General features: G+C 43.3%; 1 protein-coding gene across 1 annotated transcript; it reads right to left on the bottom strand.

Moving 5' to 3' along the window:
- Positions 1-58,394: 58,394 nt before the first annotated feature.
- Positions 58,395-62,179, bottom strand: LOC112239329 (POU domain, class 4, transcription factor 2-like). The gene is made up of 2 exons (XM_024407808.2): positions 61,237-62,179; positions 58,395-60,924 (listed from the first exon to the last, which is right to left on the bottom strand). The coding sequence occupies exons 1-2, from the start codon at positions 61,447-61,449 to the stop codon at positions 59,995-59,997; spliced, it is 1,143 nt and encodes a 380-aa protein (XP_024263576.1). The 5' UTR covers positions 61,450-62,179; the 3' UTR covers positions 58,395-59,994.
- Between the last annotated feature and the right edge of the window lie 9,910 nt (positions 62,180-72,089).

Raw genomic sequence — 72,089 nt, 5'->3', positions numbered from 1 at the left:
AGACAGGTTAAAGAAGGATTTAAGTGCCTTTGAACGGGGTATGGTAGTAGGTGCCAGAAGCACTGGTTTGAGTCAAGAATTGCAGCGCTGCTGGGTTTTTCAAGCTCAACAGTTTCCCGTGTGTATCAAGATTTCAACGCCACCCACAGTTGTGTTAAGTTGGCTGGAGATCCTTTAGGGGATGAACCATTCTTGATACACACATATTTTGTCTTGCCCGTTCACCCTCTGAATGGTACACAAACACAATTAATGTCTCAATTGCCTCAAGGCTTAAAAATCCTTCTTTAACCTGTCTCCTCCACTTCATCTACAGTGATTGAAGTGGATTTCACAAGGGACATCAATAAGGGATCATATCTTTCACCTGGATTCACCTGGTCAGTCTGTCATAGAAAGAGCAGGAGTTCCTAATGTTTTATACACAGCATATATCATGTCTAAAACTTGAAATGGAGAGATTGCAGTTTGCATATCTGACCAATAGGTGTCCCTGCAAACCACATAAATGTTATGAGACACCGTCAGCGGCCAGATTCAATACTGCTGCTGATGCTGCTGTTGCTAACACAACTATCACTGTCACTACTACTACTACCAGTACCACCTCTAGAGATATTAGCAACTACTATGTGTCTCACTAATTAGATGATTCGTTTGATAAGATATGCATCTTTATTTCCTGTCTGTTTACGGTCTGTGACGACTTTGCAGACATACAAAATGTATACATCAGTAAATTGTTCAGTACAAGCACACATGACCAAAATAGTAAATCATCTCATTTGCTCAATTTGATTTCTTAGTTTGATATTGTTTGATAATGGACAGCGTATACATTACTATAGTTGAAGATTTTATTTTGTTTTTCTCATTTATGGAAGACTATTTGTTCTCAGACATGTTAAACACTATGCATTATGGGCACCCCTTGTGTACTCCAAAATGCAAATGGTGGCGGTGGCTCCAAAGTCCCACAGGCAAGGGATGCATACACATGTGTTTAATAAACACACACAAATGAGATAACATGGTAGTACTGAGTAGAAGGCCTTTGCAGGTCTTTGATAGCAAACCAGTAAATGCTACAGAGGATTCTAATAGGTTGGCCTTTTTCAGTCTGTTGTTGGTATACCATCTGGCCCGTGTTGCGACCACATCCCTTAGGCTGGCAAATAATGACTCTCTCTCTCTCTCTCTCTCTTTCATATCCTTACTCACCCCAACCTGCTATGGCCTAATGGTGCTTGGGGGATGGATGTGTGTTAGTGTCACCTCCCTTCTCTTCCTTTCTCTTTCGCTCAGTCTACCTCTGCAGTTCATCTCTGAGAGAGAGAGAGGGCGAGCGGGAGAGAGAGAGGGCGGGCGAGAGAGAGAGAGAGAGAGGGCGGGCGGGAGAGAGAGAGGGCGGGCGGGAGAGAGAGAGAGGGCGGGCGGGAGAGAGAGAGGGCGGGCGGGAGAGAGAGGGCGGGCGAGAGAGAGAGGGCGGGCGGGCGGGAGAGAGAGAGGGCGGGCGGGGGAGAGAGAGAGGGCGGGCGAGAGAGAGAGGGGCGGGCGAGAGAGAGAGAGAGAGAGAGAGAGGGCGGGCGGGGAGAGAGAGGGCGGGCGAGAGAGAGAGAGAGAGAGGGAGGGGCGGGAGAGAGAGAGGGCGGGCGGGAGAGAGAGGGCGGGCGAGAGAGAGAGAGAGAGAGAGAGAGAGAGGGCGGGCGGGGAGAGAGAGAGGGCGGGAGAGAGAGTGAGAGAGAGAGAGAGAGGGGCGGGCGGGGAGAGAGAGAGGGCGGGGAGAGAGAGAGAGAGAGAGGGCGGGCGGGAGAGAGAGAGGGGGGAGAGAGTGAGAGAGAGAGAGAGGGCGGGCGGGGAGAGAGAGGGCGGGGAGGGAGAGAGAGAGAGAGAGAGAGCGGGGGGCGGGAGAGAGAGAGGCGGGGAGAGAGTGAGAGAGAGAGAGAGAGAGGGCGGGCGGGGAGAGAGAGAGAGAGGGCGGGAGAGAGAGTGAGACAGAGAGAGAGGGCGGGCGGGAGAGGGAGAGAGAGGGCGGGAGAGAGAGTGAGAGAGAGAGAGAGGGCGGGCGGGAGAGAGAGAGGGCGGGAGAGAGAGTGAGAGAGAGAGAGCGGGCGGGAGAGAGAGAGGGCGGGAGAGAGTGAGAGAGAGAGAGAGAGAGAGGGCGGGAGAGAGAGAGGGCGGGCGGGAGACAGAGAGAGAGGGCGGGCGGGGGGAGAGAGAGAGAGGGGCGGGAGAGAGAGTGAGACAGAGAGAGAGGGCGGGCGGGAGAGAGAGAGGGCGGGAGAGAGAGTGAGACAGAAAGAGAGGGCGGGCGGGGAGAGAGAGGGCGGGGAGAGAGTGAGACAGAGAGAGAGGCAGGGAGAGAGAGAGGGCGGGAGAGAGAGTGAGACAGAGAGAGAGGGCGGGGGAGAGAGAGAGAGAGAGAGAGGGCAGGAGAGAGAGGGCTTGCGGGCGGGAGAGAGAGACAGAGAGAGAGAGAGAGAGAGAGAGAGAGGGCAGGAGAGAGAGGGCTTGCGGGCGGGAGAGAGAGACAGAGAGACAGAGAGATGGTGGGAGAGAGAGGGAGGGTGAGAGGGGGGGGCTAGGCTTGTGGGATAAAAGGCAACAGGGGTAGAACCCCCTTCATCATCCTGCCCTCCAGGAGGCCCAGAGAATGAAGGATGAACAGAGGGATGAATGGAGGGATGAATGGAGGGATGAACGGAGGGATGCATGGAGGGATGAAAGGCCTGGCAGGGTGATGGAGATATGAGGCACATTTAGATGTATCTTTTGCTGGTTAAAAAGCTGTTGACATTTTTCCTCCCTGTCTCTCTCTTTCTCTCCCCTTTTGTTGCCTTTGGAGAGAAAATGCATGCAAATATTGGCACACCATGCATTCAAAACAGGGGGAAAGGCATATTCACAATGTCAGGCTGGTTATTATTTTACACTGGGGCTCTTTTGAAACCAAAACAGCTGGAAAGATCATGTCTCCCACAAGGTAATGTATGTTGTGTTGCATACTGTCACCGGTAGGGATCCAGTAGAGCATCCATCTATGCACCACTGCCAAACTGTGGCATTACCAGGGAGTTCTGTTCTACACCTGGCACAGGAATACAAACCAGGTTTACCACATGACGTCTCCTGTGATATGCTGTGATCGACTGGGAAACGAAGCGTGTTAAAGGGTTGATGCATCCAAATTAACCTCTTCCCATGGTTCCATTTCCCCCTCTCTCCCCCCTTCCTCTCTTCTCTCTTTCTATCCAGTATTTCCCCACTTTACGGAATTTGCTGAAACACAACATCTGTGTTGTCACGCTGGGGTAGAGGAGGGGGGATATGGAGAGTCAGAGACTATTTTTCCTGGAGCGCCAGTCCTCGCTCTGATCCAGGCAGAGCTGAGGCACGGCTCGCCCCAGGGAAGGCTCCAGGGCCTGGGTCAGCCATATGGTGGCAGAAGCCCCCGGTCCCGGAGGGCCCAGCCCAGCACAGATAAGCTGGATCAGCTTCAGCTACTTCCTGCATGACCAGGGCCCAGGCCTGGGCCGTACCAACGAGCAGGTACGGGCGGGGGGGGTACCAAGGCAGGCAGCAAGCAGGTGCTCTGAGGGGGAGAAAGAATTGTAAATGGTTTCATCCATGGAATCTTGTAACACTAAGGGAAACAACACATATAGAATCTGCTGAATCCCAGGGATGTACAGTAACACCAACACTGTATGATAGATTGTCGTTCCACTGTAGCTGTTTCTGTGTATTCTTTCTGTGATACTCCTGCACTGCCTGGTGAATTCTCAGGTATCTCCTGGGTTGTGTTCATTAGGGCACAATGTAGCACATTTTTAAAAACAAGTGTTTTTTTTATTCGACAAGTCCCGCTATTACCTTGATGTTTCACTGCATTTTCTTCCATTTTGTGCCTTTGCTTTCCATTAATAGCAGAAATGTGGAGAGCACTGAGGTCACATCTGAGGGATGTCTCTTGGGAATCATCCTCTTTGTGTCTTATAAGCCTATCTGGGCTGTGGTTAGTGTCTACATTACATGAGAAATATGGCAATAGTTGCCTGAACTCTAGACACATTGGCGAATTGGAAATATATTAAAACGGGCACCAGAGAAGTGTTATTGCAATGTTGCCATGTCAGTTAGTTTCTCTGCTGTGTGACAAATCTAATAATGCAAGAGACGGTATAGGATCACTATCATAACTGGGCCTTTGACTTATTCTGGTTTGGAATGTGCAATTTTTCAGAAGGAGAACAATACTCTGTCCTCCATAGTCGTGGGAAGTAAGGGTACTGCAGAAGCCCCTGAAAAACTTTTGACATCCCCATTGCTGCACCTGAATATAGTTTTTAAAACAGGCTTGGATCCTGCCACTGGTTTAGGTGTTTAATGTAACAAAACCCAAGGCCCGCAGGACCTCACCACTGCTGGGATTCTGTTACACAGAAACAGACAGACCATCTGCTCCAAGCCAGGTACACTGGTACACAATTCTCCTCTGACAGAACGGAGTGTACCATTCTCCTCTGACAGAACGGACTGTACCATTCTCCCTTGACAGAACATATTGTTCCATTCTCTTCTGACTGAATGGACCGTACCATTCTCCTCTGACAGAACGGACCGTACCATTCTCCTCTGACAGAACGGACTGTACCATTCTCCTCTGACTGAACGGACTGTACCATTCTCCTCTGACAGAACGGACTGTACCATTCTCCCTTGACAGAACATATTGTTCCATTCTCTTCTGACTGAATGGACTGTACCATTCTCCCCTGACTGAACGGACTGTACCATTCTCCCTTGACAGAACATATTGTACCATTCTCCTCTGACAGAACAGTCTGTATGTACCATTCTCTTCTGACTGAACGGACTGTATCATTCTCTTCTGACTGAACGGACTGTATCATTCTCCTCTGACAGAACGGACTGTACCATTCTCCTCTGACAGAACGGACCGTACCATTCTCCTCTGACAGAACGGACCGTACCATTCTCCTCTGACTGAACGGACTGTACCATTCTCCTCTGACAGAACGGACTGTACCATTCTCCTCTGACAGAACGGACTGTACCATTCTCCCTTGACAGAACATATTGTTCCATTCTCTTCTGACTGAATGGACTGTACCATTCTCCCCTGACTGAACGGACTGTACCATTCTCCCTTGACAGAACATATTGTACCATTCTCCTCTGACAGAACAGTCTGTATGTACCATTCTCTTCTGACTGAACGGACTGTATCATTCTCTTCTGACTGAACGGACTGTATCATTCTCCTCTGACAGAACGGACTGTACCATTCTCCCTTGACAGAACACATTGTACCATTCTCCTCTGACAGAATGGACTGTACCATTCTCCTTCGACAGAATATATTGTACCATTCTCCCTTGACAGAACATATTGTACCATTCTCCTCTGACAGAACGGACTGTACCATTCTCCTCTAACTGAACGGACTGTACCATTCTCCTCTGACTGAACGGACTGTACCATTCTCCTCTGACTGAACGGACTGTACCATTCTCCCTTGACAGAACATATTGTACCATTCTCCTCTGACAGAACAGTCTGTATGTACCATTCTCTTCTGACTGAACGGACTGTATCATTCTCCTCTGACAGAACGGACTGTACCATTCTCCCTTGACAGAACATATTGTACCATTCCCCTCTGACCGAACGGACTGAACAAATTTTCTCTGGCAGAATGGACCGTACCAATCTCCCTTGCTAGAACGGACCGCATCTTTCTTCTCTGACAGAATGGTCCATACCATTCTCCTCTGGCAGAACAGACCTTACCATTCCCCTCTGGCAAAACGGCCTGTACCATTCTCCTCTGACAGAATGGACCATACCATTATCTGTGTGTACCAGACACATTGGCGGATGCTAGGCTACAACTCTCCATAGAGGAGGTGGACACAAATAAGATATGCTCCATTTTGGCTGTGAGTCACACATATACAGTATGAATGAAGGCGATTCTTGGTTTCTGTGTTCTCTCAATCAAACAGTAAAGTAGTATTGAGACAGTACACAGTCATACATACCCTCCTTGACTACGTGTTGTGTCTCAGAATATTGGTAGCTATAGGGAGGACTTCTTTTGATCAAACAATGATTCATGTACATGTTTCATAGTGAGTAAAGTGCTCAACATTGGTTTTACACCATGGGGGGGCCAATATTCAATGCTAAGTGGCCACATCCCTCCCTCTACAAAATCTGTTTTCTACATCTTCAACATCCCTGTGTACAAGGCATTCCTCCTTTTGTTGTTCACTGTGTGTGTGTGTGTGTGTGTGTGTGTCTATTTTTTTTTGAGCTACAGTTCACAGTTCAGCATGTGAGCTACAGTTCACAGTTCAGCGTGTGAGCTACAGTTCACAGTTCAGCGTGTGAGCTACAGTTCACAGTTCAGCGTGTGAGCTACAGTTCACAGTTCAGCGTGTGAGCTACAGTTCACAGTTCAGCGTGTGAGCACAGTTCCCAGTTCAGCGTGTGAGCTACAGTTCACAGTTCAGCGTGTGAGCAACAGTTCACAGTTCAGCGTGTGAGCTACAGTTCACAGTTCAGTTCACAGTTCAGCGTGTGAGCTACAGTTCACAGTTCAGCGTGTGAGCAACAGTTCACAGTTCAGCGTGTGAGCAACAGTTCACAGTTCAGCGTGTGAGCTACAGTTCACAGTTCAGCGTGTGAGCTACAGTTCACAGTTCAGCGTGTGAGCTACAGTTCACAGTTCAGCGTGTGAGCTACAGTTCACAGTTCAGCGTGTGAGCAACAGTTCACAGTTCAGCGTGTGAGCTACAGTTCACAGTTCAGCGTGTGAGCAACAGTTCACAGTTCAGCGTGTGAGCTACAGTTCACAGTTCAGCGTGTGAGCTACAGTTCACAGTTCAGCGTGTGAGCAACAGTCAACAGTTCAGCGTGTGAGCTACAGTTCACAGTTCAGCGTGTGAGCTACAGTTCAATGCGTGAACAGGACTGTCATCATTTTATATGTTCATAACTTTATCATGAACAACTCGGTATCAATTTATCCACACAACATTGTTATTTTCTCCACAATTGAAATGGCCAACTACAAATCTTTTTCGTTTTGCGGACATATTTTCACTTCTGGGGTTTATGCAAACAAACTAATAATTCAACAACTCACTACCAGTCTGACTAGGCTACGGTATTTATAAACAAATGTCTCCCATTTATTGTCAATATTAAACCAAAGGTTGAATAAATAAAGATCATACCAAATATATTGTAAAACTTAAAGGAGGTCTATCGATTAATAGACCTGAAATTGAAATGAGCTTGTTACTGTCAATTGTCAAAAGTTGTTGAGTCTTTAGTCAGGTGTGTTTCAGTGCGAAATTAGTCACATATGACCTGGCTTCTAAATGATTGGGCCTAATGGAACATATTAATAGGCCACTAACAACAATGTCAACATATCCAGCATTACTCATTACTATGCACTCTTAGAAAAAAGGGATCCAAAAGGGTTCTTCGGCTATCCCCATAGGAGAACCCTTTTTGGTTCTATGTACAACCCTTTTTGGTTCCAGGTAGAACCCTTTTGGGTTCCATGTAGAGCCCTCTGTGGAAAGGACTCTACATGGAACCCAAAAGTGTTCTACCTGAAACCAAAAAAGGGTTTTCAATGGGGTTCTCTTATGAGGACAGCCGAAGATCCCTTTTGGGTTCTAGAAAGCACGTTTTTTTCTAAGAGTGTGCTGTTTAATCAGTTAATCAGATACCCAACCTGCAATATAAGCTAAAGAGAAAAAACAGTGTCACTCAGCTTGGAAGGCCTTTTTCCCTTGCTTCCTATTCAATGCTGTCCCTGACAAAGTAACACAGTTGTCAACTACAGGTCTCTACCACACACTCACCAATGACATTATAAAGTATTCCTGTCTGATGTGTTCCACTTCTCACCAGGTCATTTGTTTCACCACCATGAAACAGTAAGGAAATGCAACCAAATGCAAAACCACCCCGATCTGTGATCTCAATTTATGTACACTAATTATGGTTGGATGTGAATGAAATGATAAAACTGATGTATTAGGAACATATTAAATACCCTCTCCCCAGCGAAGCTTGACTAGACTGCCGGGTTAATTGTAATTCATGGTGAAAATCTGTGGAGAGAGAGAGAGAGAGAGAGAGAGAGAGCGAGAACCTCAGTCCCTAGAGAGAAAGAGTGAATCAGAGAGTGATTAGAATGTGGAGACTAAAAAATAAAATAATCAGTATATTTCTGCATATATTTCTGTTTCCAGATCATCAGCTTGTCATTTCGGTGTTGTTTGGCGTCTCGGACATGATTGAGGGATTTGATGGAGATGCTCATATTAACAAACTGACATGTTATTGTGTATCTCTCTGAGTGACACCTTTTTGGTCTTCATCTCTAATAGAAAAGGTCTTTCCTTTTGTATTGATAATGTTCTCTTAGGGACCTGCTGCAGGGGCCACTGGGAGACTCCTCCTATCTTATATCAGTCTCTTTGTTAATAGACTCAAACACACACACGCACACACACATTGTTTCTTTCTAGTTGACAATATATGATGATAAATTTAATATATTTCACATTCGCTAATTATGAATTCGATAGAGGCCCATCGAGGCCTTACCCTCTCTCACCTAGTTTGCTAATTCAGCTGCTATGTTTATGCTGAACCATTATCAACTTGACAGTTATTTCTCCTTCATCTCTGGAAGGGTCTCTTTCATGCCACATAACTAGACTGGATGTGACACCTCTTTCTGACTCCACTGATCAGGCGTGTCGTGCTGGGGACAAAAGCCCAAACGACACTGAGATGGCTCTAACTGAGACATGTCGTGATTCTTGAAGATAGATATGAGATATTTTTAAATGAGGGGTTAATGGAGGACTTTGTGATTCTGGAATATCTAATGATATTGTTCATCTTTGGATATAAAGATAATCTTTGACATTTTTTTTTCCTGGATCAAAAGTGATGGAGTAGTGTTTCTGTGAGCCTGTATGAATCAGGTATTCTTTCTGGTGTGACGGACAAGACAATAGGAAAGTTAACCCTCATCAGGGGCCATATCTATCAAATGCATCAGAGTAGGCGTGCAGATCTTGGATCAGGTTCCCCCTGTCTATGTGATCTTATTTATTATGATTTAAAAGGCTAAACTGATCTTCAATCAGCAATCCTACTCTGAGACACTTGGTACATACAGCCTTTGTTTGTCATACTGATGCCATACTCCTGTGAAAGCACTCAAATGGAATGCAATGGGGGATAAATACAGGACGATTATGGAGATATAAAGAAAATCTGCTCTAGTTTTAAAGTTTAGAACATACGAATCTAAGCTATTGCCAGCTAGCACATAACGTTCTGAGAACCATATGTTTCTTAGATCTTGGTGAGAGCATGGTTGTCCTGTGGTTATTTTGCATCCAACCTTCCCACAATGTTCTGAGAATGGTACAGGATACCCAGCTAGCACATAATGTTCTGAGAACCATATGTTTCTTAGGTGGGAATTTCAGTACCTCAGCATAATGTTCCTGCAGGTGTCCCCATGATTCTATTTAAAGTAATGTTCTCAAATTGTTCAGAGAATGTTAAGAAACAACGTTCTTCTGTGGGAATTTCAGTGCTTCAGCATGACGCTTTTTGCAGGTTTCCTGATGGGTCTATTTAAAGCTATGTTCTCAGAACGTTTAGAAAACTTTTCATAAAAATCACAAGACAACATTAGTAACTCTCAAAGAACATTCTAAGAATGTTATTTAAAAAGCACACATTCCGTTCTCAGCATCAACAAAACTCTCTCCATCCTCTATCTTGTTAAGGGTGTTCAGGTGTGTTGGCCGTGCCCACTAATTGGCCACACCTGATCTTAATGAGTGCTTGTTTCCTTTAAAATGGGGTCTGTTTGAATATGTCACACCCTGATCTGTTTCACCTGTCTTGTCATGTCAACCAGCGTGGTTTTCCGTGCTCCTGTGGTCTCATAGTCTCTGTTTTTCTAGTCCTCCCGGTTCTGACCTTTTGCCTGCCCTGACACTGTGCCTGCCTGCTTGACCATTCAGCCTGCCCTGACCTCGAGCCTGCCTGCCGCCCTATAACCTTTAGACTCTGACCTGTTTAATGAACTTCTGCCTGTCCTCGACCTGCCTCTTGCCTGCCCCTTGCTTTTTAATAAATATCAGATACTTGAACCATCAGCCTCCTGTGTCTGCATCTGGGTCTCACCCTGTGTCATTATAGAATAGACTAAAATGAACAGCTTTGTATGAGTTAAAAAACATGCCATATTTTCTCCATTCTGGTGACACAGTGGACTAATTCAATGGATAGAGAACAGAAGATCATTGGTTCAACTCTCACTGATGCCATGCCACAATAAAAATACGTGTTTGCATGATTAATGCTGAAGTAAATACTTTTCCTTGTGTCTTATCTGTGCTTGGAGTTTAAGGAAACTAACCAAATAACCTATAATTTCTGTTCTCAGAATGTTAATTAAACCTCCCAGGAAAACATTCAGAGAACCATAGTGAAACGTTCTCAGAACCTCCCTGCAACCTAAAAGTGAACGTTCCCAGGAACAGGAGAAATTTTCACTTCTATTCTCAGAACATTAAAAAAACTTTAGGTTTTACCGGTCAGGAAACGTATGGCTTCATTCCCAGATCCAATGGGTCACCAATAAACATACGTTCATACAACTTCCAAGGAACCAACTGTGCTAGCTGGGTATGTATTCAGATATTTAATTCACCTCGGCTATTAGGCTACCAAGAACCCACGTTCCACTCCACCTTGTACAAGTGTAATAATTGTCAGTGGCCCCTCATGTAGGCTAAAACATTACAACCACTATTCCTCTAGCCACTAGCCCTCTCTGACAGACACTAGACTGGAATGTAAGCAACACACAGTTCATTTAGATTTTATCCAGCAGTTAAAAATGTTCTTCACATGTCCGGCGTGAGAACCCAATTACAGCTTAGTCAGGTACATATTCAAGTCTTTCTTTAGTGGCCCCACTCAGACTGAAGCAGAAACAGAACGTCCTTCAATCAAAGGCTGATAATAATCATTCATGCTCTGGGGTGCTCCGGTTATGCCATAAGGTCTTGCCTTCTAGGTCACGTCCAACATCATTGCTCAATATACAGATAAAGGATGTATAATTTAATAAGCAGGCAGAAGCGTTAAATAATTCATTTATTCAAGTTCATTATGGCAAGAAACAGCGATATTGTGATATAATGATTTTTACTTTTGACCTTGGTCTCTGTGGATGAGCTTCCTTTTCGAGTTTTAGTTATAGCTTAACACTTCAAAATGATCCAAAAGACGCCTCATTCGGTATTCAAGAAATTGATGCCTTTTGTTTTAAATAAGATATGTCGTGAGAAAGGTGGGAGTACCTGGACTCTTTGGTTTGAATTAAATATGGCATAAGAAACGAAAGGTATCGCTAATGACTGGAAGAGTTTTCCCCTCATTTATTCATATTTGTCTGATTTCTCTATTCATAAAGACGACTAGCAGTCCTCTGAGATTGAACTAGGAAAGACGGAGGGGATTGTCTGATATGAAATGTTGACAGGAGAACTAATGCTTCCTGAAAAGTCTCTAATGATGGTATACAGCTTTTCATAGAACCTCACAGTGCTTACTTCCTACACCTTAACTCAGTGGTTAGATCTGATAATGAATGGCCTGCTGCTCACTAGACTCGTCTTTACATTACAGTCATTTAGCAGACACTCTTATCCAGAGAAACTTAGAGGAGCAATTAGGATTAAGTGCATTGTTCATGTTTCACCTGGTCGGCTCAGGGATTTGAACCAATGACCTTTCGGTGACTGGCCCAATGCTCTTAACCGCTAGGCTACCTGCCGCCCAGCGGGGAGTCTTAGATTTAATTTGATTGATTGATTGATTGGACCATATGGCCCACCAGACTGACACAGATTGTCCTTGACACCAAGGGAAGTTTGGAAAGTGTCAATGTCATATCTAATAACTGAATAGCCCTTATTTCAGTAGCAGTTGTAGTAGCGGTGTACCAGTCACTGTTGTTGTTCTGGACGTGGTACTTTAACAGTGTAGTAGTTGTACAGTAGTACTGCAGTCATCGTTGAAGGAGTAGCCTTGGTCCTATTGCAAATAGTGTTGTCTTTGTATCATGTATAACATGCTGTAACAGTCCCTTTGTGTCTAGCAAATCTCACCTCATTAATTTTTCCAATTATTATTCCTTTTCGCTTTCTTTCGACTGGCAGCAAAACTCCACAGACCCGGACAGCCACTGTAAAATAATTAGCTTCTCACCCAATATTGCCCCGTGTAGTGCAGCAGCAGGTCATCCTGCGGATTCTGACATTTTGAATTACTTGAACAATACCTGAAGCAATCTTTGGACCTAATTAACTTCCCTGTAAGACTGAATGTACACATCATTTAAGAAGATAGATAGGGAGGAGGGGATAACCCCACGCTAACCAAGGCCCAGCCGTCCCCTAGCCTCTCCCTCTATGTGGAAGCAATACTGATTCTGATTCCACTGGTACGCAGGATAGTGTGTGTGTGTGTGTGTGTGTGTGTGTGTGCGCGTGAGGGGGGGACCTCTCTTTTCTTCCATCAAGTAATCAATATGCTGTTTGAATGAGTTCATTTGAATGCACTCAATCATCACCTCCTAATGTTCATGGCTCACGGGTGGAGAGCATCAGATATGAAGGAGTGTTATATGGCGTCGGTTTGGGCCCATTCTATTAAATATTCATGGGATCAAAAAACATGCATCAAAATAGGAGCGCAGAGAATTACGTTTATGTTTCTGTTCTGCGGAAGCCCATAGACTCTTACTGAGCATCGAGCTCAGACCTACCTATAGGAGGATGAGAGTTTATTTTTATAACTCATCTGAGGTTCTTTGTTATTATTTCTCGGAGTGGAAATTATGTCAGTGGGCATATCTTGTTCTCATTCTCCTTTCTTTGGTTTATTTGCTTAGATGGACTCCTCCAACAACATGTGCTTTCATATTATAAAGGGTTTGTGTTTAAAAAAGTAGCAAGCAAGTGACGCAAAAAGATGAAATACAGTCATAACTCCAACTCTATTGAGCCTGCCGCTCCTCCTCACTCCAACTCTATTGAGCCTGCCATTCCTCCTCACCAAATCCATTGAGCCTGCCACTCCTCCTCACTCCAAATCTATTGAGCCTGCCACTCCTCCAACCTATTGAGCCTGCCACTCCTCTATTGAGCTCACTCCAACTCTAATGAGCCTGCCGCCAGCCTCCACCTCACTCCAACTCTATTGAGCCTGCTCTTCCCAATCCTCCTCACCAACTCTATTGAGCCTGCCGCTCTTCCTCACCAACTCTATTGAGCCTGCCGCTGCTTCCTCACTCCAACTCTATTGAGCCTGCCGCTGCTCCTCACTCCAACTCTATTGAGTCCGCCTGCTCCTCCTCAGCAACTCTATTGAGCCTGCCGCTCCTCCTCACTCCAACTCTATTGAGCCTGCCGCTCCTCCTCACTCCAACTCTATTGAGCCTGCCGCTCCTCCTCACTCCAACTCTATTGAGCCTGCTCCTCCTCGCTCCAACTCTCCTCACTCACTCCAACTCTATTGAGCCTGCCGCTCCTCCTCACCAACTCTATTGAGCCTCCTCCTCACTCCAACTCTGAGCCTCGCTCCAACTCTATTGAGCCTGCCGCTCCTCCTCACTCCAACTCTTTTGAGCCTGCCGCTCCTCCTCACTCCAGATCTATTGAGCCTGACGCTCCTCCTCACTCCAAGTCTATTGAGCCTGCTGCTCTTCCTCCCTCTCCTTCCCCCCCATCTGCCTTGCCACTCCTGCCACGCTCAGTGAGCGTGTTTACCTTGTAGTTGTGAGTGCTTAGTATTCTCTCAGTCTCAGGCAGTTACTTTGTGTGAACAGCCGCCGTTGTTACTGATGGTATTTCTGATGGTATTTCTTCACTGCCGTCTGCCCCCCGCCCCCCCAGTCACTCTTTTTGTTATATAAAATGTGTGTTTTAGACATAGAGAGTGTGTCAATTCTTAAAGATGCCCTTGGCTTTTATGAGACAGTTTTAAGAAAGCTTTTTCTCATAGAGGATGGATACAGTAGATCTGGATAGTGGTGGTTGTGGTCCATTCTGCTTGCGTAAACTGCATATGAAGTGTTGCAGGCTTATCCAATCTGACTTGATACAGTCCCAATGAAGCTTAAGCTTTAATATGAATGAATTTAACTCAATATCCTTTTGTAAAGAGATCCAATGTTTGCTCTCATCGGTTTGAGAACATTTTCCCAGAGCTTTTCCCATACTCAGAAGATGAATATTCCTTTTCTTGCCTCTGGTTGACAACATGTATTAGAAGTAGATTAATGAAGGGGTTGGCAATCGTTCTATTGAAAAACAACACATTTTGAATGCCATTGCAATTGATTGTGCCTTTCTATACGATTTCAACACTTTCTCAGGCCGTCTGTAGGAACCAAGGCCCAGGATTCTTAGCCTCATTCACCTCGCGTTCTGTTGGCCATCACCTGGAGGGACGGGGGATATTGCCGACGGCAGAATTATCAGTGATTTGGGCTCTGACTAGTGATGCGCTGTTATGAGAAGGGGCATGGTGTGGATATGAGTTGATACTCTAAAAGCCTAGATGGGAGACATTGGGAGCTCAGCTGAGCCAATGGGAGATTGTGTGTGTGTGCTTTCCTGTATGTGTGTGTGTGTGTCTGAGGCACTGGTATCAGTGAAGTGAGTGATAGTGTCCTGCTGTATGCTCAGTGCTCACACACACTTCAGAGATCAGAGATCCATGCTACTAGCCCGACTCCAGAGACTTCAGCCTGGGCCTTCTACAATATTTACCCACTACATGGTGCTTGTATCTGTCATACACCCGTGCCTGGGAAATGGCTTTAAGTTGCATATCACCCCTATGAGCTACTGTATAATAGTATGTGGTGTTTGAACTTCTGTCCTCCAGTCCAAACAGAATTAAAGGAATGAGCAATTGACAGTTAGCCTGTTGAGTGGATAGGGGAGATCTGTGAGACTGACCATTACATTTTAGCCTTCAGTTTGGACCTTGTTTTGTCTGTTGCAATGGTTTCAATCTCTAAGGACCTCATTCATAAGATATTCTAATAATGTGTGTGTGTGTGTGTGTGTGTGTGTGTGTGTGTGTGTGTGTGTGTGTGTGTGTGTGTGTGTGTGTGTGTGTGTGTGTGTGTGTGTGTGTGTGTGTGTGTGTGTGTGTGTGTGTGTGTGTGTCAGCTGGAAGCAGCCTGGGGATGTTATGAGGCGTTCCATCATCGGACCCACCGGGTCATTCGGGACGAGGAGGGATGAGGCCGGAACCACCGCCATCACCCCATTCCCCGTTAGCCTGCCTGCCGTCATCCCCTGGAGGATCGGCATATTACCTCCAGACCAGACACAGAGAGCGGTCTGAAATAAAGAGCCACGGCTGGGCCAGAGGACCCACTAGCAGCTCCTATAAAAGCTCCATCCATGGCTGCCGTGGCCATAAAAGCGGGGAAACTAGATGGTGGATTTCACTTTAAGATCCCTCAGTTTGAATGAAAGTAATTATCTTTTTTGTTTTACTCTGAGGGACAGGGGCAGCGTCTGAAATGGCACCCTACTTCCTATATAGTGCACAACTTTTGACCAGGGTCCATAGGGCACTGCATAGGTACTAGGGTACCATTTGGTGCACACAGGTTCAGACAGGGTTGAGGGAGTGGTGCTTGGGTATACTGTAGCTCAGGGCTGTATGTATTCAGCATCTCAGAGTAGGAGAGCTCATCTAGGATCATATCCATCTAATCTTACTCATCGTAATCTGAAAGCCTAAACTGATCCTAAATTAGCACTCCTACTCTGAGACACTTGATACATACGGGCCTAAACACTGTTTTTCATCCATTCTTTCTAATCAGGGACTGATTCATACGTGGGACACCAGCAGAACTCACACGGACGCATACTTCTGAGTCTGGCTATTAAGCAGCTGCCTCTGTTTCTCCATAATGGCTGTCTTGCAAGCACTGCATATAGCTAGTGACATTGATTCCCAGTATCAGCATCAGAGTTCATCTGAATACCCTATAGCCTAATACCCTGGCCTGGTCTTGACCTTTGACATTGATCTGTATAGTCTCTACTGGCTAGATGAGACAGGGACAACAAGACGATGAATACTCCAGATGGTGTCTTAAGGTTGATATTCCAAAAGCTCATTATTCCTAATCCTTACATAGATCTGATTCATTATCCCAGTCAAAGATAATCACTAAACTACCTTATCGCCAGCTACCAAAACCCCACTAACTCGGTCTAACAATGCACTTGTCAAAATGACATTACCTTTCCTGTCCATAACATGAGTTAGAGTCTGTTATACTGCTGTATTTTGGCCCTGGAATATACTAGTCCTACAACTACAGTTGTAGGATCTTCATTTAAGCCAGTAGGAAAATAATCCTGCAGCAACAGGAAATGTGGATTTTAATTCATGAACATTTTTGTAAGGTTTTATAAGTTTTATAAAATCAAGTCTGAAATTTCAAAGTGGAAATAATACATGTCAAATACACTACATAAATACACTGCATTGCAGGAAAGTCCTGCAGCAGGGTGATCAAATTAAGATGCTACATCTGTATACTCTAGTGACTGATTTAAGGTTTGGAGATGGGGATAGATGGCCCGGGGCAAATTATTCTAAGAGCCCCCTGATGTCAGTGGGACTGCCTGGCGAAATAAAAGGCGGGGCAATAAACCAGGAGCAAAAGAAAGAAAGTAGCATGCATAGCGCATAGAACAGGGGGCCACCCTGAGGCAATGGCCCAACTGCCCCGTGGTTAAATCCCTCCACTGAAAGTGGAATAATCACACCAGAGCCTTCTGAGAGAGAGAGAGGGAGTGAGGGGGGAAGAGAGAGAGAGAGAGAGAGAGAGAGGGAGAGAGAGAGAGAGAGAGAGAGAGAGAGAGAGAGAGAGAGAGAGAGAGAGAGAGAGAGAGAGAGAGAGAGAGGGAGAGAGAGAGAGAGATGACTGATGCCCACAGCGTTGGTACCCAAACCAAAGCAGCCTCCCATCTCAGTCGTCTCTCTTTGTCTCAGAATCTGAGAAAAGCCCCTGTGATAAAACAGGGAATTAGAGGCTCTGTGATAAAGAGGGAGGGAGTTGGAGGGAGATCTAAGAAAGATCACGAGGGTTTAGTAGCCGTGTCGTTGTTTCAGATGTGTTGGGAGATATAAGCATTAAGATCGTACGTTTAATCCTATTCATAGGCTATCTCGTCGTGCGGTTGTTCCAAAATGGATGTTGATACTTTGAGCTCTTACATGCTGCTTAGAAAATAGGTCTGAACTAGTATTCATTCATGTCAAAGTAAATCAGTGTAAATAAAATCATCTGTAAAAAAAAAAAAAAACATTTGATCATGAATTAGATAAATATTTATCAGTGTTGACAGAGTTTTAGTATTCAAAGGCAATGAAGGGTTAGCTAAGCAGTTTCACCCCTCCCCTTCACGCCTCTCAATGCTCACTTTCCCTTTAAGAGAGGGCACAGCATGGACTCCACTATAAATCATATTTAGTACCTCTGGCATGTTGGGAGAACTAATACAGGTGACAATGTTGTAATTGCCTTGTCATGGTCACCTACTAATTGTCCTCCTGTCTGACATTTCGGAGGACATTTTGTATTCTACCACAGCTTTCGAAGAATTCTCGCGTCCTAGATGTGGTCGTTTTAAAAAACGGAAATAGTACTAAACAATGAAATGTATTTCAAGAAAGAGATGTAGTTTTCTTTACGGAATGTATTGTGTCTGGATATTGGACAACATCATTTAAGAGAACATCGTTCTATTCAATAATTCATCATGAATGTGACCTTCTTGATACTAAGTTGTTGGCGGGTTGGTTGAGTGGCCGTGTTACATGCTAATTATGACAGGAAAGGTCAAACTAATTAGCTCTCTCTTTGTACCTGCTGTTAGAGTCATTTCCTGGTTGTGATCACTGAGTCAGACAGGGTTCAATTAACTCACTAATGTGAATTTCATGCAACACAATTAAAAAAGATGGAGACCTATGCCATGTTCCAAAACTTTTCCATTTCTATAACAAGGTATTGCTTTCTTTGATAGGCACTTCAGACAGGGCTCAAACACATCAAGTGCTTTGTGTACCTCAATTAGCAATGTTCATTTCATTCAGCACAATACATGATGTCATATTCCCTAAACTTTGCCATTTCATTAAAAAAGGTGTGTTGCTCTATAGCCTGGGAATCCTAACTGGCATGTTTCGTTAAAGTGAAACAGCAGAGCGTATCAGTTTGGATTCCAGGCTGGCTGGTTGCTCCATCTACCAGACGCTGAACCTGCATTCATTCAGACCTCAGCCCTTGTATTTGAAAGAGGGGCTCGATAACACACCCATTAACATGTTTAAATAGGCCTCTCTATCAAGTGAAGAGTGCACCAACACTTTGCAGGCCATTAAATCTGCACAGTGGCATAATTGTCTTTGTTTAGCTATGTTAAATAAAGTATATCATTACGCTCTACTGGGCCACTAAGTAGTTTAAAGGGGGCCATAAATTTCATTAGACTATGTTGAATCCTTGAGCCCTTTGGATGATGTTCTTACTCAGTGACATGTGATAGAGGCTAATAAGCCATTTTTAAGAATGATTATCCAGGATTTACATGTATATGGTTGTTTTAATGCCTCCCCCCTTTAACCAATAGGACCTCAGATGCTTCTATCCAGTGCTCCAATCACAGCCCCCATCCCACATGACTTCCTTCTGTTTGTCATAGGAAAAAAGAGAGAGAGAAACCTCTCCTCCATCTCAGTCTTCCCCATTAGAGGTCCCGTTAGCTTAGTGGTGCTTGGTGCTAATGTGCAAGTTTAGCAGTTCAGCCTCAGAGAATGCTAAAGAGGTCCTGACACTCTACGGGGGCTCCTGGGGCTCTGGAGTAGAGGTGGGGGGTTTAGGGGTGTGTGTAAGGGGGTTATGGAGAGGGGTCCCAGCGGTTGTTTGCCTGTTTTCCATCAAGAGTCCTCATCTCCCTTCATCCCTTTGTGCCGAGGCGCTCCTCAGGCCGTCCCCTCAGAGGGGGATCTCAAAAGAGCAGCTGCTGTGTATGAGTGCCATTTCCTCCTGCTGTCCTTCCATTTCCTCCCCCCTTCCACCGATGCTCCCTATCCAACCCCTCCTCTAACCCTCCATCCACACTCACTGGCAGTCCCATCCATCCAAACCCCCTCCATCCCAGTCCAACCCCCCTCCCAGTCAACCCCCCACCCAGTCCAACCCTCCCTCTATTAACATGCATATGAACTTGTTTCTCTTAGTTCTAAACTCCAATGACAAAGTGGGAAAGCATGCCTTTGAAATATTCATGATCTTATGCGGTAATTAAGCGTTACAGAGAGGAGAGAGTGGGGACTTGCTGTCCTTGGTACTAGTCACTCACTGACTGTGGGGGGAAACATGATTTTATTCTGTTTTCAAGAGGAAAAAAAAGGCCTTGGTATCCCCTCTTCTCTTCCCAGGAATTCTTCGAAGCATGTATAGCCACCCATTCCTTGGAGTGTTTTGTCATTGCGCAACAAATGGTCCTATTTACTAGTTAATGAGGCTTGAGAGAAGTACAGCAGCTAAGTGTGAATACATTTTCACTCACGGTACTGCAGTAAGTATGCACTATATAGTGTTGCTTGTATAGTGACACTGAATCTCTACAATCAGTAGGCTGGTATTAGAATACACACGAATCTGATTGTCCAGTTGTCCGGGGTAACAGTTGTCTACTTGTCATTATAGGGTATCAGTTGTCACTTGTCATTACAGAGTATCAGTTGTCCACTTGTCATTACAGGGTATCAGTTGTCTACTTGTCATTACAGGGTATCAGTTGTCTACTTGTCATTACAGGGTATCAGTTGTCCACTTGTCATTATAGTTGTCCACTTGTCATTACGGGGTATCAGTTGTCTACTTGTCATTATAGGTATCAGTTGTCCACTTGTCATTACAGAGTATCAGTTGTCCACTTGTCATTACAGGGTATCAGTTGTCCACTTGTCATTACAGGGTATCAGTTGTCCACTTGTCATTACAGGGTATCAGTTGTCTACTTGTCATTATAGGGTATCAGTTGTCTACTTGTCATTACAGGGTATCAGTTGTCCACTTGTCATTACAGGGTATCAGTTGTCTACTTGTCATTACAGGGTAACAGTTGTCTACTTGTCATTACAGGGTATCAGTTGTCCACTTGTCATTACAGGGTATCAGTGTGTCATTATAGGGTACAGTTGTCATTACAGGGTATCAGTTGTCCACTTGTCATTACAGGGTATCAGTTGTCCACTTGTCATTACAGGGTATCAGTTGTTGTCATTATAGGGTATCAGTTGTCCACGTGTCATTACAGGGTATCAGTTGTCCACTTGTCATTACAGGGTATCAGTTGTCCACTTGTCATTACAGGGTATCAGTTGTCCACTTGTCATTACAGGGTATCAGTTGTCCACTTGTCATTACAGGGTATCAGTTGTCCACTTGTCGGGGTATCAGTTGTCCATTCACAGGGTATCAGTTGTCCACTTGTCATTACAGAGTATCAGTTGTCCACTTGTCATTACAGAGTATCAGTTGTCCACTTGTCATTACAGGGTATCAGTTGTCCACTTGTCATTACAGGGTATCAGTTGTCCACTTGTCATTACAGGGTATCAGTTGTCTACTTGTCATTATAGGGTATCAGTTGTCTACTTGTCATTACAGGGTATCAGTTGTCCACTTGTCATTACAGGGTATCAGTTGTCTACTTGTCATTACAGGGTAACAGTTGTCTACTTGTCATTACGGGGTATCAGTTGTCACTTGTCATTACAGGTATCAGTTGTCCACTTGTCATTACAGGGTATCAGTTGTCCACTTGTCATTACAGGGTATCAGTTGTCCACTTGTCATTACAGGGTATCAGTTGTCCACTTGTCATTACAGGGTATCAGTTGTCTACTTGTCATTATAGGGTATCAGTTGTCTACTTGTCATTACAGGGTATCAGTTGTCCACTTGTCATTACAGGGTATCAGTTGTCTACTTGTCATTACAGGGTATCAGTTGTCTACTTGTCATTACAGGGTATCAGTTGTCCACTTGTCATTACAGGGTATCAGTTGTCCACTTGTCATTATAGGGTATCAGTTGTCCACGTGTCATTACAGGGTATCAGTTGTCCACTTGTCATTACAGGGTATCAGTTGTCCACTTGTCATTACAGGGTATCAGTTGTCCACGTGTCATTATAGGGTATCAGTTGTCCACGTGTCATTACAGGGTATCAGTTGTCCACTTGTCATTACAGGGTATCAGTTGTCCACTTGTCATTACAGGGTATCAGTTGTCCACTTGTCATTACAGGGTATCAGTTGTCCACTTGTCATTACAGGGTATCAGTTGTCCACTTGTCATTACAGGGTATCAGTTGTCCACTTGTCATTACAGGGTATCAGTTGTCCACTTGTCATTACAGGGTATCAGTTGTCCACTTGTCATTACAGGGTATCAGTTGTCCACTCATTACAGGGTATGCCTAAACCCATTTGTACACAGAGGGAGAGTAGACTAACGCAGTTCTACTTAGAGCAACAACCATGTGTTTCATAGTCCACAGGTAGGCTATTTAAACTGTGGTGGAGGAGGGCTGTTAACATGTTAATGAATCAGATAGGATGTCCTCACCTTCACTCATTATTAACCAATCTCTCAATAACACAGTAGTCAGTGTGTGTATAATTTCGTAACCATACGTTATGGAAATTACTCATTAACTATGGCTTGAATATTCTAGTGATGGACAGGTTGTAGCAGATTAGATAGCAAAATGTAGCAATTAGCAGCATTTCAGCAATTAGTTGGCAATGTGTTTGTTTTGTGTTGTTCAGTGTACAGTTTTCCCAGTCCAGTACAAGGTCCTCTGTAGCTCATTTCTCTCTTCACTTCCTATGTTATTTACCTCAGTTTACCTCAGTTACCTCAGTTTACCTCAGTTACCTCAGTTTACCTCAGTTACCTCAGTTTACCTCAGTTACCTCAGTTTACCTCAGTTACCTCAGTTTACCTCAGTTACCTCAGTTTCAGTACTACACATACGCTTTTTTGGAGTAAAAATAAAAGGCAAAAGCTTTGATGTTGAAGAATAAAGGTGTGATAGATGGACCATGTGGCAGGCAGACCATTCACAGAGATTTAACCAGTAAGAGCCAGAGGACAGAAGTATACTCCTACATGATGCATTCACCAGACAGAGAGAGAAGGAAAGAGAGAGAGAGAGAGAGAGAGAGAGAGAGAGAGAGAGACAGAGAGAGAGACAGAGACAGAGAGAGAGAGAGAGAGAGAGAGAGAGAGAGAGAGAGAGAGAGAGAGAGAGAGAGAGAGAGAGAGAGAGAGAGAGAGAGAGAGAGAGAGAGAGAGAGAGAGAGAGAGAGAGAGAGAGAGAGAGAGAGAGAGAGAGAGAGAGAGAGAGAGAGAGAGAGAGAGAGAGAGAGAGAGAGAGAGAGAGAGAGAGAGAGAGAGAGAGAGAGAGAGAGAGAGAGAGAGAGAGAGAGAGAGAGAGAGAGAGAGAGAGAGAGAGAGAGAGAGAGAGTATGGGGGTCTCTGTCTCTGAGGAGGCTGTTGTATGGGGCTTGACAGCCAGGTAGATTGCATCTGACATAAATCCCAGAGATGAAAGCAGAGCGGACAGCTGGCCCGCTGAACTCACGCTACACAAACTCCATGCTGTTGCACTCACCTCGCCTGCCGCTCACTCCTCTTCATCCCCCCTCTTTTTACTCTACATCTTCCTCTTCACCCCCCCAGAGGGGTATCTCCTGAGGGGTCCAGAGACATCTCTCCTCTCCTCTCTCCACTCCTGGCTGTCCTCTCCTGGGATTTACGGTACTCTGCCCCGGGGCCCTCCTCGTCGGCTCTCTCACTCTGAGCCGAGGAGTGGACTGGGCTGCTCGCCTCCCCTCCGTCTCTCTTCTCCTTCTCTTCTCTCCTCTCTTCTCCTCTCTGCTTCGTGCCTAGCTGTGCCTGGGAGTCGTCTCCCTCTCCAACCTGCCACTCTGCTCCTCTCCTCAGCGCAACACTGGCTTGTTTTGTCAATAACCATTTATTTGTTGCCTGGGACGGCGGTAGGCAGCCATTACATCTGACCTCCCTGTTTCATCAATTATGGATAGATTATTGGATGTGAACATCTGCAAGAGGGAGCCTTGCTGTTGGACTAACCTCCTGGCTGCATGGGATTAGATCAAGTATTAAACTGTTTATTGTCAGGCCAAAACTCTACTGGGCTGCCTGGGAAGCCAGAGGGAAGTCCCTGTTCCATGCATTCCTCTATTCGTCTCCAAGCAAGGCAAATCCCCATCACCAAGGCACCTTAAAGTGTGTGTGTGTGTGTGTGTGTGTGTGTGTGTGTGTGTGTGTGTGTGTGTGTGTGTGTGTGTGTGTGTGTGTGTGTGTGTGTGTGTGTGTGTGTGTGTGTGTGTGTGTGTGTGTGTGTGTGTGTGTGTGTAAGATGTTAGGCATTTATTATTTACAGTGCTATTATTACTGGTTGTTATAACACACGTGAGGAAGGTTCCTGGCAGACCCACAGTGTTTAGTCATTGTTTTGTCGTGATGGAAAATGCATGAACAGGATATAACTAACTGATACCCCCCTGTGTGTGTGTGTGTGTGTGTGTGTGTGTGTGTGTGTGTGTCAGTCTCTCTCTCATTGCTGCTAACAGGAACAGATGGAAGAGTCTGACTTCTTTGCCCAAAAACCACCTACTACAGGGAAATGACCACCACTGAGCTAGCTTATTAATGATCCAGGGGACACACACACACATGTAGACACACCCACACAACCACACACATTGGCAGGGAGCAACGAGATCTTTTTTAAAACACTTTAAAGTTATTTATTTTGAAAACTTGCAAGACACAATGTTTAAAAACTGAATTGTAGATCATAAATGGATTTCTCTTGGTAAATATATGGCACTGGCAACATGTTAAGGGCTAGACGTGAACGTGGAATGGGCAGTATGTGGCTGGTGCCGATCTATTGTACAGTCGGCGAATCGTGTGTTTGCACCAGAACTCTCTTTGAAAGTGAGACTACAATGAGGAGAGAATCTCCATGGTGTCCGTATATTATGTTGAACATGAAGCTCTTTTTCTCCCCCATTGTATTTTAGGGCTTTTGAACACAGAGTGTATCGTAGTCTCTTGAACGCAACCCGGTCTTGGTAATTAGAATGTAATGGGGTAATCTATGCAACACGGTTCAACACTAAACATAGCTGAATACAGAGAGTGTATACCCCCCGGTGCGTTGTGCATTATTTAACAGAATTAATCAGCATGTAACTAAAGCCCCCTCTACATCACTCCATTTTTAGATAATAAGAAACAAAAATCACATTATCATAATTTCCAGGCAGTTTGTAGCTTCGCCCACACAGCACAGTGGAAGGCAATGCTCCAGCGACTTGCTTGCCTGACTGCTCGGATTTGGGGAGATGAGATGATAATTAGGATTTGATTGAGTGTTGTGTAGTGTGATTTTGTCATTTCGTTCCCCACCCAGACATTTTGTGATATTTGAGGGGGGAAAAAACCTTGACAAATGGTTTTGGTTCAAATCAAATGTTATACGTGTTTAGTAAACAACAGGTCTAGACTAACAGTGAAGTGCTTACTTACAGGCCCTTCTCAACAATGCAGAGAGAAAGAAAATAGAGAAATAATAGAAAAGTAAAACCCGTAATAATAAATACACAATGAGTAACAATAACTTGGCTCTATACACGGGGTACCAGTACCAGTCGATATGTAGGGGTACGAGGTAATTGAGGTAGATATGTACATATAACTAAGAATGAAGTGACAGATAGTAAACAGTACCAGTTGATATGCAGGGGTACGAGGTAATTGAGGTAGATATATACATATAACTAAGAATAAAGTGACAGATAGTAAACAGGACCAGTTGATATGCAGGGGTACGAGGTAATTGAGGTAGATATGTACATATAACTAAGAATAAAGTGACAGATAGTAAACAGGACCAGTTGATATGCAGGGGTACGAGGTAATTGAGGTAGATATATACATATAACTAAGAATAAAGTAACAGATAGTAAACAGTACCAGTTGATATGTAGGGGTACGAGGTAATTGAGGTAGATATATACATATAACTAAGAATAAAGTGACAGATAGTAAACAGGACCAGTTGATATGCAGGGGTACGAGGTAATTGAGGTAGATATGTACATATAACTAAGAATAAAGTGACAGATAGTAAACAGTACCAGTTGATATGTAGGGGTACGAGGTAATTGAGGTAGATATCTACATATAACTAAGAATAAAGTAACAGATAGTAAACAGTACCAGTTGATATGTAGGGGTACGAGGTAATTGAGGTAGATATATACATATAACTAAGAATAAAGTAACAGATAGTAAACAGTACCAGTTGATATGCAGGGGTACGAGTAATTGAGGTAGATATCTACATATAACTAAGAATACAGTAACAGATAGTAAACAGTAGCAGCAGCGTATGTGATGAGATAAAGGAGTTAGTTAAAATGGTCGATGCAGATAGTCCAGGAAGCTATTTGGTTAACTATTTAACTAACTATTTAGCAGTGTTATGGCTTGGCGGTACACACTGTTCAGGGTCCTGTTGGTTCCAGACTTGGGGAGTGATGTGTAACTATGTTGATGACAGTTTAACTCATACATTTTCACTTAGGAACACAACAGTACTAGCTAGCGGTTCTGGCTACTAGCAGAACCACACACCTGATTAGTAATGAAGGGATTGGTGATCAGTGGACCAGTTGAATCAGGTGTACTAGCACTGGACTACATCAAACAAGTGGATATGGCTGCAGGAGACGTTTGGAGACGTTTGTGAAACACTGACTTACAGGTACCTGAAGTAACATATCCAAACATCTTTAAAACATACAGTGTATTTCATATCTAGTTTTGCATTATATATAGAGGGCCATTGTTTTGCTCTATGCCTCTCAGTTTTCCTCTGTTGTCAGAACCCCTCGAAGTTCACCTTCAAGGCACCTGCTCAGCTGTCAACTCCACTTCTCAAACCGACACACAGCATTTGAAGCCTCCTCCCACCCCCAAAATAAAGATATGATATTTCATACATCCAACAGTGTATCCAAACCTGTCCTATAACCTGAAACCATTTTCATTAATGTCTTCAGATAGGTTTAGTAGCCCAGTCAGTGATGTAACCTCTGTCAAACTAACAGGAACTGTTTTTTCCCCTACATTTTTTTATTTCCAGGCTTTGAACAAAGAGGGATGAGAGGATGAAACCCTCCCTGTGTGCTGAGAGAGTCAGCGGGGCACCGTGCATCAAAATACCAGCGCAGGTTGAAAGGAAAGGCGGCAAAATAAGGTCAGTGTCACCACACTGCATTATTAAACAGCCCCACTGTTTATCTGCTCGTCCGTTGAATCTGTTTGCAATGAAGAAGATGCTACCGAACCGCTACCCCTGCTATCAAATATTAATGCAGTTTTGCAGCTACACGTGGCAAAGCAGAGAGTAAAACCAGGTTGTTCACACACTGGCCTAAGGAGAGGATGGTATGTTTTGTTGGTTCTTCTGTAAAACAGGAGGTAAACACTAGTAGTGGAAACATGGCTCTACTGTAAAACAGACGGTAAACACTAGTAGTGGAAACAGGCATTAAACACTAGTAGTGGAAACAGACGGTAAACACTAGTAGTGGAAACAGGCAGAAAACACAGGTAGTGGAAACAGACGGTAAACACTAGTAGTGGAAACAGGCATTAAACACTAGTAGTGGAAACAGGTGGTAAACACTGGTAGTGGAAACAGACGGTAAACACTAGTAGTGGAAACAGACGGTAAACACTAGTAGTGGAAACAGGCGGAAAACACAGGTAGTGGAAACAGGTGGTAAACACTAGTAGTGGAAACAGGCGGTAAACACGAGTAGTGGAAACAGACGGTAAACACTAGTAGTGGAAACAGGCAGAAAACACAGGTAGTGGAAACAGGTGGTAAACACTAGTAGTGGAAATAGATGGTAAACACTATTAGGGGAAACAGGCAGTAAGCACGAGTAGTGGAAACAGGTGGTAAACACTAGTAGTGGAAACAGGTGGTAAACACTAGTAGTGGAAACAGGTGGTAAACACTAGCAGTGGAAACAGGCGGTAAAACTAGTAGTAGAAACAGGCAGTAAACTAGTAGTGGAAACAGGTGGTAAAACTAGCAGTGGAAACAGGTGGGAAAACTAGTAGTAGAAACAGGCGGTAAACACTAGTAGTGGAAACAGTCGGTAAACACTAGTAGTGGAAACAGTCGCTAAGCACTAGTAGTGGAAACAGGCGGTAAAACTAGCAGTGGAAACAGGCGGAAAAACTAGTAGTAGAAACAGGCGGTAAAACTAGCAGTGGAAACAGGCGGTAAAACTAGTAGTAGAAACAGGTGGTAAAACTAGCAGTGGAAACAGGTGGTAAAACTAGCAGTGGAAACAGGTGGAAAAACTAGTAGTAGAAACAGCCGGTAAAAATAGTAGTAGAAACAGGCAGTAAAACTAATAGTGGATCGCCACTGGAAAACATCCTGATCCTCCTTGCTAGTCAAGTTGTCACGTGATAAATGACTTGCTGATTTGCCAGAATCATTTGATTTGATTCATCTTCGTATAGATCCTCAGCATTATAATATGTTATGATCAGTGTTGGCCAAAGGCCAGCTAAACATTAAAGCAAAGGCAGTAATGATGAACAAAAAGTTTTCAAAGATTTTAATCTCTAGTGGTGATAGGCCCCTATTTATTCCAAACTTTTCTTTCTTTTGGATTCTTGTGGATTCAACAGAAATTAAGTGTTAATGCTGCTTGCATTACAAATTTAAAAGGTAATCCTGTCAAAAACTCTGGATCGATAGATTAACAATAAATGTTACAACAGGTGTATTTATGGATTGTATTTATGTTAGCTAGTCTCTCACTTCTTGGGCCTCTCATTATCATTTGATTTGATTTATTCTGTTGAAAGCACGTCATTTTAATACTTAAACTATTTCACATATTTAAGTACCCTTTAAGTACCCTTCATGGTCTCAACACAAAGGCAGTATTGGTATATCCAAATCTCAGCAGCTTTTCATAGACAGTCAAAGCACTTCCAATTGTGCGTCGGGCATCTTTTACACTGTATCTATGATGTAAAACCTAAATCTGATCTTATATCCTTCACGCCTTTCAAGTTAATCTAAGCATCTTAATGAAGCCAAATGCCTTCGCATGATACAAATCAAAAACACGTCCCTCCTGCCACCCCTCTCATCACCAATATGGCCCTGTGTCTTATTAGGCACAGCAAGCTGTGGTGTCAGTTTCCTCCTCTATAGGGCAATGCGCTGTTCAGTCAGGCACATTGTAAATCATCCTGGTGGTAATGCCCTCAGATTACCATACTATCAAAAAGCTTTCTTCATGCACCATATGGCAACGTCTCATAACGTCTCAGCCAGGACCTCTAAGTGCTTTATGGGAGAGTGTCTCGGTCTCTCCTGCTGCCATTAGCGGTAGCATTATAGCTAGCTACTGGCAGGCTATAGCAGTACCGGTTGCTGCTGTTAGGAGTAGCATTAGAGCTAGCTACAGGCAGGCTATACCAGTACAGGCTGCTGCTAGCGTTAGCATTATAGCTAGCTACATTCAGGCTATAGCAGTACCGGCTGCTGCTAGTGTTAGCATTAACAGATGCGTGCGGGTAGAGCAGAGCAGGGACAGGGTTTGGGACGGCGTCCCATTACTGCGCTAGTTACCCTGTCAGGAGGCATTAGGCAACGCTTAAGTGATTGTGTGAATAGCACTCAGGGACCTGGAGGAGGGAGAGAGAGGGAGAGGAATAGAGAGGTAAGGGAGTGAGCGATTAACGAGAGAAAGAGGAAGGCAGGGAGAGAGAGAGAGGGAGAGAGAGAGATTATCTCCTCACAGAGGAATGCCTGAACAGTAAACAGCAGCTTCTGAATGTCAGCCTGATAATGACTATGAGACCTCCTTGTTTTCCTAAAGCTTGTGGTGTGTGTGTGTGTTCCTAAAGTGGCTGTGTGTGTGTGTGTGTGTGTGTGTGTGGTGGCTCATACGGTAGGTGTATTTCTCTGATTTCCTGCCTCCTATCTGTGTGTGAGGAATACACCTACACTGTTCAGGAGGAGACTAGAGATCTCAGGGCTGCCCAATGCTGGGACAATAAAGCTTTTCTGAATTAGAATCTGATCTCAGGTTTGCCTGCCTGCTCTCTCACTGACAGCTAAATCAGTTATTGTGACCTATGAATTATTGATTGACTTTGATAATAGAAAATGTATTACTATATGGCAGATCGCATCACATCCTCCCCCCTCTCACCTCATTGGAGTGCTGGGGCTGATTCCATCTGTAAATACCAAAGAGATATGCATAGGTTATGAATATCTCAGTTCTTGGTTCTCACCACCCCCCACTTGTTGTATTGCGATCATCCTTGGTCCTTAGACGTAACATTACATTGAAATATGGTATTTCTGTATTGTGGGTTTGATTAAATTCCAACTCAAGTCTCAGTGACTGAGTGATCAGATTGAGTCAATGAGATCATCGAAGCAGGCTGTTGATCTCAACACAGCAATGGAAATATTAGGTAACATTTTATTTGGATGGTCCATTTGTAGACGCTCTACAGACTATTAGTAACATTTACACAAACTATCTACTAACCCTAACCTTAACCCTTATCCTAACCCTAAACTTAACCCTTATCATTACCCTAAACTTAACCCTAGCCCTAACCCTAACCTTAACTCTTATCCTAAACCCTAACCCTAACCCTTACCCTAACCTTAACTCTTATCCTAACCCTTACCCTAACCTTAACTCTTATCCTAAACCTTACCCTAACCTTAACTCTTATCCTAACCCTAACCCTTACCCTAACCTTAACTCTTATCCTAACACTAACCCTAACCCTAACCCTTCCCCTAACCATAACTCTTATTCTAACCCTAAACCTAACCCTTACCCTAACCATAACTCTTATTCTAACCCTAAACCTAACCCTTACCCTAACCTTAACTCTTATCCTAACCCTTACCCTAACCTTAACTCTTATCCTAACCCTTACCCTAACCTTAACACTTATCCTAACCCTAACCGGTAAGCAGTTGCTTATCAGCAGATAGTTTCTTGACAGTGTGACTCTGTAGATGATCTATATGGGACTATCTAAATAAAGTGGGACCCTATACTGCCACTACTGAACCTCACAGCATTATTTTCAGGAATTATCACACCATTATATTCATTTCAATCGTTTCATCCTTTGCTTTATAACAGGGTTTCTCACGTTCAAATGAATCCATCTGCTTCGCTTGTGTTCTTGGTAACAGTCCCCCCTCTGCATCGGATCAATAAACCAAATGCTATGTTTAAACTGAATCAAATTTTCCACTTGTAGGCCTTGCTGCTATGCTTTCATCAACAACCCGCCTCTCGCCTCGCGTTCCTCCTCCACACTTAGCTTTACCGTATATACAATTAAACGCCCCAGTAACCAGGGCGTTTTCATTAGATTGGACCTGCAGGGTCTAACCATGGGAGCATCACCCCCCAAAAATGACCATCGCTGTAGTAATTGCATGGGGCTGTGTTTACATTAATTCATGAAACGGAGGACCGCCTCGCACGCGTTTCCCCATCGCCACTTCCACCTGTCACCCATTCCATTTGCCGCGTCAGGAGAGGAAGGGGGAGCCCCCCCCAACTTGGGAGCCACAATCAACGATGAGCCACACACAAACACACACACACCGCCTCCCCCGAAAGAGAAATCTTTGCCTCCGCAATGCAATGCATTCCCTATTTGCTTCGCCTCCACCCTGAGCGAATGATTAAGTTTTCATGCATTTGGTTCAACCAAAATGTGTTCACTCAACCACGTCCTGTATTGATTACTTCTAGTGCAAACAGTAGGCCAAGTGTGATACACGTAATTGGACAGTTGTCAGGGGAGAGGAGGCGTTATCCGTCCTGTCTTTCCCTCCAGATGGAAATATATCAGAGACACCTGGAAACACAAATATTCAGTCTGCCCTGCCATCCTAGCAGAGAAATGTACATACATGCTAGATAGCAGGATATCCCCTCCATTCATCCAAATCCCAGGATCCAGTAAATATATTAGTATATGTGGATGTTAAAGTTATGATAGTATGGATATTAAGAAAATGTTTGAATGTGGAATGATGGAATGTCAACAGGGTCTTTAGCAGGTCCCTCGGTCTCTGCCAGTAGTAAGACAGGACAGAGGAGGCCTGGCCATGGCCATTAAGAAGTGAGCATCACTAATATGTTCCGTGACCAATGACTTCTGGCTTCCAGTCTCCACTTGGATCACTGAACATGTCATTTCCACTCTGTTTCCGTGCCAACGGGCTGCTGTGTGTATCGACATGTCCGGCCCCGTCTGTGTGTGTGTGTGTGTGACCGTTCCGCTCTGCTCTGTGCTGTGACCATCAGCGTCGGCTATCTATCTGTCAGGCCTCGGCCGCCGCATCACAGGTGGAGACTCATCTCCCATGATCCAAAGCGATCAGGAAAAGTGCAGCTCACTCTCCAAGTAGCAGCCTCTCTTTAGCCTTTTCTCATATTGACCTGGGTTGAGAGGGAATCCAAGTGGAAATCTAGCATTAAGTATGGATTTTGTGTTGGGTTGGTCACACCACTGCCACCCATCTCCAGTCCACTCATCACCCCACTCTCCGTCAATGGCACTAGCCAATGGTGTGTGTGTTTGTATTGCGCAACAGGGGTGGTCCGGGTGTAAGTGGATGTTTTTGTTATGCCAAAGCCCTTGAGTGAATAAGGGGTTACCTTTGGAGATGCTGTTTGATTACACAGCTAACAAAACAGTGGTATAACCTGGAGTGGGCTGAGGATTCTTGGGATTAAATGGGTAAAGGAGAGAAGAGAGAAGAGAGAAGAGAGAAGAGAGAAGAGAGAGAGAGACAGACAGACAGAAAGAGCAAGGGGGGGTGAAATGTGATATTCTGGATCATGTCTGTCTGTTTACCTGGCGGTGTGTCAACACTGAGATGTGAGTTTGATAGAGTTATTACCTTTCTGGTGCCAGGGTCAGTGGTTCTTGTCCTCCATTTGTGAGGCTGAATCTATTAACCAGGGAGGGATGGGCGCTAAGCAGAGATTCTGGTGGAGCATCTCATCAGCACCCTGTCATAGGTCAGGAAATTTTCCCACATTTGTTTGCTTTTGATTACTAAAACTAACTTTAAGGGTCTTTTTTTAGTTTGTCTTATTAGCTGAACTATGTTTACTCTAAGGATGATTAGTGTGTCATTATTTCTAGCTACCTCCGGGTCTCAGAAACGTCCTTTCACAGACTGGGAGAGAGGGTACTGTGGGGTCTATGTGACCACTATGCGACAGAACACACACCGCTAGACAACATGGGCCCTTTTGAATCTTGAGTTCCAGTTTGTGTTATCATCTTTGTACTCATTCTGTAAATTTAACGTTTCACTGCTCCACTTACTCTGTAGCTGTCTGCCGCGTGTCATTGATGTTATCTGTCATGTCCATTTTAAGTGTGTGGTTGAGTGGAATGTCCAATACCCATCTTTCTGGTCCTCTCTGCCTGTCAAATACTCAGTGAAAGCAATACAGTTTTTTGCCAACCATTATTGGGCCATGAAAGATTTTGCACTGGGCAAACCCGTAGGAAATGTCAACCACCTTCCAAAAAACGGTACCAATATGGAAACTCGCCTTACACTGTTAGTCAAATATTATTGTTTCTGTACCTGGAATGTAGACTGTCTTAGCATTTCCATGACCTGCTCCGTATCCTATACTATGCATCTGCTCTTCCCCATCCTCAAAGCCGGCTGCTCCACATGCCAATCAGACGAAGGAGGGTTAATGCACACTTTGTCTGAAGCCAGCAGTGCCCTGAACATCACAGCAGGTCTTTGACTAATGACTTGTAGCAAACAAATTCTTGAGCCTCTCAGGTGGCTTCCTCCAACCGGGTTCAGTGGCATGATGAAAAGCCAGAGATAAAATCAACTGACAGTTGCAACTCATTGCTGAGGAGCAAGAGACTACCCAGCAGACCCCGGGAGCACAGCACTCTCCTTTAATTTATCCCTCCTCTTTTCTGCTCACCCCTTCTCGTCTTCTATCCATCTCTGTGTGTGTCTGCATTGTGTGTTTCTTTCCATGGGTTAGTAGTAGGATGGAAACGGAGCTGTCCTGCCACTGTTCTCTAATAAAAGGCATTCCCACCTCTTTTATTTCAGTCCATTAAGCAGAAAACAGTGGCCACCCCTCCCTCCTTCCCACCCTCTATCTCTGTCTCTCTCTCTCTGTCTCTCTCTCTCTCTCTCTCTCTCTCTCTCTCTCTGTCTCTCTCTCTCTCTGTCTCTCTCTCTGTCTCTCTCTCTCTCTCTCTCTCTCTCTCTCTCTCTCTCTCTCTCTCTCTCTCTCTCTCTTTCTCGCTTTCGCACATGACACACTCCAATCAATACACTCCCACTGGCTGCCTCTGTTTGCGCTCTAATGAATAGATTGCAATGCAACACTGCTACTAATTGAATTTGGTAGCAACACTAGGACCACACAGATTGTTACCTATTTAAACAAACTACACTGATTCAGCTGTCCCCATAGGAGAACCCTTTTTGGATCCAGGTAGAACCCTTTTGAGTTCCATGTGTGGAAAGAGTTCTACATGGAACCCAGAAGAGTTCTTCTATCTGGAACCAAAAGGGTTCTACCTGGAACCAAAAAGGGTTCTTCGAACTGGAACCAAAAGGGTTCTACCTGGAACCAAAAAGGGTTCTTCGAAGGGTTCTCCTTTGTAGCACCTTTTATCTAAGAGTGTACTGATATACAGTAATATGAGTTGTTAGGGAATTGTAAACTAGATCAAAAACTGAATGAACAGGGTGTAAGATTTTAACATTTTGCTGATAGGCTTCAGTTGTGTGTATTCATGTGTAGACTTACTGTGATTACATAATAAGATTACATAATAAGATTACATAATAAGATGTGACTTATTCCTCTCTCCAACCACATGATTCTTTATAAAGGAGGTGGTTGATAGTGAAAATGTACCACAATACATCCCTATCCTCGGTGTAGTGGTCGCCTACCCACTTACCTCGTCACAGTGGTCCACATAAGCACTCTTGCCCTGGGGCAGGGAGGGAGTGATGCTCCCCTTGGCTGGTGGCTGGTGGCCCGAGGTGGAGGAGGTGGGGGTGTGACAGTGGGGTGTAACCAAGCAGGCGGGGTGGGCTGGCTGGCAGATGGTTCAGTCTGAATGACTGACTGATGGGGCAGACTCAGTGACACACACACACACACACAGGGAGGGTACCACATCAAGGGTTACTGCCTCTCCAGTGAGTTAACTTGTCACCTCGTTTGACATTTACTCACAGTGCCATTTTCTCCTCCTCCTCTCTCCTCTCAGCTGTCCTCTCTCCTCTCAGCTGTCCTCTCTCCTCTCAGGTGTCATCTCTCCTCTCAGGTGTCCTCTCTCCTCTCAGGTGTCCTCTCCCCTCTCAGCTGTCCTCTCTCCTCTCAGCTGTCTTCTCTCCTCTCAGCTGTCCTCTCTCCTCTCAGCTGTCCTCTCTCCTCTCGGCTGTCCTCTCTCCCCTCAGCGGTCTTCTCTCCCCTCAGCTATCCTCTCTCCTCTCTCCCCTCAGCTGTTCTCTCTCCTGTCAGCTGTCCTCTCTCCTTTCAGCTGTTCTCTCTCCTGTCAGCTGTTCTCTCTCCTCTCAGCTGTCCTCTCTCCTCTCAGCTGTCCTCTCTCCTCTCAGGTGTCATCTCTCCTCTCAGGTGTCCTCTCTCCTCTCAGGTGTCCTCTCCCCTCTCAGCTGTCCTCTCTCCTCTCAGCTGTCTTCTCTCCTCTCAGCTGTCCTCTCTCCTCTCAGCTGTCCTCTCTCCTCTCGGCTGTCCTCTCTCCCCTCAGCGGTCTTCTCTCCCCTCAGCTATCCTCTCTCCTCTCTCCCCTCAGCTGTTCTCTCTCCTGTCAGCTGTCCTCTCTCCTTTCAGCTGTTCTCTCTCCTGTCAGCTGTTCTCTCTCCTCTCAGGTGTCATCTCTCCTCTCAGGTGTCCTCTCTCCTCTCAGGTGTCCTCTCCCCTCTCAGCTGTCCTCTCTCCTCTCAGCTGTCTTCTCTCCTCTCAGCTGTCCTCTCTCCTCTCAGCTGTCCTCTCTCCTCTCGGCTGTCCTCTCTCCCCTCAGCGGTCTTCTCTCCCCTCAGCTATCCTCTCTCCTCTCTCCCCTCAGCTGTTCTCTCTCCTGTCAGCTGTCCTCTCTCCTTTCAGCTGTCCTCTCTCCTTTCAGCTGTCCTCTCTCTTCTCAGCTGTCCTCTCTCATCTCAGCTGTCCTCTCTCCTCTCAGCTGTCCTCTCTCCTCTCAGCTGTCCTCTCTCCTCTCAGCTGTCCTCTCTCCTCTCAGCTGTCCTCTCTCCTCTCAGCTGTCCTCTCTCCTCTCAGCTGTCCTAGCCTCTCAGCTGTCCTCACTCCTCTCGGCTGTCCTCTCCTCTCGGCTGTCTTCTCCTTGCAGCGAGGTGGACAAAGTGTATGTACACATAGCTCTTCAATTCCTGCTCCTGGCTTTCAGTCATAGACTACTCAAGCTCACAGTACTCCAGAGAATATGTAATGGACAGCAAAGCTGGCATTGATAAAGCTGATGTTTTATATCATAAGATAGCTTTATTATATACTTAAAAAGAGTAATTTATCATATTTCTCACCGTGTTGAAAATAGCATTGTCTCAGTGTCTTAAGCTAACTGACTATACCAGGTAGCAACCGTGTATATCTCAACCCCCTCTTAATTGAATGTTCTCCTCCTGCCACAGTCTTTCTGTGAGGAACACCTTATAGTGACCACAGCAGCTGCTCCCTGGCCAATTAGCACTGTATAAGGTGCCAAGGCAAATATTTAGCGAATTATCAATATTTAATAGCCTTTTTTTAAGCCAGCTCCTTTCCTAAGGTCCAGCAGATGCTATTAAATCTCACCCCATAGATACACAGTTATGATGTGTAATAACTACTGGAATGTAAAAGAGATTAATAATTTACAGCGGGCTAACAAATTAAGGCCTTTAAAAAAAAGAGAGAAAAAACTAGCCAGGGCTTGAAACCATTCTGAATAAAAACCCGGTCCAAGATAATGCTCAGGCTCTCCCTGATAAAGAATTACAGCATTAATTCAGAGTGAACTTATTGCTCCTATTCCTTTCACAGCGATCCCTGGAGCATTCAACGTGGGGATGGAGGACTGGAATGATAACTGCCTTTCTCTGAGAACAACTCTCTCCTCTCTTATTTCTATTCTTCCATCAAATTCATTATTTTGTGTGTGTGTGTGTGTGTGTGTGTGTGTGTGTGTGTGTGTGTGTGTGCGTGCTTGCGCATCTGCTTCTGTTCCTGTGTCTGTGCTGAGTACACTGTGTATGTGTGTCTGTGCTGAGTACACTGTGTATGTGTGTCTGTGCTGAGTACACTGTGTATGTGTGTCTGTGCTGAGTACACCGTGTATGTGTGTCTGTGTGTGCATGTTTGGTGTATGTGCCCGTAGATGTGTTTGGGTTGCACCTTTTTCCATTTGGTACAATTGCTGAGGTTAGCCTATGAATACTGTGATGTTTACTCTGGGTTTTCTCCCTAGAGGGACTCGCTAGGAACCACTTCCCTGCCAGAGCGCCATGGTGTGTACACACACACACACACACATACGCACGCACGCACACGCACACACACACACACACACACACACACACACACACACACACACACACACACACACACACACACACACACACACACACACACACACACACACACACACACACACACACACACACACACACACACAGTGACCTCTCAGGGTCCTCTGTGGAATCATATGGACATAGATAAGATACCTTTGATGTGGGGATCTGCGCTGGCATCTTAGCTACATTTCAATACCAGTAAGAGCCATTCAGTCAAGTGATGTCCTTTATAAAAATCAAAATAAAAGGCTGACTGGTGTGTTTTGATGATGTCATGTGTTTTGATGTAGCCTATGACATAATCCAAACTCTTTCAGCATGACAGGTATGAGATGATATGGTTGCTCTCGTGTACATCGTAGACTGGAGAACACAGTCAGACAGGATGTCTTTAAGCCTTTAACATTAAAGCGGGTTAAATTCCCCTCAGAGTAAACAGAGCTCCGGTTGTGTAAAGTAGAGAGCTGAGGCACCTTGTGAGGAAAGACCTCCGTTAAAGGAGCGCATCGCTGGAGGCATCTTCACACAACACTGAGATATGGCTGCTGTTTCTTCTTGCATTGGATTTGAATTGTGATGAAAAGATCAGGGAAGGTGGCACTTATCTCCGCATATCACCCAGTCACAGCTTAACCCAGGTTTTTTTATTTATTTTTGACTACATTCTAATTTGAGATGTGCCAGGTAACTTGACATGGTATTTCCTGAGTTCCCCACGAGGCCTTTAGGGACTTAACCTGTAGTCGGGTGAAGGAGGGGAAAAAAGCAATTCAATTTCCCCAAGGATACGCATGCAGAGGGTAGGAAAACATCAAGAGGCCAGCTTTGATCGTTTACATCCTGGCTCTTTTATAGATTTGACAGGCACTCGTCACAAATGTTTTGGGATGGAACAGTAGGTTAATTCTACCGTACGCAGATAATGTCCAAATGCTTATCTCAAAAACATAAACGGCACTTTCTAATACCGTGAAAAGCTAACTCTGTTGGACCTGTGCTGGATTAAGCCAATTTGACTCATTTTCATGTGTTGACTGAGATGTGTTGGTATTTTCAACACAGTAATTATATTCAGTCATATCAGTGGTGTAGTCAGTGTAGCACCTGGTCTGAATAACGTCAAAGCAACGTTGGCCTTTAAATGGGTCAATCCATCCATTCATCCCAACAAAACAACTACTTTTCAGATTTAGGGCTGACCTTGACATCAGACATGCTTGAATTGAATTTTTGGGGCGCAAATCTCCCATTGACAGCAATGCATGATTTGCGTGAGAATCCTAGCTAAGCGCACAGATCTTCAGTCAGGATTTGGCCCTTAGTGGTTCAATATGCTGTGAATGTGATGCCATGGGACATGGTTAGGGTGCAAGCCCTTCAGGCCTAATCCACTCCCATCGTCAGGACCTGGCTCTCCTGGCTACAATAAAAAGGAATTGTAGCTGGTAAACTTGTGGGGGTAGATCTTATAGGAACACATCTCTACAGATGATATGTCAGCCTTCTCAGAGACAACAAAGGGACTTGTGGAGGTAGCCTCGGGATGTTACCGTCTTGTTTGAACAGAATATGCACAGTGGTACAAGTTCTTTGCTTCACCAACGTGTCTCAGAGCATCGCTGATTTCTGAGGGGAAAAGAAGGACGTGTAGATGAAGTGTCTGGGTTGGCCGTTATTATCACGTTAGCACAGTTTGATCTCTCGGCGATACAAAGCCAATAGTGTGGCGCGAAGCGTAGAGTGGACGGTTTCTTCACTGAAATACATTTGATTCTGTAGTAAAGAGCCACAGTGGTTTTCTCATTGTCAATTTGTCCATACGGATGATTTGTCCTCCACCCAAATACACATATTTCTCAATCTGTACCATGCACATTGGATCTTTATGATTATTAATTAACCTCTTATGGATAGGATTAATCTACACGTGTCTGAGGCAGTGAGGAGTTCTTACATCATCATTGACCTTATACGTTAAAGATGGCTCCCACTATTACGACTTAAACACACTGTTTTAGTATCCAGATGTGGTCAAGTGATTGGTGTCCCGTGCTTATCGTTATGAACGGTATTTAGATGTGACAAGTGGATATATATCATATATATGTCGGAAGAAACCCTAAAGGCACTGTAAACCATGATGACAAGTGATCAGGCGATCATAAAACACAAGATCTGATTGCCGTCTGAAGCCGAAACCCTGGCAGAGAACCATGTGGGTGTCTTGGATTGCTAATCGCGGCCGATTTGAAATCCAATCGCTGATTAATATTGTGTGCTTGTATTATGACGATATTAAAACCCTCTTGTCCCATGGACACATTTCCATCCAACAGGCAAAAAAAAGACATGCATTTCGAATGTGAGATGTATTTATTTGACTCAAATTTAGGTAGGAAAATGAATCCACGTGGGAGGTGCTAATGAGACAGAGTAAACCGCACAAGGTCGTCCTCGGCAAGAGCAGAAATTCCATCGCTGTGGGGCACAGAAGACAGAACTTTTTGTTTTAGCAGACTGCCCATCAAATAAGCATAATTACCGTCAGGTTTCATACAGATTTCTGCAGTCGTCCTGAAGGCGTAGCGGCGGCTCCCACTCCAATGAGTAACTCCGATAAATCACCATTAATTAGCTAATAAAAGCCAGCAGGTGGTTCGGAGCCCAAAGACATTCTCTGGTTGTTTGAATTATGTATATTACACTGGTGCACTGATAAAGTAGATGACGGTGGGGAGGGACAACAGACAGGAGAACGTCTGGGCTGGGAGGGCCCTTGTGTAAGGCTAATGCCCCCTTCAAATCTCCTGCAATCCCCCAATCCCACCCACAGGAATACAAGCAGCTCTGACCCCTGCTCAAATAACAGAATGCACAGTGTTCCAGTGCTGAGTCCCGGGCATATTACAACATTGATTATGCATGCAGAATACAAAGTTTACCTCCCTCCTTCCCCCACAAGAGCTGATTGGATGTGTTTACTCTAGGTAAGAGAGAGGAAGACAATTATTACAACAGGGAGACAGGGCATAATACACTGACCTTTGACCTTGGGATGGGGTTGTTAATTAAAAATGTCTGAATCTACACAACAACGTTCAAACTCTTTAGGGAATTTGTGTTGAGAGGGTTTACTGCTATTGATGTCATGTACACTTATAATGATGCTACGCTAATGTACTACGCTAATGCATTGACACTGGTACAGTATAGTGAGTGAGTGATGCTAATATGGTAGAGATGCTAAGGTTGTGGTAATGCTCCACCCCTCTGTGGATTCCAGCCAGTTACACTGTTGTCTCAGCCCCTAGAGGTCCCCTCTCCTTATACTTGGAGGGGTTTTATCTCCCCAGCCTACCAGTGATCTCTTTATTGCTGCGTTCACACAGGCAGCCCAATTCTGATCTTTTTCCACTAATTGGTCTTTTAACCAATCACATCAGATATTTTTCAGAGCAGATCTGATTGGTCAAAAGATCAATTAGTGGGGAAAAAAGATCAGAATTGGGCTAATGGTCTAAATGCAGCCAAGTGTTGCCCCAGTACTGGACAGGATGGGAATGAAAGGCCATGTTAACACAGCTTGTGTTTGTCATAGTATGGGGTATTTTCGGTTTGGTATTAACATCTTATGATATTGTATTGTCTTGATGTTTTTCCAGTATTTATGTGCAGTGGTTTTTTAAAACTTTTTCCCTGAACAGGCATGTCATTATCTATATAACCTTTGCATTACATTATACCATTTTGGTGTCATAATATATCATACCAAAGCTAATTCTTATCGTGACCCATCTTTCTAACTTAACTCAACTCTGCCATTACCAAGTTTCACAGCCAAGTGGCACACGCACACACACACACACACACACATACACACACACACACACGCACACATACACACACACACATACACAAACTAGAACTTTGCTTCTTTTCTACTTGGTAAATTAGCTTTTTTCTCTGGGCTAGATGTCCTGAGGCAGTGACTTGGCAGCGGGTAAAAGAAATAGCAAAAATGCATCCACACCAAGTGGGACAGGGAAACAGATGGGACACTGATTACAGTGTTGTTTACAGCTGTTTGGGTCCTTCATTGCTACCATATAGAGGTCAGAGAACTGTGTGTGTCTGTGTCGTTTTGCTCTAAGTCTCATCACCAACATCTACTCAGCATAGACACACAGACAGAACATTATGATAGTAATGCATTGGGATGCATGCTACCACATAGGTCAGAAACAGTATGTCTATGCAATTTCACTGTAGGGCACATCCAACATCTCAGTGTAGACACATAGACAGAACATGATGATTAAAAATACATTTTAGGTGGGACAGTGTAACGTCGGGAGAGTGATGGGTGTGGAGTCAGACGCAGAGAGCAGAAGGTAGACGGGGAAAAAACGCTTTAATGTCCTCAAGCACAGTAACAGGGACAAACATGGGTGAAGCCCAAAACACAGGCGCAACAAACCCAAAACCACTGTTACAAAAATACCGGACAGCGAAAACCCAAAAGTCAATAAACACCACTAACGTAAAATAACCACAAGCCCGCACAAACACCAGCGGGCTAAACGAACTTAAATAACACCCATCCCAAAACCCCAACAAGGAACAGGTGAAAACAATTAGACCAAAACAAACGAAAAGGAAAAAGGGATCGGTGGCAGCTAGTAGACCGGCGACGACGACCGCCGAGCGCCACCCGAACAGGAAGGGGAGCCACCTTCGGTGGTATTCGGGACAGACAGTATAGCGTTTCTCATGACTGAGATATCTCAGTGCTCCATACTCCCCTACAAAAGGCAAACCTCAGTAGCCACACGTTTGGTCTAGAATCTTTGATCTGTTGTACTGGCCAGGTAATTTATCTGATTAATGTGGTATTTCGTTTCCTGACACAAGAACAAGCCAGTCGATCAGAATATAATAATGTAGTATCAGAAATGGCTGTCTGTCTACACAGAAAATGACTTTGAAGTAAGAGAAAATGGGTAGTTATGGCATTTTGCCTTTGTAGGGCAGTATAGCTACTAGCATTATCATAATAGTACATGTTGCATTTACAATCAAAATTGTCTGGAAATGTGTCATTTGATCATTCAAAATGACATGCGATATATCAGTGTGTAGGGTTATAACTGTGCATAGGCTGACAGAGTGATAACCTGGTCTGTTAACAGAGTGATAACCAGGCCTGTTAACAGAGTGATAACCAGGTAACAGAGTGATAACCAGGCCTGTTAACAGAGTGATAACCAGGTAACAGAGTGATAACCTGGTCTGTTCACAGAGTGATAACCAGGTCTGTTAACAGGGTGATACCCTGGTCTGTTAACAAGGCGATAACCAGGTCTGTTAACAGAGTGATAACCTGGTCTGTTAACAGAGTGATAACCAGGCCTGTTAACAGAGTGATAACCAGGTAACAGAGTGATAACCTGGTCTGTCAACAGAGTGATAACCAGGCCTGTTAACAGAGTGATAACCAGGTAACAGAGTGATAACCTGGTCTGTTGACAGAGTGATAACCTGGTCTGTTGACAGAGTGATAACCTGGTCTGTTAGCAGAGTGATAACCTGGTCTGTTAACAGAGTGATAACCTGGTCTGTTAACAGAGTGTTAACCTGGTCTGTTAACAGAGTGATAACCAGGCCTGTTAACAGTGTGATAACCAGGTAACAGAGTGATAATCTGGTATATTAACAGAGTGATAACCTGGTCTGTTGACAGAGTGATAACCTGGTCTGTTAACAGAGTGATAACCTGGTCTGTTAACAGAGTGATAACCAGGTAACAGAGTGATAACCTGGTCTGTTAACAGAGTGATAACCAGGCCTGTTAACAGCGTGATAACCAGGTAACAGAGTGATAATCTGGTATATTAACAGAGTGATAACCTGGTCTGTTGACAGAGTGATAACCAGCTCAGTTAACAGAGTAATAACCAGGTAACAGAATGATAATCTGGTCTATTAACAGAGTGATAAACTGGTATGTTAACAGAGTGATAACCAGGTCTGTTAACAGAATGATAATCTGGTCTATTAACAGAGTGATAAACTGGTATGTTAACAGAGTGATAACCAGGTCTGTTAACAGAGTGATAACCAGGCCTGTTAACAGAGTGATAACCAGGTAACAGAGTGATAACCAGGCCTGTTAACAGAGTGATAACCAGGTAACAGAGTGATAACCTGGTCTGTTCACAGAGTGATAACCAGGTAACAGAGTGACAACCAGGTCTGTTAACAGAGTGATAACCAGGCCTGTTAACAGCGTGATAACCAGGTAACAGAGTGATAATCTGGTATATTAACAGAGTGATAACCTGGTCTGTTGACAGAGTGATAACCAGCTCAGTTAACAGAGTAATAACCAGGTAACAGAATGATAATCTGGTCTATTAACAGAGTGATAAACTGGTATGTTAACAGAGTGATAACCAGGTCTGTTAACAGAATGATAATCTGGTCTATTAACAGAGTGATAACCTGGTCTGTTAACAGAGTGATAACCAGGCCTGTTAACAGAGTGATAACCAGGTAACAGAGTGATAACCAGGCCTGTTAACAGAGTGATAACCAGGTAACAGAGTGATAACCTGGTCTGTTCACAGAGTGATAACCAGGTAACAGAGTGACAACCAGGTCTGTTAACAGAGTGATAACCTGGTCTGTTCACAGAGTGACAACCAGGTCTGTTAACAGAGTGACAACCAGGTCTGTTAACAGAGTGATAACCTGGTCTGTTCACAGAGTGACAACCAGGTCTGTTAACAGAGTGATAACCTGGTCTGTTAACAGAGTGACAACCAGGTCTGTTAACAGAGTGACAACCAGGTCTGTTAACAGAGTGTTAACCTGGTCTGTAAACAGAGTGATAACTAGGTCTGTTAACAGAGTGATAACCAGGTAACAGAGTGATAACAAGGTCTGTTAATAGGTTCTTCTGACCCTTTAGAGACTCAGCAGTGTCTTTGCTGCTGTGCTAAAGATGAACAGTCGGTTCTTCATGACAAATACAGATTTGTTCACTGCCACCTCCCTTCTCAGTACTTCTACTGAAGATGAGGATGTGAGACAAGGGGCAGCAGCTGCCAGCCTGACTGTGTCAGTGTCTGTGACGAAAGCCATCCAACACAAAGGTCGTTTGCGATCGTTAACATTTCTTTATGTCCACATGAATCACTTCCCATGGTTTAGATGAAACCTCGGCCCATTCACTATCATTCCATCAGGCTCTGTGACTGTAGTCTGCATCCAGAGCAATAAATGCCCTCGGCGGTCGACTGGCAGAATATATCCAATAGTAATCAACCTTTTCCAAAGACACCTCGGAAGCAGAAGGTTTCAGTAGTGAAGTGTAATCCAATAAGGAGGTGGAAATACTGCATCAACACGTTTTTGCTGAGACGATACTTTTGGCATATTGAGTATTTGCACGGCGGGATCACTTAAGGTTTTGTCACCTGTATGCAATGAAAAAATGACATTATCGTACGGTACGGTGGATTGTGGGACATTGATGTAATATTGGAAATGTCTGTTTTCGAACACTCTGGACTCTGGCACTTGTGCGTATTGCTTGCTGCTACCAATAGGAGCACTGATTGTAACAAGGTTGGAAATGCTGATGAAGAGAAATGTAGAAGCTGCAGAGATGGCTTCATTTTATATCTGACTGCCTTCCTTTGTGTTCTGTTTCCTAATACATTATAAAGAAACATCTTGGAGGATTCTGATAAGAAATGTCTAGTATCAATCATAGTATTCCTTAGCGAATCAATGCTCCCGTGTCCTGTGTCATGTGACCCTCTGATCTGGAAGGGGGATTCCATTGCTCTCCTTCCATTGTTTCACATATGAAACTGCAAATTAGATTTGTACATGTGATTGTTTTTCACATGTGAACTTGTAAAGATACTCCACATTTGCTCCATATTCGTAAACAAAATAAATGTAAACAAACACTGTATAGCCTTAAACATGGTTGAAATTATAATTCTGATATCATGGATGGTCAGTCCATGCATCCGTAACATAGTGTCTCTCCAGCCACATTCCTCTGCTTTTTACCAAAACTTTGGCGAGAGACAATTTGTGAAAGGAAAAATCCACTAAAAACTATATTTTGATATTTTTTCATTAGTCCACTGTTGATACTGTCCCAAAATGTTTTGCATGTCAAGTTAAGATACATGACTTTCAAAAAGCAAATGATCACTTGCCACATCATCATGATGATGTGTTTCGCGTCATATGAAATTCTTTTCACTTAAGGGAAACACACATGAAAAAGGAACCTGTGAAACTTCTCAAGTGTCCAGAAACTACACTTGTGTGACTAATGTAAAAATGGCACGTGATTTATTTTCCTCTTGATTTGTTCATGGTTGTATTTTTATTTTTATTTTGTATTTTTTTGTAAGGGGATGTCTATGACAGTCTTAGCCTGCATGACTGTCAGCTAGTTGGACCAATCAGAGCCATGGCTCTGGGATCAATAATCTAGGGTCAGGTAACATGTATGCACCGAGTGTACAAAACATTATGAACACCTGCTCTTTCCATGACTGACCAGGTGAATCCAGGTGAAAGCTATGATCCCTTATTGAGGCCACTTGTTAAATCTCTCTTCAAGGGGAGGAGACAGGTTAAAGAAGGATTTTTAAGCCTTTAAACAATATGAGGTGTTCTTAATGTTTTGTACACTCAGTGTAGTTGTTCTAGTCAGACCCATGCACAGCCTCAACTAGTGCTTACTTGTTATGCCAGCTTCAACAAATCCATTGGCTTTATCATAACTATTGCATTGTTTTGTATAATAATAATAATTATAACAATAACAATACTGTTAAAAGTATGAATAATGAATACCATTTTTTTTTAATGATATAGATATTTATTTCATTTGCAGGTAATACAGACAATCATTTTCCTAACTCGGGTCATTGTCTCATGTCAGATGGTATCACTCCTACGTGACTCTTGTCCCTCAACCGACAGTTCAGGCTGGATATCTGCTATCTGACACGCTATCGCTATCTCTCTCGCTATCTCTCTCGCTATCTCTCTCGCTATCTCTCTCGCTATCTCTCTCGCTATCGCTCTCGCTATCTCTCTCGCTATCTCTCTCACTATCTCTCTCGCTATCGTGCAATCTGACGTTAAACAAAAAAGAACTCTGGCTACATAGCTGCATAGGGATACAATGGCTTTTTCACTGCCCTCTGTTATGGAGTCAGCACAGTTCCAGTGCTGTGGTTTGGCTTTCCCACCGATTGAGGAGAGCAGATAAAGGGGGGTGTAGAGGAGGTGAGAGATATAAGCACTGTGTGCAGGAAACCAGGCAAACCTCCAGTGAGTGTCTCATTAACATCCAGAGATCAGAGAGAATCCAGCAAAGCACTTTATTGGCCTACTGTACTTGTTATGTGTGCGTGCGTGTGTGTGTGTGTGTGTGCGTGCGTATGGTAGTCTTCACTTTCCAATAGCATCCTATCTGCAGTAGCAGTAGCCTCCATTGAGTTCAATTCTCGTGACATGGTGCTTTTCCTTCTGATTGAAATACACTGTGTCTTGATCAGTTGTAGTCCCATAGGTTGTGCTGCTGCCTTTCTGAGCAGGCTTCAATCACATGACAGGATGAAGGTGGTGGGGGTTAACTATGCACCCTTAACCCTTGCATTGTGTGGATTTATTGAATGGTGTAGGCTGCATAACTGTCTGGTTTGTATAATTCTTCATAATGTTATTGGAATGGGATCTGATTCCTCCTCGCCTTGTCATTTCAATGGTCTAATCTAGGCTAGATGATTCCATTTCAATTCAGTCAATTCTGGGGGATTTTTGTGGAATTCATGAATTGAATGTCAAAATGAATGTGATCTCATTCCTGTCTAAAATGAATTTGACCTCATCCCTGTCAAAATGAATTTGACCTCATCCCTGTCAAAATGAATTTGAGCTCATCCCTGTCAAAATTAATTTGAGCTCATCCCTGTCAAAATTAATTTGACCTCATCCCTGTCAAAAGGAATTTGACCTCTTCCCTGTCAAATTAATTTGACCTCATCCCTGTCAAATGAATTTGACCTCATCCCTGTCAAAATGAATTTGACCTCATCCCTGTCAAAATGAATTTGAGCTCATCCCTGTCAAAATTAATTTGAGCTCATCCCTGTCAAAATTAATTTGACCTCATCCCTGTCAAAATTAATTTGACCTCATCCCTGTCAATTAATTTGACCTCATCCCTGTCAAAATTAATTTGAGCTCATCCCTGTCAAAATTAATTTGAGCTCATCCCTGTCAAAAGGAATTTGACCTCATCCCTGTCAAATTAATTTGACCTCATCCCTGTCAAAATGAATTTGACCTCATCCCTGTCAAAATGAATTTGAGCTCATCCCTGTCAAAAGGAATTTGACCTCATCCCTGTCAAAACTAATTTGAGCTCATCCCTGTCAAAATTAATTTGAGCTCATCCCTGTCAAAAGGAATTTGACCTCATCCCTGTCAAATTAATTTGACCTCATCCCTGTCAAAGGAATTTGACCTCATCCCTGTCAAATTAATTTGACCTCATCCCTGTCAAAATGAATTTGACCTCATCCCTGTCAAAATGAATTTGAGCTCATCCCTGTCAAAACTAATTTGAGCTCATCCCTGTCAAAATTAATTTGAGCTCATCCCTGTCAAAAGGAATTTGAGCTCATCCCTGTCAAAAGGAATTTGAGCTCATCCCTGTCAAAATGAATTTGAGCTCATCCCTGTCAAAAGGAATTTGAGCTCACCCCTGTCAAAAGGAATTTGACCTTATCCCTGTCAAAAGGAATTTGACCTCATCCCTGTCAAAAGGAATTTGAGCTCATCCCTGTCAAAAGGAATTTGAGCTCATCCCTGTCAAAAGGAATTTGACCTCATCCCTGTCAAAATTAATTTGACCTCATCCCTGTCAAAATTCATTTGAGCTCTTCCCTGTCAAAAGGAATTTGACCTCTTCCCTGTCAAATTAATTTGACCTCATCCCTGTCAAATTAATTTGACCTCATCCCTGTCAAAATGAATTTGACCTCATCCCTGTCAAAATGAATTTGAGCTCATCCCTGTCAAAATTAATTTGAGCTCATCCCTGTCCAAATTAATTTGACCTCATCCCTGTCAAAATTAATTTGACCTCATCCCTGTCAATTAATTTGACCTCATCCCTGTCAAAATTAATTTGAGCTCATCCCTGTCAAAATTAATTTGAGCTCATCCCTGTCAAAAGGAATTTGACCTCATCCCTGTCAAATTAATTTGACCTCATCCCTGTCAAAATGAATTTGACCTCATCCCTGTCAAAATGAATTTGAGCTCATCCCTGTCAAAAGGAATTTGACCTCATCCCTGTCAAAACTAATTTGAGCTCATCCCTGTCAAAATTAATTTGAGCTCATCCCTGTCAAAAGGAATTTGACCTCATCCCTGTCAAATTAATTTGACCTCATCCCTGTCAAATGAATTTGACCTCATCCCTGTCAAAATGAATTTGAGCTCATCCCTGTCAAAAGGAATTTGAGCTCATCCCTGTCAAAATGAATTTGAGCTCATCCCTGTCAAAAGGAATTTGAGCTCATCCCTGTCAAAAGGAATTTGAGCTCATCCCTGTCAAAAGGAATTTGACCTCATCCCTGTCAAAAGGAATTTGAGCTCATCCCTGTCAAAAGGAATTTGAGCTCATCCCTGTCAAAAGGAATTTGAGCTCATCCCTGTCAAAATGAATTTGACCTCATCCCTGTCAAAATGAATTTGAGCTCATCCCTGTCAAAAGGAATTTGACCTCATCCCTGTCAAAACTAATTTGAGCTCATCCCTGTCAAAATTAATTTGAGCTCATCCCTGTCAAAAGGAATTTGACCTCATCCCTGTCAAATTAATTTGACCTCATCCCTGTCAAATGAATTTGACCTCATCCCTGTCAAAATGAATTTGACCTCATCCCTGTCAAAATGAATTTAACCTCATCCCTGTCAAAATGAATTTGAGCTCATCCCTGTCAAAACTAATTTGAGCTCATCCCTGTCAAAATGAATTTGAGCTCATCCCTGTCAAAAGGAATTTGAGCTCATCCCTGTCAAAATGAATTTGAGCTCATCCCTGTCAAAAGGAATTTGAGCTCATCCCTGTCAAAAGGAATTTGACCTCACCCCTGTCAAAAGGAATTTGACCTTATCCCTGTCAAAAGGAATTTGACCTCATCCCTGTCAAAAGGAATTTGAGCTCATCCCTGTCAAAAGGAATTTGAGCTCATCCCTGTCAAAAGGAATTTGACCTCATCCCTGTCAAAATTAATTTGACCTCATCCCTGTCAAAATTCATTTGAGCTCTTCCCTGTCAAAAGGAATTTGACCTCTTCCCTGTCAAATTAATTTGACCTCATCCCTGTCAAATTAATTTGACCTCATCCCTGTCAAAATGAATTTGACCTCATCCCTGTCAAAATGAATTTGAGCTCATCCCTGTCAAAATTAATTTGAGCTCATCCCTGTCCAAATTAATTTGACCTCATCCCTGTCAAAATTAATTTGACCTCATCCCTGTCAATTAATTTGACCTCATCCCTGTCAAAATTAATTTGAGCTCATCCCTGTCAAAATTAATTTGAGCTCATCCCTGTCAAAAGGAATTTGACCTCATCCCTGTCAAATTAATTTGACCTCATCCCTGTCAAAATGAATTTGACCTCATCCCTGTCAAAATGAATTTGAGCTCATCCCTGTCAAAAGGAATTTGACCTCATCCCTGTCAAAACTAATTTGAGCTCATCCCTGTCAAAATTAATTTGAGCTCATCCCTGTCAAAAGGAATTTGACCTCATCCCTGTCAAATTAATTTGACCTCATCCCTGTCAAATGAATTTGACCTCATCCCTGTCAAAATGAATTTGAGCTCATCCCTGTCAAAAGGAATTTGAGCTCATCCCTGTCAAAAGGAATTTGAGCTCATCCCTGTCAAAATGAATTTGAGCTCATCCCTGTCAAAAGGAATTTGAGCTCATCCCTGTCAAAAGGAATTTGACCTCATCCCTGTCAAAAGGAATTTGAGCTCATCCCTGTCAAAAGGAATTTGAGCTCATCCCTGTCAAAAGGAATTTGAGCTCATCCCTGTCAAAATTAATTTGAGCTCATCCCTGTCAAAAGGAATTTGACCTCATCCCTGTCAAAATGAATTTGACCTCATCCCTGTCAAATTAATTTGACCTCATCCCTGTCAAAATGAATTTGACCTCATCCCTGTCAAAATGAATTTGACCTCATCCCTGTCAAAATGAATTTGACCTCATCCCTGTCAAAATGAATTTGACCTCATCCCTGTCAAAAGGAATTTGAGCTCATCCCTGTCAAAAGGAATTTGACCTCATCCCTGTCAAAAGGAATTTGACCTCATCCCTGTCAAAAGGAATTTGACCTCATCCCTGTCAAAAGGAATTTGACCTCATCCCTGTCAAAAGGAATTTGACCTCATCCCTGTCAAAAGGAATTTGACCTCATCCCTGTCAAAAGTGACATCTTTGTAGTCGTGGTTCAAATTAACTCTTTAAATTTGAGAATTGATTTACAGCCTGGTATATATTTTTTATTATCGGGATTTATATTTTAGTCTCCTAAACCTTTATAGTATCCCCTTCAATATAGTATAGCCTATTGAATGATTCATTTCAGCACCAAGAAAGTTCACTAACAATTATGCAATGGTTCATGTGCTCATTAAATATGATTCCTGTAGTTAATGTATTTTTAATAATGCAAATATTGTAATTAGCCAGACCCCCTCCTCTCCTCTCCATGTGTGTCGTGTTTTATGTTTATATCTAACTGTATTGCCTGTCCTTTGTTTCTTGTGCTGAGCCAATCTGATCTGTTATTATAATATCAAATAACTCTTGTTTAGCCTGCTATTCAATCAACAGCTATTGAAAGGCCTCTTTTGTTGTATCAAACAATGAATTGGCCGTGGGGGATGAGGTGAAGTGAAATATCACTTGCCAAGAGACTCAAACATGACCCTCTATACACCTCAAATGGATGTGGGACGATTAATGTGGGTATCAATACAAATGGATTCCATGTATGTGATTTCTGACACATCGGTTAAAGGCCTAATGACAGCACATGCTATCAAATGCAGTCTCTATAACATGTACATGCATAATACATTGTGTTAGGTTTAACCCACGTATACTGTACGTATGTGTGTTTATCCTCATTGGTGGTGGTTGTTTGAGATGCATCGCCATTGAGCCACTCTAATTTAGTCCGTGGAGCCTGTGGTATGGCAGCCGTAGCCCCGGGCCTCTGGCACCGCGCACCGCTCGTTGTCATTTGCTACCAACTGGGTTTTTGATGAGTGCCTGACCTAGACGCCTCATCCTTCACCACTGTCCCATTCCCTTTATTTACATCTGTCTGAGTCCCGAATGGCATCCTATTCCCTATATAGTGCACTACTTTTAACCAGGGCCCTGTGAGCACTAGTCAAAAGTAGTGCACTGCGTAGGGTGCAATTTGGGACACAATCCTTCGCATTCTAATTACTCTCTTTATTGCTTTAGCCTGGAGGAATCCGTTCAGGGAGGGAGGGACAGAGAGTGAGAGAGGGAGAGAGGGGGGGGACACCAGGAGTTTCGGACCAATAATAAAACGCCATAACTCGCGAAGTGGCGCCCACAGGCGATGGAAAAAGACGTGCGTCCCCAATTATGATTCTGAGTGCTACAGAGCGTGACCAGTAAAAAACACTGACCTCTTTCTTACTAATGTCATATCACAGTAGCAGTGTTTGTCTCACTCCATGTGTCATTTCTTTATCAATTGATTTTTACCAACAGAGACCACACCATTTTTATGAATAGGAAGAAGTTCTTCTGCTGAATAATTAGCGTTTTATTCACAGCCAAGTTGCATTTGACTGACTATTATCATCATGTGAGCTGTTGGCATAGGCCTAGATTTATTCATCTAGACTGCGATAGGCTAGTTATTGGCTAGAAATTCGAAAATAGAAAATCAATGGGACACCGTGTTGGCCCATACCTCTCCATTTCCCATGCATGCATAAAAACATAATGTAGCCCATCTGGATTTTTAGCAAATACATTTGTGACAACACTAGTAAAGAATACCTTTAAAATTGTAGTCCCAGCTCTCTGTGCAGCGTTGTATAAAACAGCATCAATAGCACAGTAGTGCCACAGTCTTTAATGAGCTCGATCTCTCAACTTTAAAGACTTGAAGGATATTAACAAGCTACTTGACAAATGGTGCTTAGAAGCACATTAAAGACATGGCTAATGGCGCGCATAATGACGGCTAATTTTCGATCAGATATAAATTAGAGCCCCCAACAGTTATTTGCCTTAAGGACTTTATGTAAATGATTCTGCTCTGTATAAACTGAAAGCCGGGGTGAGAGAGAGAGAGAGCGAGAGAGGAGGGGAGGGAGTTGGAGAGAGAGAGAGGGAGAGAGATAGAGAGAGAGAGATAGAGAGAGAGAGAGAGAGAGAGAGAGAGAGAGAGAGAGAGAGAGAGAGAGAGAGAGGGAGGTTGAGAGAGAAAGAGCCTGGGCTGGCTGGCACTCCTTGTGGATATGATTAATAGATCTGCAACAGAGCACGCGGCTGTCAGAGCTCAATGAACACACATCCAGCAGACAGCTATACCACCTTCTCATTAGACCCGATGCCCAATCTTTACAACTTACTCATTCGGAACAGTGCAACAGCCTCTGAAAATGAGCGAATCTCTCTCTATGCGTTAAATGGCTTTTGCAATGTAGATGGAAGGAGAGAGGGTTGTGAGAGGGGGGTGCACGAAAGACACTTAACTGTTCATAAACGTGCATGCCCATCCTAGGTTGTTTAATATTTAATGGCATTGGGCCCATTTTGACGCCATCCGTTTGAAAAATGGGGCATAATCTGTTGGGGAGAGCACTCGATGAATTTGAAAATAGGGGCATTAGAAAACATATATTGGAAAATACCTGATAGGGTCATCATGCATGCCCTCGATGGAACTAATTCATACCTAAAACATGTGCCATAAGCCTAAGCCTCATCTGAAATTTGATGAAAATTGTTCTCAAAAATATGTTATTGTTTTGTGTCTCGGACGATTTTTTTGATCATGTTTCGAACCTTGGGACTAAGGTATACTTCATTGCATTACGTAGTCTTGCATACGCCTACTGGTAGGCCCAGGCGCCTGGCCACTGCACATCGTTTAGAGGGTTGTAATCGGGGGCATTTAAATTATATTGATAATAAAGCATTACACCCATTAAGAGTTCATTAAGAGTAAACGCGAGCCTTAATTACAGATTGCACTCAACATTGTTCAACTCGTTAAGGGCCATGTATCTCTATCGTCATATAGGCTTAAGAGCTGATTTGGAAATAATTACCGAAATTTCATTGTAACGTGTTAATTGTATAATAACGCTGGTGTTTTTAGTCGTGCTGTAGATGCTTAACTTAAAACATGTATTGTAACAACTCTTACAGAAATCAAGTGAAGAAAGCATCATTTATTGAAATAAAATCAATCGGATAAATATTTAATGACGAAATGAAGCTGCGCATGTGTGTGCAACATCCATCTTTTCAGACGGTTTGACCATTTGAATTGAATAAGCAGTTTACAACTTAATTGGCACATTTCAAATCAAATCGAATTTTATTTGTCACATGCTTCGTAAACAACGTGTGTAGACTAACAGTGAAGTGTTTACTTACGGGCCCTTCCCAACAATGTAGAGAGAAAGAAAATAGAGAAATAATAGAAAAATAGAAAAATAATAACACGAGGAATAAATACACAATGAGTAACGATGATAACTTGACTATATTTGCTTAGCAATTTACAGAGATCAACAGCAACATTTATTAAGACTGGAACTCTTGGACAAGGCAACATGTTTAGCTTTTCCACTGCCCCCACCGCTGACGTTCACATACTAGTATTTAAATCATTCAAATGTAAATTTGTGAATGAAAACCACATAAGAACATATAAGATAGCGAATTATTCTCATGTCAACATATGCATGTCCCCCGCTGTAGGTTAGCCTATTCCATCCATACCTCTCCATTCTGTTAGCTTTTAACAATAGCTGGAAAATACTTCATTTAGATCATGCAGACATTTAACATTGAAATAATGCATTCACATTTTAAATGGAGATAATGCATACAAATTAGTCATTGTTATAATTATGGCGATGGCGATGACTATTCACGTCTCATGTTTCATGACGGATACAAGCCATAATTGAGTTGTCCCTGTCCAAAACATTAAATGGCCCTTCGTCACCTGCCATGGGAAAATGAGCAGGGCATTAAATAGCTGTGGTATAGCATTTAATAAGAAATAATTAAACCCTCTTGGGAGGCCTACGTGTTCAAATATAGCCTGTAAAATGCAAGAGTGAGATATGTTTACATAATCCTACTGAAATAGTTAGAAGTTTGGCCACGCCAATCATATAGTTTCTTATATGATTTGAATGAAATCTGCAGAATTCGACGAATTGTCGTAGGAGAGTACACTTTTAAGTTATTGGGATGGCATGCTTTGAATAGATAGCACGATACATAGGCAGAAGTGCGGGATAGTGAGAGTGGGTGAGAGTGCATGGCGCGTGCATGAGGCGAGGAGTGAGGGAGGTGCCTGAGAGGTCAAGAGGTGTCAAATCAAATCAAATCAAATTTTATTTGTCACATACACATTGTTAGCAGATGTTAATGCGAGTGTAGCGAAATGCTTGTGCTTCTAGTTCCGACAATGCAGTAATAACGAACAAGTAATCTAACTAACAATTCCAAAAAAACTACTGTCTTATACACAGTGTAAGGGGATAAAGAATATGTACATAAGGATATATGAATGATATATGAAGGTGTGTGTGTGTGTGTGTGTGTGTGTGTGTGTGTGTGTGTGTGTGTGTGTGTGTGTGTGTGTGTGTGTGTGTGTGTGTGTGTGTGTGTGTGTGTGTGTGTGTGTGTGTGTGTGTGTGTGTGTGTGTGTGTGTGTGTGTGTGTGTGTGTGTGTGTGTGTGTGTGTGTGTGTGTGTGTGTGTGTGTGAGAGAGAGAGAGGGGAGGGGGTTATGCGTCTGTAAGTGCACGTTTATTTTTCAATCACACCAAATAACTTGTCCTGCACTTTCAAAACAACACACCCATCCTATCAGTTGACAGTATAATCTATACTCACCCGTTTGTTTATACGTGTGAAATGAATAATGGCCACCCATGTCTTTTCTCCTTCTTAATGCAACTCCATTGATTCGCCTCTGTAAAACACTTCAAACTAATCACCAGTGATAATTCATTAATATTGTATCAACAACTACAAATCTCGAATCACACGGAGATTGGCTACCATATTAAACGCGCGTGTTATTCAAAGAGCCATGGCGCGATGACAGACAGTACAGGGACAACGTGCGATATGTTGGCGAAATGCAATGTAGTTGAGCGCCACCAATGCTAAATAAAGGGTTACAGTGTCTCGCGTTCGATTTCTGACCTTGTGTTTCCTCTAATTCCAGATCTCAGTCGCATCTTTGAAGGAAGTGTAAATGTACAGTTAAAATATTCTATTCGCAGCTCCCCAGGCGGAGCTCAGACAGTCCCCGGATTCATTAAAATTTCATCAGCATCCCTGTGAAAGGGGGGAAATGTTCAGGGAAAGGAGAAAAATAACACAGAAGGCTTAATTATAACAAAGGGAAACACTGCCGCCCTTTCCTTTTTGAATGTAGCGACCACAGTGTATTGGTACCATGTCTCAATGTATGGAGCAGAAGCAACATAGCCTATGAGGGGCTGTGTTGCTTCTATGCAAACTACTTGGCTTGGTTGAGATATGTTAAGGCAAAATGTGTGTGTGTGTGTGTGTGTGTGTGTGTGTGTGTGTGTGTGTGTGTGTGTGTGTGTGTGTGTGTGTGTGTGTGTGTGTGTGTGTGTGTGTGTGTGTGTTTATTTTCTCTGTGTGTTTTGTCAGTGCGGATAGTGCTGCCCAATAGATTTGTTCGCACCTATACATCGGAAAGTTAAATAGGGGAATAGTCTGTCTAGCTGTGGAGGGAGCTGTCATACTACCAGTGTGCAGTTAGTGCACTAAACACACGCTGGGCTGGTGTCAAGCAGCGAGACTCACTGCATTAAGTTCATTTCAATTCCCGATGAGACTTTCTCTCTGCAGCCCTCCCTGACCAACGCTGAGTAATTAACAGCGATAGCTAATGACTACTTAGCCCTAATACTTCTCGCTCGCACCTCATAATTATCTGCTTTTCATAATTCGATGTGTAATTTCATAATTCGCTCTTATTAGCGTATTAAGTGAATGGCTCATTTAGGGGAAATGAGAATCGCTCACCAGGAGCATCTTTTAATTGATGAAATATCAAGACTGTCTCGTTAATAACAGCTCGTTTTGATATTAATCAATTGCTCTAATCGTGGTGTTTTAAGCCGCTTTGATTTTGTGTTTAAGCCTTTTATACATTTAAGAGATAAGTGGGAAAAGTGTATGCTTTTATCTTGGAGCAAATGGTTATATTACGGAATACAATAAAATAACGGTTAATTTGTTGTCATAGCCGGTAACACATAATTGTGTCACTAATTGATATATCCGGTGAAAGTTATTATATTTGGTAGAAATAAACCAAGTATTCTTGTAAATCTCTGTTTTGAAATAAATAAATAAATATATTCTGCCATGGCCATAAGGGCCATTCCTAAGAAGACCGAAACACAGCCATAGGCCTGGTTAGAACTCTGACGTCATCATGTGGTCATTTCAGGGAGGTAGGCTGGCAAGGGGTTAAATTGGTTTTAGAAATGTTGAGATGCCAAAGTTATAGACACAAAGTGGCTTAATAGAGAGGTGTACCAATCATATTTTCACCAACTAGACTATACACCAACTTCGGTGTGTAGCCCAATGTTGTTGCCAGATAATGCACTTCCGGGTTCACGGCAAGCAAAAGGTGGAACTTTGCATATCAATAGGCTACTGAATCCCTTTCCTAATTAATTGATTGAATGCACTAATAAGAAATGTTTCATTTGCAGCATTATTTGTATTATAATATTAGTATAGCCTACCCTACACTGCATTCCCCCTCACTGTTTCAATTACAATGTATAATCAAATTAGATTTATAAAAAATAATCACATGCAAATACATTCTCCTGCTATAAATCCTCTCTTTAAAATGTGGAGGACAGATTTCAGAAGTGCAAATCGGAGGCGGCTGGCTCCCTTCTCCTCTCCTCTCTCCCTCAGGTAGCATGGGAGCTATCCGTGGTGCTGAAAGCTGTAGAACTGAAAACCCCATAGAACGTTCAAACGTTCTAAGCAGACAGTCAACAAGCCATGCAGGTCATGTCTACATTAGGTAAAGCTTACTTCAAATTGACATCAATTTTTGTATTTTGCATTTTAGGCTAGTCCTAACCCTCATCCTTTTCCTAACCTTACCTAACCTTACCCTAATTATCCTAACCTGCTTTGTTAATTATCCAATAACCTGGGCGCTTACATTTTCCTAACCTGCTATACGAAAAGTCCATTTTGACACAAGTACTCTATCTAGTCAAAACCAGCCATGCAGCCAAGCCCCCATCGGCCTGACATGAACGGAGCTTTAGAAATGACACTCTATTCCAAATGTTGATTTATTTTATTTTATCTATGCTGAATCCCGCGCGCAAACCAAGGTGTAGCCTAGCCTGCATCAAAGCCATATCATGCCTCGCACCGGAGCAGTGTTTGACTGTGTATTTAAATAGAGACGGGCACATTGGCAGGCGAGGCTGTTTTTCTGGCGGGCTGACATCTGGCAGGGCTGCGCTCGAGGGACCTATCCAGTTCTCTATAGACTTCATGATTAGACTCTAATAGAATATTAGCATTTGTTCTCAGGTAGGCTACCGCGAGCTGCAAGAGCGAGCTGGCAGTAGAAAAAAAGCTCGTGTCTTTTTTACAGTGCATGGTGGGACAGTAATGGGATTTTTCTGGAATTTGTAGAGAAATTGGATATGTAAAAATAGAATCTATTGATGCTTGATGGTCTATCTTTGCACCTTTCAGCATAAAAGACAGATTTAGCTCCAACATAAATCCTTTAATGACATAGGCCTACATCCAAGGATGATCATTGCATTGATGCTTGAAGGAATATATTTCTCAATTCAATTTGTGTCTTTAAATTAGATTGACAATGCATTGCAATGCGCAGATGCAGTATACAAGCATTTCGCTCTTTCCAAGAATTGGGCCTACACAAATACACTCATTCAAAACGTCCAATAAAATGTTAAAATTTGTTCTTTAATGAAACACATATTGCAATTCAATTATTAAATAACTTAAAGATACATTAATGTAGTAAATAAATACAAAAATAATTCGACCAGGAATCCAAAAGCAACAGACATCACAGAAAGAAGGTACCTCAGCTAAAACAGCAATACAGCAAAACCTGTACGGATATAATTATGTGCAACTGGTTCCAATGAAATATTTACATTTTACACGTATACTTCCATGAAACGGTTATTTTCTCAATAAGAAAACATCACGAAACAAGGTGAATTTAACAAGCAACGACTTCATAATGATGCGCATATTTATACAAATAAATAACCAGAAAAAAACATACATAAAAATAATTTAAAAAGAGAATACTATCGCATATATCTCTCGATTGTACCATCTCGAACGTTTAGCAGAAACGAAATGAAAGTCGTGACTATAGGTCTAGATTTAGCTGTCATTTCCCTATACGAAAACACGTTTCACTTGCTGTCAGAATGAGCTTTTCTCAAGCAAAACGAGGGAGGAGGAAGAGGAGGGGGAATCCCAATAAATATATAATGATGTAAACATGGCCTCATCTAATAAATAGTTCATAAGAAACAGACCCACGTTGGCTGGCAAAAACAAACGTAGCCCTATTGCAAACGGTAGTAAAACAATCATATTTGGCAATTGTAAACCCCAATCAAATGCATACATTTGATCCACTATTTCTATAGGCCCATCTACAGCCAGATAGATGCTTATGCAATAGAAAACGACCCCTACACCAGCTATATTGTATAAACAGTGTTGCTCGATTTGGGCCTAAACTCTGGGTCTTTGCTTTATATCTTACCACGTTTCTTCATCTTTCAGCTTTTTCATCACACTTTAAAACGAAATAGGTGGAATTAATTACATGGGACACAAAATGAAGGTCATGTGACCGCTAAATGAATCATTTACACGGCGTTGTTTGGCAATAATCTAATAATAGCTTCCATGACCCAGCAAGCGCTTACTGTACTGTCCTATTTCCCCTCGTGGACCCGGAATTAATGCCAGACTGCATCGTCATAATAATAAACTCACAGGGGAAATGTAGCCTTGCGACAAAAAATATAAACACACCAATACTAGGTCAATAGGCACAGACCAAGTGCTGTGTCAAAATACTGTAGGCCTATTTTCCCATGGTAAACAACTGTTCTTTTCAGGACGTTCAATATTGTAGGCTATGATAAATTAACCAATATCATAAACCAAAAAAATACGTGTGATTAAAGCCTATAATACTTAACTGACATAAAAGGGTGAAGAATAGTAGGTCTAGGTGGAGAAAAAACAGAGGTCTTACTTGCTCTGTTCAAATGCTCCTGTACATGACTCCACATCCCTTTTGTAGCGAATAAGAGGTGACAGCAGTAGTGGTTTGAGCTTTCAGTCATTTTGAATGTATATGAATTATTCGGGTTGTTCAAAGCACAAGTCATTGATGATTGAAAAAGTGTGTGATAAGAAATATAATACAAATCGTCTCTAAACAGTGTTCAGTCTCTCAACGTAGGTTGATAGTTTATTTTTTATTTTTTAGAGCGAGTGTTCAGAGTCAGACGCATGCAGAATATTTCATTCGTTTCTGTTTCTGCCGTTGGTTGCAAAACCAGACCCGCACCACGTTCTTTTTGAGGTCCAGTTTCTCTGCTATAGCAGCGATTTTCTCTGAGGAAGGACGCGGCTGAATGGCGAAGTAAGCTTCCAGTGATCGCTTTTCCGGTGCTGCTATCGACGTGCGCTTCCGCTTCTTCTCTCCGCCGTTATATAGCTCGGGTTTGTTGAGTTTTTCCCGGTGTGATTTCTCGGCTTCTTCCAGCCATGCCTGTAGAATGGGCTTCAAAGCTATCATGTTGTTGTGGGAGAGGGTGAGGGACTCGAATCGGCAGATGGTACTCTGGCTGAGGGAGCCCACGCCAGGAATCTTCAGGTTGGCCAAGGCTCCCCCTACATCCGCCTGGGTCACGCCGAGTTTGATCCGTCTCTGTTTAAACCTCTCAGCGAAGGCTTCTAAGTCCCTGGGATCGGCGTCCACGTCGCTCATGCAGCCCATGTGGGATGGTAGCCCGTGGGCATGAGCCATGTTGAGGGCTGCCTGGTGCATGTGGTTCATGCCCGCCATGTGAGCAGGGTGCGCAGTTGCGGAGCCGTCTGGCCCTGCCATGGACCCGAGAGCCAGTCCTGGGGTGATGTGGTCCAGCAGGTCGCCCTCCAGCGCCTGGTGGGGTTGGTGGTGGTGGTGATGGTGATGATGGTGGTGGTGACCGTGGCCGGAAAGGGCTGAAGGGTGAGAAATAGGCACCGAGGAAGAAGACGATGAGGAGGTGCAGGGGAGAGTGTTCATGGTGTGGTAGGTCGCGTCCGGCTTGAAGGGACTGTGGTGTGGAGGATGGTGGTGGCTCTTGGTCTGCGAGACAATATCCACCGCGGCCAGAGCTTCAGCGCGGGCCAACAAACTCTCATCCAAGCCTCCGAATATATTGCTCTGCAATTGCAAATAGAATGCACACATAACTGTCAGCAGGGAATTCTCACTCCACTCCGCGGTTTAAAACATTTCCTGAATGAGATGAGAAAAAAAATCCTAAAAAAGAACACACAAAACAAGACACATGCAACATCCCAGGTCATCAAAATTAATATGTAAGGCAAACCCGACTGAATACATAAGTTGGAGAGAGGAAGGGAAAAAAATGGAGGTGCTGGGTGATTTGCTGTGCAGACATGAAAAAAACATCAAGAAAAAAAGGGGGCTGTCAAAATGTGCCTTTAAGCGGTAATTATGCAGAATACGTACCGGTGGGGTTGGGAGACATCCTCGGCGCATCGCCTCCGAGTTGCCTCCGCCGCTGCTGATGATGGTGCTACTGTGTCGGGAAGACGAGCACGAGGAGGGCGCATTCGAAGTCAACGTGGAGGACGAGGAGGAATGCAAGGAATACTTAGGCTCGGGCAAGCTGGCGTGGGCCATGGCGAATGCCTGCTTGCTGTTCAGAGACATCATCATCATGTTTGCAGGCGTCCGAGTCTCGGCAAGTTCCTTTTAATAAGTTAAGACTCCGCCTCTTCGATTGGAGTTGAAGCCCAGTGTTGCTTCTCCGGGAATGTGAAGACACTGTCTTATATACTGTAACTGTAGCTGCTACAATATGGAAAGATGAACATCCAATTCTCTAGTTGTTGGCGCATATATTATTACCTAGCCCTGTGTATGGAGGTATGGCCACGCGCTGTAGTTTTGCTGGAGAGGAGATGTCGCACGCGCCATGCAATCGAATGTCGCCTGCGCCCTCGTTTACCTCTTCCGCTATGGGCTGTGGCGCGATGACAAAAAATAATGTTAATATTACTCGTTCGTTCTTTCTCTAAATTTCGTCCTCCAAGAGTGTTATTTTGGTCGCCGTGGATGTGTCGTTGTTTTGGAGAGCTCCTCCAAGATTATGCAACGAAAAACTAATAGTAGAAAAAAAGTTGTTTTCTCTCCTCCTGGTACGGATTTCCAAAACACAACCCCGCGTAAAAATATTGTCTTATTCGTTTATCTTTTTTTCTGCGAAGTTTCCGTTTCACAATTGACTGTAATTAAGAGATACCGGTGACAGTCTCGATACCTCGACTACGTTCAATGCTGCGGGGACTCGATCTGCCTCTGCTCTGAGGCGAAGGGCAGGCTGTGTCTCTCTCTCTCTCTCTCTCTGCGCCTCTCTTTCACTCTTTCACACACTCTCTCTCGCTCGCTCTTTCGTTCTCTCTTTCCCCCCTCTCTCTCTCACTCGCCCCCTCTCCTCTTACACTCTCTCGGCTGTACCTGAAAAACCTTTCATGATTTATTATTCTTCATTAGCCACACCGCCGCTGGGGACTCTGCGCATGGGCAGTCTGAGACAAGGCATTCATTTCAAACAGCTCTCCAGCCAGCATTGTGTCCTTCTTCGCCGAATTTATTTTGGATCCACATGGAAAGAGGAAAAATAACCAAATATAGCCGAGCCATTTCCATTATTATTTCTTCATATTGTGCCCTTTAATTTAAACATTTTTTAAAAGTGGGGTTCAGTTTAAAGATACGAATTAGGCAATAGAGGAAATAGGAAAGTCCTTCTAGGGATGGATATGAGGAAAGTACCTTGGACAGCTCCATGAAGCGACATCCCTGTTGGGGAAAGATAAATCAAAGTTAAATGCTTGACTATCATTTCATTATGTCATCATAGGCAAATTGAAGACAGTAGGAACATCTTTAAACAAATTAGGGGTCGGGGAAAAGATAAGATTACTAGATTTAAAATTAATTTAGGGCTATGTGAAACAGCTTTTCGATAAGTGACCTGCTCCCGCGTTATCTTGTTTATGTGCGTAATTCACCTTGACGAATTTATTCGTTTTGAGATTAGCTATGGAAATAATCAATAGACGAGCTATATGGTGAATTGTTATGTCACTGGTGCATGGACGAGCGTCGTGTGTGAAATATTTGATCAATGACAGTGGAAAGTGGGTTTTTTAAAAGTCTTTAGGATTTAATTGCAAACCCAATACAATTATATACTTGTCGCAGCGGGCTATTATCATATCTTTATACTAATTAGGCTACTTCATCAGTGATATAATTAAAAACCTTTAATCATATTGTAATTAACAAGGCTTGTCTAATTTGTTTAATATTTTGAAGTCCATTGGATGGGCTAATTGATATAAGATGGTGATTGAATACCCACATGGAAAATATAACGGTAAGGCCTATATCTAAAAAATAAAATCACAGAATCTGGAATCTGTCTGCAGATATAGCAATTCGTCTCTGGTTACAAAGTCACCCCTCTGAGTGTATTTTGGTTATAGTAGTGTGATGATCATTGAGCTTGAAAATAAGAATTTCATTTAAGTTGGGAGGGAAAGAGATTGTGTTGAAAGGTAGTTGTGGACTAAATAGTTGGCACTCTTGTTTTTTAATTTTCTTCTTCACATTTTTAAATGCTATTCGTTAAATACCAATTTATGTAGCCTATCTATCAGTATCTGTCAATAAACCGATACTCCGTTAATAAAAACAGCTACAGTACTATAGTATAGTCAAAACTACTATGGTTAATTTTCAAACAACTATGCTATTGTATTGTAAAGAATCACATTATATCCAGACAATGTGTTTTTACTGTAAGGGGATGCCTGCATATTGGACAAACTGGAGAGCCAGAACCTCAACAAGCTCTCAAATTATCCTCGCAAAACCACCAAAATATAATAACTAAGATTCCTATATCTGATAATATGCTGTGATCAATTTAGGCACCGCCTATGCTGAAGTCAATAAAGCAATTTAACGCTGAGAGGACAGATGTTGGGCCATGAATATAGCATGCAAAAACCCTGCTGCACGCTCTGCTACAGACGATGACGCGAAGCTGCACTTGTCTCGAGCACACACAACACGATGGCTCTCTTTGTTAGCGCGCTAGTTGTCAGTGCCTTTTCGGTAAGATTTTGATGCACATAGACATTTAATATGTCCCCACGGCTGCAACAAAGCTGTTGGTGGTAGTGCACAAGCACTTTACATCGCGAGAGCCACCCGGCAGGCGGTTTGCCTCTCAAGTGGGACGACAGGCGGGCTGAAGCCAACCCTCGCGCCCGCGCCCTGAGACATCAAGGGGCAATCAGTGTCTCCTCACATATAGCGACGGACTGATTTAGGATGAAACTTTAACGAAATCATTTATATTTCACCACCTATAAATCGGCGTGTGAAATTTTCCTCCACAATGAAACACACAACAAAGTAAGCTAGTATAACTTAGGTCAAATAAATCAATTGGGCTGTACTCGCTAGCAATTGACTTTGAAGTGCGTTTTCTCCTTTGACAGTGTTCAATAGGCTACAATATTAATCGAAGTTATGTAGGCCTAGTTCTAAATGCGCTCGTTCACGGTGCCTGTAGGCCTATAGGCTGCTCAGGTTTGTAAGATTTGAGATATCCTCCATCAAACATAACTACTACAAAGCATGAATAGTTAGTGAAATTATGAAGTTAAATTAAATGTGACTAATACAATTTGATTTGATTTGAAATGTTGCCATTTCTCCTGGAAAATGGAACGTTGCCTCATTGCATTGACTGCATGGTGGAATACAATGAGTTATTTAGTCATTAGTGAAAATAGTTGCAGATATCTCACTGTAGGCCTGTCTACCTTGCTGTTCCAATAGGGGCTCTAAATTACAGTCCATTGCATTATAAAAACAGAGTAAGCATTACGGGCTACATTATTGAACATTTGGCCGAAGCAACAAAATGCAGTCAAGTTAGTCAATGATTTGACTACCAATGAATTAATTGCTAAGTACTACTCATTAATAATTCATTAATGTAAGAGGACTAACCATCCATATGACTTGCTGACTTCAACATACAATATTACACCTCGATGCGCCGATTATGTCGAAGGTGTTGTGCCCTCAATTTGTATCATGATACAGCGACTCAGTGGATAAACACAGCAGAAAGCTCCTTCCTCATCAAAAGATATGCCTGAATACTAGCACGTTCCTTTTCTCTTAAAAACACAAGTTCTCTGAGGAATTCTGAATCAAAAACCGGGCTTCACTGTAGCTTTACAACATGGAAATAAAAAAGCACCGAAATAAAATAAAAATAAAACAAAGAATAAAAGCATAATAGTAGCAGCTAGGGTTTGATATAGCTCAGGTGACTTGTTTGCTCTTTTTCTCTTTTAGCTCTGACTACTGTACTTATTCGGAATCAAGGAACGCTGCAGAGAGAGGAGCAGAGCATGTGTGTTTTACTTTACACAAAGACAGACACACTCTTCTCCTCCACTCAGTCTCCCCCAGGAGCTCTCCACGTTAACAATCCCAATTACACCCGGATCACCAGAGACCGCTGTTTTTATTACACTACCGCTCCTTTGTGGCTTCCTCCGCCAACAAGGTATAACTGCTGCTAGCTCAGAACAGAGACACTCCATGAGAGAAAGGAGAGGAGGACGAGAAGGGCGGAGAGGAGAGGAAGAGAGAATAGAACACATAGACAATGCTCTGACTGCACCCACCAGGAGCAGAGAGAGGAGAGAAGAGAGGAAAGAGAAGAGGGAGAGAGGGGAGAGGATGAAGTCTCTTGGCTGCTGGTGGTGGTGATGCCTTTATTCACACACACACAGCTTCCCCCTCCTTCTCCTCCTCCTCTTCTGATCTCGGGAGTTCTTTACATGTAGGTGCAGAAGGTCAACGCTTGTTAGGAGAGCATCTATGGAGAAATCTGGCTTTAAACCACTCTCTCTCTCTCTCTCTCTCACACACACACACACACACACACACACACACACACACACACACACACACACACACACACACACACACACACACACACACACACACACACACACACACACACACACACACACACACACACACACACACACACACACAGACAGAGGTGTGTTTCTACATTCTCCACCACCATGTCAGTTCTTTATTTATTCATCTGTTTTTACCTGGGAGACGTGACAGGTTCCGGCGGCAGCAACACCTTTCTTTAGTATAATACCTTATTTAATGCACAGACCGAAAATAAAAGCTAGGATGAAGCTTGCAGGAATTGCTTAAGTGTCACTTAGCTCTTTTCAACAACAGTTGAATCCTCGACCCTGAGATAATGCAACTTGTGATTTAAGAAGAAAAAAAAATGTTGCTTGAATTACGTCTCACCTGCAACACAAAACTCCTTGATCCTTTTCCATTTGATCTTGTGTCAAGGATTAAATATAGCATTTACAGTGAGTGTAGGGACGTATTATCGTGCGCTGTGTTGGATAGTTCTTAAACTATTGGTTTGTCTGTAGCAATTCACTTTAGGTGAGGTGTTTCACCAAAATACCTACATAACAATATCATGTCACTACGAAGACTGAAATAAAGCATAAGGAGTCATATATAAACTGTGATCCGGGTCACATGCACCAATGTAACTGAGCTGTTATCCAACCCCAGTCATCTGCATGAGCTAACTAAAGATCACATTAGTCTACTATTGGGCTTCCTGGTAGCTAATATGGTCATTTGTATACTTCATCACCCTGAAGGAAAAACCCATCTCTGAAATATCTCAACATCAGATCTCCTTCCAAATGTCTATATCCATTATCTATATAATATAATGCAACCTGTTCTAAGAGGGGGCAGAACCCTGAGCCCCGACTGATTAGAGCCAGAGAAAGTGAGGTGAGCCGTGAGGTCAGCAAAACAAATAACACCACCACCAATTTTCCCATGACAGACTGGAGGCCATGGCACGCAGTCCGGTCCTTCGGGGGCAAGGCATTAGACTGGGGCCGGGATCCTGAGCAGTAGCAACCATACACACACACACACACACACACACACACACACACAAAGGGGGCTGCAGGGCAGCGGAGGATAAGGTCAGACCTCATAATGATGTCACATACCTCTAGGTCCTCCAGATCAATATTGAGAGCTCCCCACTGCACCTGTCAACCAGCCAGTCAAATAATGCACGGGCCCAAAGAAATCACAGTCCCTTTGAAATGGTCTCTTTTGATAATATGAGATTGAGAAACTTCCCCGGCACCACCAACCCCCCTTTTGGCACTGTTAATGTAGGTGGTAGATTGAAAGCCTGTTTTGCCACTTTGAAATACGGTCAATACACTACCAGGTCACCCGGGATACAAGTCAGTATTCGACGTCCATCCATGTCTGATGACGTCGGGAGATTATGTGAACATCAGCCACTAGGGGCAACAGTGAGCGTTACCTTCAAATAGGTTTCGGTTTTGACAGGGCGTTGTGGACAGGGATGGTGGATGGGCTTTAAGCATATGCCTCTGATTCCAAATGTTATAAGTTTGAATCAAGTGATGGAAAGTTGTTTTTAGATTTTTGTTTTAAGCCCATGCCAAACCTTAACCCTTTCCATTCTGAGTTAATGCCTAACCTTAACCCTTGCCCTGACCATTCTGAGTTAATGCCTAACCTTAACCCTTACCCTGACCATTCTGAGTTAATGCCTAACCTTAACCCTGACCATTCTGAGTTAATGCCTAACCTTAACCCTTACCCTGACCATTCTGAGTTAATGCCTAACCTTAACCCTTACCCTGACCATTCTGAGTTAATGCCTAACCTTAACCCTGACCATTCTGAGTTAATGCCAAACCTTAACCCTGACCATTCTGAGTTAATGCCTAACCTTAACCCTTACCCTGACCATTCTGAGTTAATGCCTAACCTTAACCCTGACCATTCTGAGTTAATGCCAAACCTTAACCCTGACTATTCTGAGTTAATGCCTAACCTTAACCCTTACCCTGACCATTCTGAGTTAATGCCTATAACCTTAACCCTTACCCTGACCATTCTGAGTTAATGCCTAACCTTAAGATTTCAGAGTTAATGCCAAACCTTAACCCTGACTTTAAACATTTGGAGTTAATGTCTAAACTTAACCTTAAACACCTCGAAATGTGATGTTTGCAACAACTTCGAAATTTGACATTTGAGTAAAACATGGATGAACGTCTAATTCTGACGTGAGACTTTGTGAGAGCTGGTCACAATATAGTAGAGCACAGTTGGATTAGTTATACAGCTCGTCACTTAGCAACAATGTAGGATGGACAGGAGCTCACATAGATGTTGTAGTGAAAAGGGAATCAAATACAAAATATATATTTGTCACATGCCCGAATACAACATACTAGAGTAACAACAATCTCACAATACAATGAGCTAGAGCACGAGAGTCCTCGTTATGAGTCCTCGTCCTCATAAAAGTTGTTGCTTCAAGGGTATCTACATAGCGTCACATCATATGACAACATACATGACGATAAAGAAGGCATCTCTTGAGCGAAACGTCTCCTCAGCGGCTGCGACTGTAAAGAATGTGTAGGGTGTCAGATGTTTTACTTGTGATGAGTGTCAGAGCCGGAAGAAATCAGGATGACTGCAGAATCTCTGTCCAACCTGGATCAACATCTCTACCTCTCTCATTAGTTTGACTGTCCCGTGCTGCACTGGGTAATACAGGGCTTGTCACGCGGTTGTCTAATTGTTGATGCTAATTGACCCTCCTTTCCTCCTTTCTTCTGCACAAATGAAAAGATTTTCCCCGTCCTCTGATGGAGCATGTCACGATCTGATCCGACAAATTAAAAAGCTCTCTGCTGGTACACTGTCACACAGCGCTGCCTCTGCTCGCAGCCGCGCGCCTCATCAGCTATAATTATATTTTTTACCTCATCCAATCCGCCGTGCTACGCTACAGATGCCAAACACCATATTTAAAGGGTACACACACTGCTGCAGCGAGCTGTGTGCGTGTGACACAGTTAATTGAGCGCCTAACACGGGGGAAACTCCCAATAGAGTTTGACTGTTTTGTTTTCCAACACAGTGAGCATCCTTCTCATATATTAAAACGTATCTTCATCTGTATGAAAGAGTGAAATATAATTAGATCAGGGTGTGGGTCAGGATGAGGAAACAGAAGCATTTCTGTTCTCAGATCTGCAGAATAGGGCCTGTATTCACAAAGGCTACATTACACAGGCAGCCCAATTCTGATCTTTTTACACTAATTGGTCTTTTGACCAATCGGATTAGAACTTTAGTGAGACCAATTAGTGGAAATACATGTAAATACAACCAAAGAGTCTCAGAGTAGAAGTGCAGGTGTAGGATCAGTTTTGTATTTGAGATCATAACGAATAAGATTATATGGACACAGGGAGGACCTGATCCTAGATCAGCACTTGTACTCTGAGACACTGTTGTTATGATAATGATGTTGATTTATTAGTGACATCATTCGCTACCTCTAATAGAGGTATATACACAGCTTGAACTTCAACACTCCAAGATTAACCACGCTGACACCATTTAGACATCGATTCCCTCCCATTTCATGCTTCAGTCAATGAAAAATGTATCCTCTCCTCTTAGCAGCTAGAGGAGAAGGACTCGGTAGACAAACAAATGTTGTCGAGCTCGTAGAGTTGATACCTGCTCAGCTACTTGATGTGATCTGTGTTTTATCTGTTTAGAACATGTGATCGGTCTGCATAACCCCAGAGAAGACATGGTTTTGTCTGAACTGAGAATCGAGTAATACAGTGGTATTGAACGAATACTCGTTTCTGATTGGCTGGAAGGGAGTTCTAGAATGGACTTTAAAATGAGATAACTGGACAGGTGGAAAAGATAACGGGACACCTTGAAATCGTGATGCAGTAAGCACCTACACATGCAGACAGTACTTGCTACAAAGTTGCAGAAAGCTAAACCAACATCCACACAAACCGACATTGGATACATGAATATAATACATCCTTTGTAATCCTGATTATAACCAACCTCAATCATGTTGTTTGATTCATGGTCTTCCTCTTTCTGAAGGTCCTCATCATCAGACTCATCAATGATCAGCTCATTAGACAACAGAAGACCGGGCAACACAATGATAGCCAAGTTGCTTTAAAATTGTCCTCGTTAAGTGCTTATATAACTCTTAAAATGCAATAGATATCTACACAACAGGTCTGCAATGATAGTCCAAATATTTCTAATGGTAGTCTCTCTCATTCAGTGGGGATTATCTTTGTTCTTTGAAATGGTAATTTCAGCCGGGGCCAGTAGCTAATTAGCAAGCCCTTGAACCTGGACATTCATTGTATGATGGCGTATGGATTTGCCCTCTTTTGACAGAGCCATGCCATATAGAGTGGGTATTGTTAACCGGTAGTTAGCTTAACCATGTGTATGTGACAAATAAAATTGGATTTGATTTAAACCGGTTTTGAAGATTGTTCAAAAGGAAAGGCCCTTTTTAAGAAAGAGAAAAAAGATTCATAATGTATTTGAATCACCTGAGTAGAAATCCTGGAATGTCACTCACATGTAATGTGAACGTTGAAAGAAAATATCCTTGGTTATATAAAGGGAAATCTGTTTCCGACATTTTAACGAGATGTATTTACCTTCATTTCATTGAAGCAGTACCCAAGAAAGATTTCATCCAAACTACCCTGCATGCACCATTCGTTTCTTCAATGCGGAAATCTTGAACGTTTTCTTCTTGAGGATCCTTTCTCGTTTTTTATGTTTGATCATGTGACTGCCGAGTAGGCTGCCTTCATTGGCCTGAGCATGGTAACGCCGTACTAGTTTGTCCGCCGCCCATCGGTGCCCGTCTTCGACCACGGCGTTCATTAGAGGCAATCAGCGGCCCTGTCACCGAGCACACCGATTATCGAGCGTAGCACTTTACCTGCTGACTTTGTGTGTATAACTTTATAATTTATTCGGTGTGCCCCGTGCTATTGACACAAAACGTGGCAGGCTGATCAAAGGGAGCTGTTCAGCAGGTTGGACAGGGCCACGAAGACAGGGTCTGTAGCACTAATCATCTTCAAACGCTTTCCCCAATTTCACTGGGAGCGATGCAGCAACTCCCCAGCAAGTCCCCCCTATCGTTCCTCCCCCCACGGAGGTAAATGTGCCTGGCTAGTTGGCTGACAGGTGTCAAATGCCCCCTCCTCATCTCATTCACCACACTAAGCAGAGAGGAAAATCCTCTTCTCCTGCAAGCCCCTTCCAACTGACTTACTCAGAGTTAGACTTGTTACCTTTGGTGGTGTTTGAGCAGAGTGGTACCGTGTGTGTGTGCGCGCGCCATATGCTTCCATGCTATAGCACTGTGGGAAATCCCTGTTGGAAATCAATGTTCAGCCTTTCAGTTGCTCTCTGAATGAGGTCAGTTCAACCATGTCAATCCCCTGATGAAATAGGGAAATATGGTGGAGAGCCTGCATTGACCTAGCGGAGATATACAGGAAGCTCCCAAATGCTGTGCTACAGTTAGTGAAGCTTTGAAGCTCCAGCCCTGTATATGCTGAGTTAATCACAGCTGGCGAGAGGTTGATGAGTGACTGGGTGAACACTCAGATTGATGTCCAATGGGGGGTTACCACAGTGCCGCTGGCATGCAGGCCAATCAGGGCTTGGCACAGTGGCCAGGTAACCTCTGACCCCTAAGAGGACGCTAGAAGACGTGGAAGGGAAGCTCAGCCAGAGAGAGAAAGAGACAACGGTGGAGAGAGAGAGAGAGAGGGAGGGAGAGAGAGCGAGCGAGACCACACCCTCCTCACAGTGAGTGCCTGCCTAAGCAGAACCCCATAGGGACCTGCCATAGACACGGCTCTCACACACACCCCAGTCATTAATTCCTGCTCTGCATCTCCACACCATGTAATATTTATAGGTCACCGCAGCTTTGTATTCACAAATGGAAAAGTGGAGAGGGGGAAAAAGGAGAAAGACACGACACCTCAATCAATGCTGTGAAAAGGGTTCAGCTTGTCGTAAACTGTTGTTTTTTTGTCTAAGCCAGTGCTCAGGCAGCAATCTTTTCCTTTGGTCTCTTAACAAGTGTTTCGTGGGGAAGATTCAAGTGTTACAGACAAGGCTGGTAGCTAATTTAACCCCTCTAGTGTGGCATAGGCTAACTGTGCCAGGATATATTATGACTGTGGTGCAGTCAGAATTTGCAAAGTTGACGAAATTGGATTGAGAAATGAGAATCCCCCAAAATTGCATTAGGCAACGTTATA

The sequence above is a fragment of the Oncorhynchus tshawytscha genome, linkage group LG11 (assembly GCF_018296145.1).
Source record: "Oncorhynchus tshawytscha isolate Ot180627B linkage group LG11, Otsh_v2.0, whole genome shotgun sequence".
NCBI lineage: Eukaryota > Metazoa > Chordata > Actinopteri > Salmoniformes > Salmonidae > Oncorhynchus > Oncorhynchus tshawytscha.
This window is presented reverse-complemented; position numbering and strand designations above follow the sequence as displayed.

What these genes read in the sequence shown, in the direction of transcription:
- LOC112239329 (XM_024407808.2), bottom strand. Translation starts at nt 61,449, where the DNA reads ATGATGATGATGTCTCTGAACAGCAAGCAGGCATTCGCCATGGCCCAC. An exon ending in GATGTCTCCCAACCCCACCG is followed by an intron (nt 60,925 to 61,236) that starts GTACGTATTCTG and finishes TTGCAATTGCAG; the next exon opens with AGCAATATATTCGGAGGCTT.